Below are 72,089 nucleotides of genomic sequence, written 5' to 3'. Positions count from 1 at the left end.
TGGATTATTGAAACTAGGAGACATTGTCCAGTTTAGCTGTTCAGTTTTGGTCCCTCAAGACTCCTCTTCCATCAGTCCACTACCTCCTCTATAACTGATCATTCTCCTCAAGGCTGTATCTCAACACACACTGTATGTGAAGTTATGTCCATCACAATGTCTTGAACCCTTGACCCTCATTAATGGTGTAAAGTTTCAATCTTTTTTTGTAACAGTGAACAAAGAATATGAGTATAGTGCAATATTTCACATTGAAATGTAGAACCAGGACAGGAAGCTGTTGTAGGAAAGCAAAAGGTACTTCATGCCTGATAATGCTATTTTATTCTTTCTTTTATAGAGCATGTTTTTTTTTTCTGTTTGTAATTATTGTATGTACGAGATCATTTTAATGATGTATTCTGCATGAGCATAGAAAATAAGAGCCTGGCAATTTTTATACAGCTTGTTCTCTTCATGACACAGATTGCCTTTGCGTCCAGGCTGGCTTTGTAGAGCGGTAGAAGTAGAAAAGTTACAGGAAAAACCAAAGAGAGAGCGCAGGGAAGATCAATAGAAACATCTTTTTTCTATAGATGTCAAGGCGGTGAAAAGCTCTCATTTTATTTAAGTGTAGCACGTTTAAATCTTGCAAACTGCACAGATGTAAAAAGTAGCTGCCTCCTCCTGTTAACAAATATTTAATAAGCAATCGTTTTAGGCTCTCCTTTTCTCAGAAAGGCCATGCAGTTGCATACACGTATAATTTTTCTTTATTTAAATGCACACACAGATGCAGACACACATAGCTGATGTCTTGTAGCAATAGAGTAGAATTATTATTATTATTTTTATTATTATTATTTTAAGATTACAATCTAGGTGCTAGAAGTAGATTTCAGAAGTGTTGCTGGGTTTGTGTGAAATGTATATGAAACAATAGTGTGTTCCCATTGTTGAAGCTCCATTAGCTTGAAGCACTGTTTTATAGCTCTAAATGACCCTGTAAGCATGTTTGTCTTTTGTGAATTCGACATATTTGTGCAATGGCTTCTAGTAGTTTAGAAAAAAAAAATTGGGTAACAAAACAGTGTTTGAAATCAGAGCAGGAAAAGATGAGTTGAAGGTAAAGCTACTGAAGGTAAAGCAAGAAACAGTGTTAAACACCCCTTTCCTTTTCATCCACCACCATACTTGTGCCTTTGTCTGAACAAATCCAGTGATGGTGAATTTGAAGTTTGATTTTAAGATATCAGAAAGCTGCAGAGTGTGTATTTTATGCTTTTTTTTTTGTTAGTTCAAACATCCCATTTTATACTTTCATTTCATTTGTAGTTTGACAATTATGCACTTTATGATGACAGTTGTTTTTGATATAGTGTTTGTTTCCACCGCAGGTATAGATGAGTCTGTAGTAACTTTTGAAACACTATGTTTTTATGCCGAACTGTAAAGATTCTGATTGATTCTGAAGAGTCTGGTTTTTGTTTTTTGATTTTTTTCCCTGATATGCTTGCTTGCTGTATGTGTGAAATGGCTGTGTGAAAGTATATGAGAGATAAAGTTTTATTTATGTGGCTATTTATTTGAATAAAAAACAAAAGAAAGAAAAATCACCTCTTGAAATGTATTTCTGTGCTTCGATTGTTTTCCCCTACATTTTTACAAGTTTCCATTACATCATATAGTTTCCAAAAAGTATCAGTATTATTGAATAAGTGATATTAAGCCTGTTTCCTCTAAAATAAAATGCCTATGTTTCTTTAAAGGCATTTATCATGTGTAAGATTATCAGGATTATCTACACATGCATGATTATTCAACTAAAAATGTATATGCATGCTATATACATACACCTATATCCTGCAATGCAAAAAAATTTTTTTATTTTTTTTATTTATTTCTTCATTTTAATATTTTAAATAATTTTGTTTTCTATTTAGAGTAAAATATCTAAAATATCAATAAAATGTCACGTTAAGTAAAATGAGACAATGTTCAAAATAAAGCATGTTTTAAAGAAATAATCTTTAAATAATTTTTCATTTTGCATTGGCTTTTTTCACCCTTAATCCCTTAAGTTTTAATCATAGATATAAGAAATTATTAAACTACTTTCTTGTGGTATAAGAATACAGTACTCCATTCAATATATATTTCAAGTGTTTAGCTTGTTTTAATGGAATTATTATTATTTATTTATTTATTTACATTTAGCTAGAGGTACAACAACAACTATTATTTTTGCAATGATAGAACAACATGTTTAAATAACATGACATTTATTTCCAGACCGTAAACAACTCAGAAACCTGAGAAACCAGCAGAAACATAACAATTAGCGTGAAACACAACTGTCTGTAATATATAATCTACTGTGACAGTTTCTGTGGCGAGGATAACAGGTACAGTGGAGGACAGAGCACATGTAAACACATTCCAGCATGTGTGCGCTCATCGCTCCAGCTGTAAGCTAGCGGTGGCTATGTGCCCAGAGAGCTCGCATTGATCTGTGCTGGGAATTCCAAGCTCATACGTTCAGCTCCAAAGCCAGCGGTCCATGCCAATCATTCTGACTGGATGCCCTGCTCCAACTCGTCAGCTCAAACGGCTGCTCACAGCAAGTCAAACAGACGCTTACTGATGAAACCCCCTTAAATATCTTTGTGTGTATATCCAGATCTCTCTGAAATCATAGCCACACTGCTGATCTCATGATGAGGGCCTGCAGAAAAACATCAGTTTCCAGGAACAGGCATCACACTCTTCATACTTCATCATTTCATAAATATGAAAGGTAAATATCAACAGCAATATTAGAATTGAAATGCTACAAAAGTTTTAATGTAAAAAAAATCAACAAAATTGTATTTATCATATATTAGATTATCAGGATTATCTGTTATTTTACTACAAATTAGCATGTACAAAAAACTATATATATATATATTGGAATGCAGGATATCTTACAATCCATATATGTAATATGAATGTAATATATATTTTCTAATTGTAAATTATACAATATCCTGCATTCAGATTTTTTTTCTTAATTTATATTTTATTTTTGAGTCCAGATATCTAAAGTCACAATAAAATAGTACATTAAATAAAATGTACTTATATATTTAATTTAAACTATATGTTTTTATTATTTATATGTGTGTGTATATACTGTATGTACTGTATATATATATATATATATATATATATATATATATATATATTATACACTATGAAATAGCACAAATGAAGTGTGGGAATTATGCTGTGACAAAATCATGTCAAGCTACCATTTTAAGCCTTATAAATCTACAAGGTTTTAAAGACACCAGAAAAAAATGAGTCAAGTGTGTATTTTAACTGCCATTGATTAGAGGAAAGTTCAAGTAAGTGCAGTATTTGAAAACTATTAGTGTTTGTGAAGCTGTCATGTTTTGTTTCTCTTGAGAGGTAAAGAAAAAGGCTTTCATATTTGAGCAGTTCATTGTTTGATGTTATTTTTATTATTTTTTTTATCAATGGAGAATAATCCAAGTGAGGAATGCGTTTATTGCTGAACACTTGATATGTCTCTTGGGACGTTCAATAGCATATAATGAGTGTCAAGTTAAAGGTAGCTGTCTTTAATGAGGTAAGCGTGTGGATGTAATGACATTACATGGGTTATAGGGTGCAATAGTTGCATGTATGATAGGTTAGTCAGAGGTATTTTGGTACCGCATTGCTCTATCTTTCCCCTTTGGGACGTGCTGTGGCTAATGTTGTAAGCTGAGATAAGTATGAGAGAGAGATAAGTTGAATCTTTCAGAGGTCATGCAGTGCAGCGCTGGGAGAGTAGCAGCTAGCAGCTAGCAGCTAGCAGCTAGCCAGCTCTTGGCAGGAAGCTCAGAGAAAACACTTCAAAGTCATTTTAAAAATGCTTTTAGCTTTTAGTCTATTCTCAGTTGTCCAGGTAAGACTAAACAGCAATGGGAGATATTTGATATTTGATATTTGAAGACCGTTACTTAGAGCCTCCAATGGGAAATATGTACGAGATAATGTACAGTCAGCTGCTCATTATCGCAAAATATACTCTGTCAGGATGATCAACACCTAAATGTGAGCAGAGGACTCTTATATCACACTGAAGAAGTTTATTGTGAGATCATGACTGGATGACTATACATATTCCCAGGGCTACTAATAAAATAAATAGAAATATGGATATGAAATATTGTTTTGAGTTTAAATTATTTTATTTCATAACTAAAAAAGAGAGTGAGTGCTACATAGGAAATTGTTTTTTTGGACAACAGTCAAACTTGATCGCAGAAGACCATGAATGACCAATCAGAATCAAGTATTTCAGAGAGGCATGTCATAGCTGACCTCTAGAAATGTCGTTTAGAAGACTGAAACCAATATGTCTAGGTCTAGAAACAACCAAATGACCAAATGAATTTAGTTTATGAACTTTACAAATAGCTGTTTATTCAATACTTCATAATCTTCCTGTAATAAACTGCACGGTACAGCCAATGCTGTTGGCATCAATCACATCAACAACAAACAACAAGTCCAAGCTTGCCAAAATCAAAGTTCTTTGGTGCACTTTTCAAAATTTTCTGTGATGATTTTGATGTGATGGACATTTCTAGTTTCCAATAAACTTCCAGCTGTGAATAACAATCACTTTCATGAGACTAGATCTGGCAGCAGTGTAATTTTGAACAAAGCAGAACACACAAACCACTTTAACCAGAGTTGTGAAACGGTGAGGGGTTTAACCTTTGTGATAATGGAGTCATTATGAGACAATTCCCATTCAGTCTGTTGCATAACTCTTCTTTACAGTCCACCGGGACAATCCTGGAGATTATTCAAGGAGAATTTGTGGTTCACAGGTTGAGAAAAGCTTTGCGTCACTAACCAGAAGCAGCCGGTACTGGGTTGGGTGTAATAGTTTATTTCTCAGGAAGGCGTCTTCACTTTCAGAGAGCCTTGGTTTAAGTTTGCTTAACATTTGCATTGTCCGATTCGTTTTCACCAGGGTAATATACAAATCAATAGTGCATCTATTATGATAATGTATTTAAAAAGCTGACTCAGTAAATATATACAATATATATATATATATATATATATATATATATATACACACACACACACACACACACACACACACACATGGTTTTCATAACATGAAATATGTGAAATACTTATACTTTAAAAAGTCTATAATTCTACAGGGCCACTTAAAATGAAAGCAAAAAAAGTAATTAACATGTTGAAAAATAAAAGAAATGGCTTATCTATGAGAAAACATCAACCCAAATATAAATTGATACTGATAACAAAAAACTGATATGTGTCAGCGTCAGCTACTTATTTACAAAGATGGGCACAAATACATACAAAAATACTGTTACAAATACTTACTCAAATGTATTTAATTTAAAATACAAAATACTAGTGTAAAAAAAAATCAACCGAGAAATTTGAAAATTCTAAAGTACAAACAATATTTACAAGCAATCATTTGAAGTGCAATAGACAGTGCCACTGCATTTAGCAATACTGGAGTTAGATTCACAGATAAGAGAAAAATAAATATTTTCCCCTCCATGTACAACTTATAAACAACATTCTTTAACCCTAACACTAGACAAGTACATGGAACAGGAAGCTGAGACAGGAGACACCAGGACAATGAAGATGGTGGAAGGAGCCAGTATCAGAAGGAGCCAAATGGGGATCCAGAACAGAGACCCAAGGTGGAGTCAATGGTGGGAGGACACATGGTGGAGGTAGAGTTACGACACCAGGGGGCCGATTGATGGAAATGGAGCTGGTGGAAGAGGAGCCGAGCATGGAGATAGAGAGCCCCTGAGCCGGATGTGAAGCAGCATGATGGTGATGGTTGGCTGGGTTCTGTATCAGGAGTGGGGCTGCTGAAACCCTCCTCCGTGGTGCTGCTGGTGAACTGTGAACAAACAAGGCGAAGCTCCCTTGGGGACAATCCCCAAACAGCTTTGCTTTCATCGAGGTGTTTATTCCGACATAGTAATAAGTAAATAGGAAGCTGTCTGGGTATTGTGTATGGTAGGCTAGATCTAAAAAAAATCCCTTGTGTGGTCCTCAAGGTAGCAATCCTATTGATCCAGGCAAAGGAGCTGAATGGCTGGCAAATTAGGGGATGTAACAATTCATTTGTTTTGAAATGTGCTTTTTGAATTGTAAATAGTCAATTTCGGACAGTAATCAAAATAAATGCTAAGAATCGAATGAATCGCGATTTCAATAGCGATTCAAAGCTTTCAAAATATATATATATACACATTAAATTACTACAAGCATGAATTAATGGAGCCTTGTTCTTCTCCTTCACGCACTCCACTGTATATCACCACAGACTGTCACAGGATTGAGCTTGTGCGACTACGCAATGTTGAACTACGGTTGCAATTCCACCATTACCAATAGAGTTCAATGGAACTAAAAACCTTAGTTCGCCAACGATGCTTTTGGGAAACACACCCCAGGGCAGGAGAACAGAAACTAAAACAAAACACAAAACTGCATAACTGTCACAATAAGATCAGGTCTACTCTTTATTTTTTCATTTACTTCATCACTCCTTTACCGTTTCTTTATCAGTGTGTCAAAAATTAAGCAGTCCTGTAAAACTGTATTGTTATACCTCCTAGTCAACAGGATGCCTCAAGCTGTTTCACTATCAACAGTAAAGATTAACTCATAAAAATGCAGATATTTAGCTGTTAAAGGGGCTCAATTTAGAATTCAGAAACCCTTGTTATTAGCAACACTGGTGGCCATTAAGTGAGCTGTGGCCAGCAACTTTTGTTCATGCTCTTGCACACAATCTATAGTAATGCGACTGAGTCTGAGAGCTTTGTTTACATCGCAGCAATGCAATGTACATGTTCAGAACCACAGGGAAGACAAAAAAGTTCTCCATGTGACTCCAGTAGTTTAACCTCACTTTTATTAAGCGACACGAGTGCTTTGTTTTCACAAAAAATAAATAACAAAATAAATAAAAAATACAACTTTGTTTATTAAAATATTGATCTGCACTGTGTGTCCACAAGAGAATCACAACGCATTTGTGTGTGTGTTGACACAGTAGAGGACTCATGTGTCAACAGTGTAGACTAGAGTAACACAATGAATGTGTTCGGATAATATTTTAATTAATAACGTGGTAATTTTTTTTTTCTTGCACAAACAAAGCACTTACGTCACTTCATAAAACTGGATTACTTGATGTACTTAATGACATGGATTATTTGATATCTTATACCGTTCTGGATCTTGAATGTTTAAATTGCATGGCTGACTTTACAAGTGACAGAAATACCTTAGGTTTCATCAGAAATATCTTCTTTTATGTTCTCTGGATCCAAAAGTATGTCATGATTCACCTGCATTTATCAAAAAACTGTGATAGTCTTGGCAGCACAAGTGAAGAAAGATATTGTATTGTATTGCATTGATATTTTAGTACTGCCTCTCAGTATTTAATTACAAATTACATTTTTATTTTTCAAATTACAAATGTATTTTAAATACATATAATTAAAATACTGACCGTCTCTGCCTATGTACAAGTATCTATGGTAAACAGGAGCAAAATAAACTGTTAGAATTAGACCAATTAAAACTTTGCTGTGGAATGAACTCTTCTGTGTCATAGCTATTGATCTGTATTATGTCCTTTCACTGTAATGTTGGTATGACCCAGACTTTGATCGCAGGGCAGAGAGAGAGAGAGAGAGAGAGAGAGAGAGAGAGAGGCTTGCTAAATCAGTGCACAGCTGCTTAGTGGACTCAGCATGAAAGGCCTGTAATGGAATGCTCAGTCAGACGCCAAAGCCTCCTGTACAATATTAACTGGGGCTCGATGTGCGTCATTCGGCAAACAGCTGACCCTGAGAGCACTGGAGCAAGTGAGAAACGCTCATCCTCACACTAATATTACTTTCATTTTTAATACAAAAACTGCTCTATTTTGCCTATTCCCTCAAACTATAATTCATAATAATAACACTGCCCCTCCCATTAATAATACTACCGATGAGGATGATGATGATGATAGTGCAAAAGGTACTGAATTGTTCTCAAATGTACTTAAATCTACACTTATTATTATTATTATTTAAAAAAAATATAAATAAGAGAGTGCAAGGACAAATCCATCTTCCAAAGCATGTCTTTGCTCAAATATATCCTGATAAATGTATAATAATGATGTATATTTTACAGCTGTCAGGGTATATTTTGTGTGAAATGGAATGTATTGTCATGTGCATGGCAATGTGTCTCACAACAGGATGGAGCATCGTGGATGCTTCAAAGGTTTTTACAGGATTCTGTATGTCTTTTAATTTATTATATATAAACCAGCACATTTATGAGTAATGCATACACTTAGAAAACATAAAAATGAATCATTTAATGATTCAATGGAAAAGTGTAGACTAAAGTAGCCTGTTGTAGATTGTGCAACGTTACTGATGCTGAAAGGTGATTTTGCATTTTGTTGACTGTCCCATGGTGAGCTGTGGAGTAAGGATGTGTGAGAGGCGGCAGTCCGCTTCCCATTCCCACGTAGGACGTGCAGATCAGGTTTCCTGTCACGTGTCAGAGTTGAGGGTTACACAGGAGAGTGCTACGTGACCAGTACTGCATTGTGTCATGTTGTGATGACAAAACACTCCCCAGCTTTACTGATTTCTCTTCCGCTTTAGCGCAATCTCAGATAAATTCACATTTTAACTGAGTTACTTACATTATTGTTTTTAATTCATCAAAAAGAATTACAAAATCATTATTTAAATTCAATATTTGTTAGGAAAAGCACACAAATAAAGAACATTATTACACTATTGTGTGACTAATTCAATAAATTTACTTTACAAAAAGTGGCTTTAGAAGCCAAAAAATTGTATTTCCATACCATTGAACTAAAGACTATTGAAGGTCTACAGTCCACAGTGATACATTTAGCAAACTGTTCTTCCCTGCATTAGCTATAAAGAAGTTTAGTCTCTGGCCACTGCATCACTGACAACCTTAATATTGATAATATTTCCTTTATAATTATAACTAACATTATAACTATATTCTCTTATACATTAACAAATCAATATACACAATTGTTTAATATATATACAGAATATTATATTGTGTTATAATATTACAGTATATTTAATAATACATGGGAATTGTTGCAACATTGTTGAACATCCTTGCATGGCATAATCAGTCCGGCATAATGGCATAATTAAACTAACTTTAATAACGAAAATTAATTTATTAATTAAACACTGAAAATCTGTTAAATGACTTGAAGGCTGCAGTCCATAAATGCTCTCCATCAAAATTAACTGATGTTGAGCAGATCTGCAAAGAAGAGTGGGCAAATATTGAAAAGTCTAGAAGTGCAAAGTTAATAGAGACAGAGACAAATCACAACAGACTGCAATTAAAGCTAAAGGTGGTTCAACAAAAAACTGACACAAGAAGGTGATTATTTTTCCAACTTCTGTTCGGTTTTGTTTTGTTTTTCTGTCATGTTGGTGTTATATCTTTCAGATGGATGTTATAAGTTGAGTAAATACAGCTGGATAAAACGAAAATATGTTCATCTTCATTTCATGCCACAAATTATATATACACACACACACACACACACGCACACAAACACTAATTAATCCAGCATATCAATGAAATTGTTACAAAAAAAAAATCTATTCTGACTGTGAAGTGTCTTGTAAAGTTGAGAAACAGGATTCGTAATGGTACTTCACTGAATGTGTCAAATGGCTTCCTCAGTGGAAAAAAGGAACTGGCCAAAGATATGTCACGCTCATCTAAGTTTGGCAGTGTGTCAAATGTATAGTCCAGAATGTTTACATAAAAGAAAAACTGTGCAGCCAGTGGAAGGGAAACAACCTCATTGCCTCCAATGATTTTGGGTCACACAAACATGATAGTGCTCTCTGTCTGTTGCTGAGCCCTGGATTTGTATTCTGCCTCGTTTGCACTGGCTGTCACATCTGTTTGTGACGCCTGCAGCAAAGCACTGTGGGGACCTGTGATGTCATCCATATGCCTTCCCACACTGAGCTATTAAAATTCCAACAGCTGCCCGTGACAGTGTCAGATCTCCGAGGAATGAACTGCTGTCTCTCCATGAGAAAACACAACTTAGATAAATACAACTTGATGAACAGTATCCTGTTACACAGGCTGCTTATTGACAATAAACTGCATTTGTTTATGTAATCGAGAAACCCACAGATGACGCAGACAGAAAACCATTTATTTTCATATTTGTAGATCTTTCTCTTTTTCTATGAAGCTATAAAAACATTGACTGAAACAGAGACTCAGCGAAATGGTTTGAGATCTGATGACTAAAAGCGAAATGGAAATACACAAAAAATAGCTCCACTGCGATGAAAACTACCCTGAAAATGTGAGAGACAAAAGACTTTTGAACTGACTTTTAACTTCATGGACATTATCCTGCAACAATAAAAACATCATATACATTGTGAATTATTATTTTTACATTTACATTTATTATTTTGCAGACAATTTTATCCAAAGAAGCTTACAAATAAGGAATACAAAATGTGTTTCATCATTAAGAGGAAAATAAACACACCAATAATAATAATAATAATAATAATAATAATAATAATAATAATAATAATAGGATATATTCTATTATTATTATTATTATTATTATTGTGTTCTATTATTATTGTTATCATTATTAATCCATATTTTCACTCGAGTTATTGTGCTGATGACAAGCAAAAAAGTGCAATTAAAATTTTACATTAAACTTATTTTAATTCAATATACTGTAAGTAAACAGCTGGTATTCGAGTGGTGATGGACTATACACTGGCAAACACTACTGTTCAAAAGTTTGGTGTCACATGATCCTTCAGAAATCATTCGAATATGCTGTTTTGCTGCTCAAGAAACATTCATTAACATTATAAATGTTGAAAACAGATGCGCTGCTTAATATTTTGCGCATACATTACTTTTTTGCAACACTCTTTAATAAAAATGTCAAAAGAACATCAATCACCATCAGAAATGTGTATACATATTTATTAATAATATTTACTATAGCCTACATTAATTAATTAATTTATTATTTACATCAAATATGTAAAATAAATAAATAAATAACGTCCATAATGTCCATGTATCCTAGTGCTGCATAACACTAATATCCCTTTGCTTCTAACTATAATTTCGTCTGGCAGACGCTCTTATCTTTGGAGGCAGAAAAGTAAAAATAAAAATAAATCCCCGGGGTGTAAAGACATCGAGGCTGTTTTCCCCGAATAACGCCAGTCTAATGCAGTTAGTCTCTCCCTGCAGAGAAGAAAAACTCCTAATAATCCATTTGCGTCAGCAACTTCGGAAAAGCGCTTTTGTGTTGATTCATACACATTTGAGTAGCCTAATGGTGAAATATAGTCCCCAATGTAAGGAGCATTGTTTTCCGCTATGGCCGTCTGCGTAATTACACTAATCACCCCAGTGAAGGATTCATTAGAAGCCAGTTTATCAACTGCTTTGGCAAACTGGAACCTTTTCTAAGCCAGATATCTCATAATGATTTTGGGCAATGCGCCATCATGAAATGTACAAATGGTATGTGATAGAGATTTCAGCGTAGTTACGCATTATTACAAAAATGCGGCTGAAAATATAAATGGTGATATTGACGTATATATTGAACATTTTTTGAGCCTGTGCCGCATGAGTTGAGACACCCGTCGCTGCAGACTGTAGCGCGGTGACGTCACGTACGTACGTCACGTATGTGTTTACTGCGCATGCGCAATGTGACATAAGGTATATGTTTAACACGCATGCGCGTCGTATATTGGCGTTACCAAGGAGTATAGAAGCGCTATATACCTAGGGTTACTGCGCATGTACAGGTTCATTCACTTCCGGATGTATGGTGGATTCGAGATTCGTTGGCAGTAAGTCAAAAAAATATTAACTTACTTATGTTTTCTTAAAAACAATGTGTGTTTGTGTTAGCGGCTTTTAATTGCAACGATGCTTAGGTCATAATCGTATATTGCAATTGCGATTTCAGACATTTATGACGTGTTATGATATATGTTAGGATTCAAAGTGACAGGGATTCTGCTGCTGGTCTGTTAAAGGGTCTTTAAAAGTATTTTTTCGCCGACAAATTAGCCTTTAGAGATGTATTTAAATAGAGCAGAAAGACTTGCATTAATAAAAGTAGGCTAATGTCACTGTTGCATGTGTTGTTTTTGTATTTGTCATCCTTTTCATTAACTAACATTATCAAAGATTAATAGATACTGTAACATTTATTGTTCATTGTTAACTAATATTAACCATTGACAGCTTATTGTAAAGTGTTACCTCTTCAATTTACCTTTGTGTGACTGACAGAGTTCATTTAAATCTGACATATAGAAACCTTAACTTGACTGTAAATGTTCTTTTGTTTAGATGCATACTATAGTCTTCAGAAAAGGAGAAAAGATAACAATAGAACAGTGCATCTCATGCTGTGATAAATATCACTGCCCATTTTGTGAGACCTGGGTCTACAAACCAGTGGACTTCTACAGTGTCACGAAGCATGTGCAGGATCATCTGAAAACAGCTGTTTGTGAAGAAGGTGTGTAGTGTTTGAACATCCATAAACATGGTTTTGTGAGTGGATATGTGTTTTACACTGTTTTTTTTTGTAAATTTCAGATTTTATTATCATAAGATGCAGCTTAAAATGCAGAGATGTTTCTCATTTTCATTGCTGCTATTGTTCTGCTACAATCATACGAAAAGCACAATTTAACATCCATCTTACAAAATGCAAGCAAAAGAAACAAAAGTTTCCATCTCCACAAAGAACTCCATCACCCATGGTTCTGATTGGTAATACACCTCTGCCTGCAGCTTCTGCTCAGACAGCACCCCTTCTTCAACCTCAGCCTTCTCCAAGTGAACCACGCACGTCTGTGTCTCCCACGCCCAGTACTCCACTGTATCAACCCAAAGTATGTAAGGGACCACCACTTCCATCTCCTTTGAGTACCTTCACATCTCTGCCTGCAGCTTCTGCTCAGACAGCTATAATACATTTCAAAATATATTAAAAATCTTTACCTTGTATGACTCTTTTGCCTTTCTTCAAAATGATTTGATTTTGTTTAAATATTGTTTTTTCTTTTATGTAAATTAGGTGTCGTGAACTGGAGTGCATTTTCTGTAGGATACAGACAGGAGTTCCGGGTGCCGTATTCACTGACCCAGTGCCTATGGTGCCATGAAACATTCAAAGACTGCCCACCTGGCTATGTTGGGAATGGCAGGAGGGGAGTCCTGCGTGGATTTTATTCCTACAAAGACTTTGAGGGCTACTGCTCAGTTGATTGTTTTATTAAAGATGGAGGTGAATTTTAGAATGTGTAGGTGCAGATGCAGTTTCTTTTTTCTTTCTCATGTGTCATGTTTATAGTTGTAATCTCTCTTTCTCTCTTTCTCTCTCTCTCTCTCTCTCTCAATCATATATGTACACACACACACAATTATATTTTGTTTTGTACTTTGCAATAAAAAAAAAGATTACTGTTATCAGTTTGGTTTTTGGAGGCAAGATGCATAAAATGGGAAGCAGACACTGAAAATATAAAGTATGTTGTCAATTTAACTGAAAAATACTTTATTGGCATAAATATTTCACATGCAGAATTGTCAAAGTAACAGAAGCATGTATAAAATTATACTAAATAAATAAACAAGAACCAGGACAGAGGACAGATTAAAAGAAATAAAGAAAGGTTCAATTAAAGTGTTGTGTAATGTTACAATATAGCTACACAGTGAAGTACTGCTCAACAGAATGTATATATGTATATGTATATATATATTACTACACAGATATTAGGCTACAGAATAAACCCTCTAATTCCGTATATTTTTACCTCAGATGAGACATGATTAAAATCATGGATATGCCCTGTACTACATTTTACTGTTTAGAGTTTTTAAATACTTATCTATTTTATTGGTATGGGCTATTCTGTTAAGAATGCGCATGCGTTTTACTGATGTATTAAGTCACACGACGCGAAAACACCTAACGTCACCACGCAATGCAAATTACACACGCATGCGTGTTAGAGACATACCTGGCCTCACTTTGCGCATGCGCGGGAAACACATACGTGACGTCGATACGTGACGTCACCGCGCTACAGTCTGCAGCGAGGACTTCTTGGGAAGAGTTAGGTGCTTCGGGCTCGTGCCGGTTCTAGGGCGCCCTCCTCCGGTCCAGACCAGCCCTCATACACACATCTGAGGTACTACTGAAGAACACAGTGACGTTAACAAATACAGACATTTAGTAATAGTTGCATCAAGTAACGCTGCACAGATTATACGCCTCATTATGATTAAGATCTGTCCTTTTATACAATGACATCAGGTGTGAGAGTCAACAAAGCCAGCTAAGACCTTCAGGGCTGATTCACAAATGAGCTCAAACGTTGAAAGTGCAAGGTTATTAACCGCTTACCCAGAATGTTCTGTCTTCTCACAGTCACAGGGTCGATTACTCACTTGAATGAGCCACAAATGCTTCTCTAGTCTTTCAGTTCAGAGAATATAGAGTCAAACGGCTTCTGACACCCTGAGGAAAACAAAGTGCATCCAAATACACTAACAACAGCAGAGAAATGTACCATTACCGATATATTCACCCCTTTATAAGTTTGTTTAATGGGGATCCATAAAGTTTGTGTGCTCAAATGAGTTACTGCTGCTCAACTAGTAGAGCACAGTGATGCCAAGGTCATGGCTATGACTACAGCTTATTTTTATAAGGTCCAATAATAAATGTGCAGAATTAGTTTCTAATAATTTTTTGACAGTTCTACAAGAATAAAACACATTATTTGCATTATGAATGTTATGTCTACGTCTACTACTACTACTACTTCTACTAATATAATTATAATCATCATATTCATCATCAATAAAATTGTTGCTGTTGTTCTTACACATGGCACTATTTATATTTTTACGCTCTTGTCTGAGGAGCTTGAAAACAAAATGATGAGTTTGACTGACCACGGCCTGAGGCTGAAAACCACTGCATGTTCTTGGCAGCGAAAATCTGTGTCTTTTTCAACATTTCAGCATATACAAATCATACTTACGGACAAAACCACAGCACTGTTAGGATTTCAGGGGATTGTGTGGATGAACACTGTAGCCACAGCAGTGGACGACAGATTGCATGCTGCCATTCACAGTAAACTTTTGAGTACTGGCTCCTTTTAACACACTTTTGGATCCTTTTTATTCTAGGCTACACTGTAACATTAAACAAAGCTAAATTAAACAAAATTAAACAAAACACAATTTTCACAAAATTGTGGATTTGTCCATATGAAAGGACCAGAGTCCTGCAGAGCTGAACTCTAAATAAAAAAGACAACTCTAACTTTTGACTAGAAAGAAAATCTTCAGTAGATATTCAGCGAGGCATAAAGACTTATAAATCTGATTCAATCTGAAGCATCTCATTTAGTACCATCATCATCTCTACTAATGTCTGAGAATTTCTCTCTCTCACATACAGAGACCCCATTAACATATAGAAACCTACAGTAGCATAATGACATGCAATTTATTACATTCTTCAACAAGTCGATTCCTGGTTGTACACGATCCAATGATTCACAAATAAAGTGGCAGCATACTGGAGTAATCATGTAATCAACAGAAAGAGCAGCCTGACTGGAACATTTCACTTCAGAGAAGGCCGAAAAACATCATCATTCAAGAAAGGAAAGTGTTACCTTGGCTCTGTGTGTATGAATGATTTTCTAGTGAATTTCCTTTTGGTGGTGAATGACGCAGAAGCCGTCATGAGTCACTCACAGAAGATACAGTTCTGTGCATGAGCTGATGAGCTGAGCAGATCTCCGAGTGCTCACAATGTGTGGAAACGATGCTGTTAAACCGACAGGAGTGCTTGTAATGTTTTTGTTGGAGCAGGGCTTTCCAGGCATGTCTCCTGCCACAGCTGTAGTGGCCTTTCTGTCTTATTAAACTGTGCTGCGGTGTGATTGTGGGCTGAGATGAAGTACTGTAAGGCTCATACCAACACTGTAGCAGTGAAATCATGAAACGATTATAAAATTGCAATGAAATGCTAGCCTATGGCTAGTAAAAAAAGAAAACTAAAAATAAAAGAAAAATCTAGTTTTTTTAAAGAAGTCTCTTATGCTCATCAAGGTCGCATTTATTTGATCAAAATACAGTGAAAACAGCAATATTGTGAAATATTAAATTATTATTTAATTGAAATTAATTAAAAAAAAATGTATGTGATGTCAAAGCTGGATTTTCAGCAGTCATTACTCCAGCAGTCTTCAGTGTCACATAATTCTTCAGAAAAAATTCTAATATGCTAAAAAAAACTGTCTGTATAGAATTGTTTTTAATCAATTTAAAACATGCTTGCTTAATAAAAGGATATATGTAAAATATTAAATTGCAATGAATAACAGTTTAAGACTATATATATATATACCTGTATGTGTGTGTGTATGTGTGTCTTGAACCATTGTTTTCCACTGTAATTAACCTTTTTTTTTCTTTTAGCATGAAAGCCTGCAACCTGTATTGATTTTATTTTTCTGTTGTAGAAATTGGGATATTGTGCAAGGCTGTTTTGGGACCATGAAAACATTACTGAAAGAATCTAATCCAAATCTCCTGCAGCAACTGTTGTAAAATACATCTACGATGCTGCCATATACACCCATTTCTAATGGATGAAGCCCTGGCCAGGGAGAGAGGTCATCAGGGGGTTCCCAACCTTCACTGGGTGTTTCGACCCTTAACCACAACACCCTCCAGCCAGATTCTGCCTGGCTTGGCTGTGGATGACAGGTCTTTGGCCCTCTTTTACAAAGGGGATGCTTCTCAACAGTGGTCTTGCTTTGGCTAGCTGTTTCTTCCTTCTTTCTTGCTCCAGGATGTCTGCAAGCACTGCCGACACCTTGTCGTGGCGCCACCTATATCTCCCCTGTATCAATGCGGTCGTACAACCTGACAGAATGTGGGCCATTGTTTTTTTTCCACCACACAACCGGCACAGTGAGTCCTCTCTCATCCCCCAGCTTAACTGGGGTTGGAAAGGTGTTGTACACTGCTTGGAGTAAAAAGGATATACGGAAGGGCTCCAGCTGCCACAGTTCACTCCATGTGATTGCTCTCTTAGGGAGGTTCCACCTCGTCCAGGCCCCTTGGGTTGCGAGTTTGATGGATTTTGCTCTTCTCGCATCTTCCTCAAGGTTTCGGACTTCATCCTGGATCCACTGAATAACCACTGAAACACAGATCTGAACCAATTATTCCAGCTTGTCCACATTTCACAGCCATCAGTTAATTCAACAGAGCAACACGAATCAGAATGTGCAAACACAAAAGGGAATATATATATATATATATATATATATATATATATATATATATATATATATATATATATATATATATATATATATAGAGAGAGAGAGAGAGAGAGAGAGAGAGAGAGAGAGAGAGAGAGAGAGAGCCATTTGTTCATCAGAAAATTGAAGTTTAAGTCAAAATTAGCCATGATGAGTGTTCATACTATGGATTGAGTGAGAAAGGGACTTGTATAACAAGAAAGACAGATTTCCCGTAACAAGCAGAGGCCCAGTGCCAGGAAGCTACAGAGGAAAAACAAATGAGGTTATTGATGGTCAGTGGAGATGGAACGGAGATTTAACAAGAAGATTAAAAGTTTCCAAAACCACCTCTACACCCTCACAGTGGTGCCCCCAGAAAATGTTAATAGGGGTGGGCAGATGAGGCCACAGTAAATATTGGGGTGGCACATAAAAATAAAGAAAAAAAGTAAGGGTTTGCAATACTGAAGAAAATTATATCTCTGTGATTTCTGGGATTTTATCGATAACAATATTTAGCTGAGTGTGTTATTATGCTCATATCTTATTTCTGATTGTGCTTGGTGCTGTATTCATTAAAAAATAGCCTAATAATAGCCAAATAGCCAAATTCCGTAATGTTGTCCAGTTCCATTTTAGACTGGATTTCTTGATTCTATCCGTGTCATTTTGCAAACACAGACGAGGTGAATTTATGAATGAAAGTGTAAAAGTTCTGACACAAAACTAAGTTGTTACATATACGGGTATACGGAAATCCTTGGTCTTTTCTAGTGGTATCACGTAGACTACACCTCTTAGCAGACACGTTTTCATGCGAGTTTGGGTTCGACACTAAGCTATAGTCTAGGCACTAGGCATAGTTTTGTTTCAGGTAGAATAATAAGGCTAATTATATATGCATGACACTTTCTGAAACAACCTTACACAGTATGATAGCGTTATTAATGAACACACTGTTAACGTAGCCTACTGTAATTATATGCCGCCTGCACACATACACATGCTAAGTCGTGGGATTTCCACAACTTCCCTTGATCATCCTCACAACTTATTGCTTGTTGCCATTTTGTCATCCTTTCCGGTTTTTAGGAAGGATGTAGAACTTCAATTCATAATTTGTTAGTTTATTGGAGGTACAGAAAACTACACAACAACTCTTCGGCATGATTTTCCCGTGTATTTCAATTGGCGCCAAGGCAATGTTTTCCCCCACGGGCTAAATTCACATCACGTGACGGGGCTTTCTTGAGGGCGCCCCTGGGGTGCTCTGCATGAACTTGCACAGGCCTGCATGAGTCTGACACTCATGTTCACGCAGAGCATATTACTTTGACAAGTCTTGTGTTAAACTTGCACACACTTTCTTGTTCTGCTGGCTAAAATGTGAGCATGTGAGAAGCTCTGCAGGTCAATTTGACCGGTCGGAAATCCAGAATGAGAAATTAGGATTAAGTTTTCATTTATGAACTAAATGAGGGCAAAAAATGTGTAAAACGCTGCTACTACTACAATTAATAAACCTCTGTACTTTTCTCTAAAACTGTTCATGCTGATAGCTGATTAGGGTGTAATGACAAGGCTCTTGGCCTTTATAAAGATGCAATGCTGCATAAAAGCATATTTATACTTTCAGACTTTTTAATACCACACCAAAGTATATTACTAAAAAATAAACTGAGCTCGCATACAGTCCAACAGTCTGAGACCACATTATTACGTCTAGATATTAGGGGTTATCTTCATAACATCAGCAGGCGGCGCTGTTGATCAGGTTTAAATCGTTTTTTCGTTTTTGTTTTTTAGGTATAAATAGTTAACAGAGACTTTCGTAGTATATTTACGTCATTTAAGTGTATGCGTTGTTAAAAGACCTGCCTATGAAATATGTTGATCTTTTTAAAATATGTTCATGTGACAAAATGTTCAATTACTGCCTTAGTTTTACTAGAAAAATAATAAATAGTTTGACCACTAACTGTTGACAACATGCATCCTAAACTAATAATTCCACAACTTTCCACATAAACTCAACTCAAATAATTTGTGTAGAAGACACATAAGTCAGTAAAAAAAAACTATCAAATTAGATGTAAAAGTAACTTTTTTTCTTTTTTAGTTATTGTACTGCTGCACTTTGCTGTAGGCCTATTCTTATTATTTTGTGTTTATTTATAATCTATGCCTCGTAAATGTAGGCATATTTTTAGTTAAACTATTAAAAATGTAAGAACTAGGGCTATTTTTTTTTACTTCAGTAAAGCTATTTCCCATAGGTCCCCAATCCCCCGTTCCAGTATAATTTTTTGTGTACATCCTATAATTCTCATGAAACTGAACAAAATGTTGTTATGCAACTATTGGAGCTATTGTAGTGATAGTGATCATTCACACAACCACTATTCCTTCCAGAAATAACTTTATTTGTAACTACTACTAATCACAGCAATAATATAAAAGAAAAATCAAATCAAATGTCAAACAGTAAAGACATTCTGAGCCAGACTCCAGCAGCATGCACCGAAACCATAAATGACAGAGCAAATCAACACACCTCAAACACATTCATTCACTTCACATTAACTGTATACAAACAATCTTATTCGGTCTATGTTCATCAGTTTTTCTTTTTGAAGGAATAAAATAAAAAACAACATTCATTCAAATATATACACCTTAACTAAATCAAATCTCCAAAAGTAAAGAAATCTGCAAATGGCTATATTATTTCATTATGTCGACTGGCTAACAAAGCAGCTAAAATGTAGAACAATGTGATGCAGTAAATGGAGTTCAAATCTGTAAGATGACTCTTATTCTTCTTTAGAAAATGAGCATACTACTTGCAGGGAAATAAACTGAAAAACTGTGCGAGAGAAGAAAAGACACTCCAGCATTGTGTCCTCACACTCTTGGTTGTTCACTTCTCTTCTGAGAGCGAGTACTCAGACAGCGAGCATTCCCTTCTCTCACGAGAGGTCACATAGTTCAGCAGGTCAGTGGCTGTCACCACCCCAAACACCATCTGCCTCATCTTGGGGATTCCTTCGCTCATGTCTGTAAGACAGGAACTGCAATTCAGACATATTTAAAAAATACGTAAACATCAGCCAATGGTCTCAAAAAAAAGAAAAAAAAAAGAAGAAGCATTTAAAAAACGGCTTCATTCAAACAGAAATGTTATTTTCATATCGCATTGATAGATTTTTTTTTACTATTTTAATCAACCTCACTTAGTTTTGTTCAGTTTCAAGACTTAATTTCTTCATGTTGCATATCAAGTAAATTTATCTTGATTTAAGGATGTTTAAATAATTCTACTGGAAATCAAAATCACTGGAAGATATTAACTTGCAGTGCATGCAACATCTAATGCCACAAATGTGAATTTAAAACTTTCTATGATTTTAGAACTTTTTAATGACCTTTTGAAGAGCTGCAGAACTGTGTTAAAATCTCTTTTAACTGTTAATAAAAATGAGAAAAATGCACAACAAAAAACGATGCTACAATAACACTGTTGGGGCCTAAATAATTGGCTTTACAGATGTGCCAAAAAGTGCAAATTTATTTTATGCAAGTAGCCCTGTATTCTAATGTAATGCTTGTGTGACAGCAAACTTCTGGTCGCTGTAGCCGTTCCATTCGCAGCTTTTGCTTAAAATCCCTAATAATAAAGGTTACACCTCGAAGCGCGGCAAATTCAGAACAGAAAAATAAGAAGAAGAAGGGGAAGATGAAGAAAGAAGAGACATGGCGAATAAAAAGAAAAAAATATGCCTGAAAATTATGCCTATGGACTGGGTTGGGTTGGGTTGGATGTGCATAAATGGGGTTGGGTTGTTGTTATTGTAGGCTACATAATATGTATGTATAAACCATGTACAGATAAATGAATTATATTCTTCTTTACGTTTGTTTGTGTGTGTGATTGTTTATGACACAACCCACCCCCCCCGAATATCTCCCGAATTCCGAGGTCTCAAGGTTGGCAAGTATTCTTGGTAGTAATATCAAATGATAGCCTATAGCGATGTCATCAGGATACACATACACCGGTAGGCAGTGGCCCAGCTTACCGTGACCACGATGTGGTCACCCAGAACTTATAGTTTACCCAGCTCTTTTTTTACCACTACACCTCTGCTTGTTCCTGAATATTGCTGCGTTTTCTTTGGAAAGACATTTGTACATTTTGTACAATACCTGTTAATTGAGTCAGGAGAAGTAGATGCTTATGTGAGAATGCGTTATATTCCTTACACCAACAGTTTTGGATCCACCTTTTGAATTGGAACGTCAAGTGTCGACCCAATGTATTACTAAAATTGTAACATTACTTAATTAGGCATCTGTCTAATTTGAAAGCTTTTACCAAGTGAATATAAAGTTCAAAAGAACAGCATTTATTTAAAAAGGGACATCCTTTGTGACATCTAACAGTTTTCACTAGATCAATTTGAAGCATACATGCTAAATGAAAGTATCGATGTAAATAAATAAAATGCAATTTCTTACTAACTTTGGAATCATAGTGGATATGATTAAAATTATGAAAATGAAGAATAGCAGATTGTATAGTGAAATGTTATAACAGAGAGTCAAATGACTTACACTGAATCTGTTCATGCACAACAAGGGCAAAGTGGTCCGTCTCAAGGATACGTGAGAGTTTGCCCAGGTTATCAGTGAGGCACACCTGCAAGCATAGAAACAAGATGACCATTGAGCGATCACATTACCTCATTTACTCATATTTTCCCTGACATGTACACTTAATATGTTATTATTCAGCTATTATTTGCAAAACAGCAGAAGTCTTTGCAAAGATACTGCTATAGACCTCAGCAACAGGCACTTGTAAGGATTATTTGAACATGTTGTGTGAATACTACTCTGTGCTTCTGTTGCACCTACACTTTGATAGAAACGGATTTGTGTCTCTGTTTGTAAGCCCACCTGTTTAAACTGTTTGTAGAGAACTTGGTTTATGGGATCGGATGGTCTGACTCTCCCAGCCAGAATGGACGAGAGCATGTTCCCCAACGTCACCATGCCCAGAATCTGCCTGCATGGAGAAACCAGACAACAGACTGAGCCACACTTTACTCCACTTACCATCGCATTTAGGGATTTTTAGGTTAATGACATAACAGTGTTTTTTTTAAAGATCTTTTAGGTCTCAATCTCTGTCCCGCAAGATCCCAGCACTGTACATTATATGGACATCTCTCTTATCAGACTGTCTTGAAACCTCTACTAATGAGCTGGTGATAAAAATCAGGGAGATGTGAAGTGTTGGGTGCTCCAATGATGAGGATTGAGAGCCAGTGTAATTATTTAAAATAACTAATAAAATAAATAAAAAACAACATACAAATATATATAGATATTGACACTGACCTAAATGATGAAATTTTTTTAAATATCTGAATTATAATTACTAAAAATATTAATAATAAAAATTAGATGGGGCAAAAAAATTCTATGAAAATTTCAATGAAAAGTTTAAAAGAATAATTAAAAACCAAGAAGTTCAAGACAGGATACAGGATACAGTTCCGCAGCGCGCTCCTACTTTTTCAGGGGTTCATATGACCATAGTCAGAGACACAGTCCAGGCACAAATTTTGGCCAAAGAGATCACAGTCTTACTTCAAAAAAAGTGATTGTTCAGATAAACACCAGCAAACAGCTCACTGGGTTCTATTCAAGGTACTTCCGGGTACCAAAGAAAGATGGGGGACTTCGACCCATTCTAGACTTACGAAAGCTGAATGAATTCATAAAGGTATTGCCTTTCACAATGCTGACTACAGCACAAATTCTGGAATCCATAGAATTGGGAGAATGGTTCACTTCAATAGACTTGAAGTATGCCTATTTCCACATACCAATCTGTCAGGATCACTGCCCGTTTCTTCACTTTGCCTTTCAAGATTGGGTTTATCAGTTCAGGGTCCTTCCATCTGGCCTGTCTCTGTCTCCAAGGGTCTCCACCAGGGTAGTTTCAGCAGCCCTTCGTCCTCTGCAGTGTGCAGGTTTGAAAATTCTGTCATACCTGGACAACTGGCTAATTTGTGCTCCTTCTCACAGTCAGGTCATGAAGGACACAGAAATGGTGCTCCAACATGTCCAGTCTCTCAGGGTTCAAAGTGAACTGGGAAAATAGCAATCTAAGTCCCAGACAACAGACCGTGTTTGTGGGAATTTTGCTAGATTCCCAACTGATGACTGGAACTTTCTCACCCCAGAGAGTGGTACAGTTGGTCAGTCTAACTCAATCATTTCATCTGAACAAGAGAGTGAAGTTAATTCAGTTTCAGCGATTGTTGGGCATGATTACAGCAGCAGCAGCTGTGGTCCCACTCTGCCTTTTCAAAGCCCGTCCACTACAATGTTGGTTGAACAACTTTCACTTGCATCCCAAATTACACAGACATGTAAGGATAAAGGTTACTCGAAGGTGTGTCCAAATGTTACACCCTTGGACGTTTTTACCATCACAAGGGGTTCCTCTAGGCAACACGCCAGCGAGACGGTCTGTGATAACAACAGATGCCTCTCTAACAGGGTGGGGAGCAATTTGGAAAGGCAGGTCCATCAGGGGACACTGGAAATTCCCCTGGACCACAGAGCACATCAACGTGCTGGAACTCAGGGCAGTCCATCTCTCCCTGAGGGTTTTTCTCCCATTGTTGCAGAACAAACATGTTTTGGTGAGAGCAGACAACATGTCTGCAGTGTACCACATCAATCACCAATGCGGCACCAGATCAGCGCGGTGTCTCCAAGTGACAAAGGAACCACTTTCTTGGTCATTTCCAAAGCTCTCATCACTCTGAGCAGTATACATACTGGGAGTAGGAAACAGAGCAGCAGACCTGCTGTTCCGAACTGGACCTCTCCCAGGAGAGTGGCGTCTCCATCCCGAAGAGATTAATATGGAGGCATTTTGGTATGGCATAGGTCGATTTGTTTGCGACCACAGAGACAACTCATTGCGATCTGTGGTATTCCCTGAACAGCCAGGGAGGCCCTTTGGGGATCTCAAGAATGGCTGGAAGAATTGTTGTACGCTTTTCCTCCACTACCCTTGATCCACCTTGTGCTCAAAAGGGTAGCTTTGGGCCATCACAAGGTTTTACTTGTGGGCCCAAGTTGGCCAAAAAGACATTGGTTTCTGACCCTTGTACGTTTGGTCCATGTTTACCCTTGTCAGTTACCAAGGAGAGCAGATCTCCTCTCTCAAGCGGAGGGCCAAATCTGGCACTCAAGTCCAGAGACACTTCAACTATGGGTATGGCCCTTGCTCAGTCCCTCTTTGAAGACTTAGATGAAGCTGTATTAAGGACAATAAATAGATCTAAGGCACCGTCTACGTGGAGTAACTATTTTAGCAAGTGGTGAATATTCTCAACATGGTGTCAAGACCAACAACTAGATCTGGCCAAGTGTGACACCAGTTTGGGTCTTTGTTTACTTCAAACATTGATTGATTCTGGGAAATCAGTCAATACCATAAAAGTCTACATTGAAGCCATCAGTGTCAGTGGATGGTGCAAATATTGGCAAAACACCCTTTGGTGTCTCAATTTCTCAAGGGTGAAAAACGCTTGTGACCCGGGAGAATTATGAGATCACCTGCTTGGGACTTTCATATTGTCTTACACTCACTGGCCAAAACACCTTTTGAACCTTTGGAGCAAGCATATCTCAAGTTCTTGACATGGAAAACAGTGCTCCTACTGGCGATATGTTCAGCCAGGAGAGTTGGTGAATTGCATGCTTTATCAGTCAGGGAAGACTGCTTGAGATGGAAGGCAGAAAAAACTGGTTTTTTTTTCTCAGGCCAAACCCATCATTCCTACCCAAGGCCTAGCACAATAAATTAGGTAATTGAGCTTGATGCTTTCCGTCCAGATCCCCTTTGTTCATGTGAAGAGCTGGATCATTGTTCTCTATGTCCTGTTAGAGCATTGCACACATATATTGAGCAAACTCATCAATTACGACAGTCACACACACAACTATTTGTATGTTTTTATAAGAAGTGTGCAGGTAAACCTGTGTCTAAGCAATGGTTATCTCATTGGATAGTGGATACCATTTCACAAGCTTATGTCAACCAAAGTCTTCCTATCCCTGGTGATCTGGTTGCTAACTCTACCAGGAGCATGGCCACTTCCCTTCCTGGGCGGCACTGAAGAGGGTAGCACTCTCAGACATCTGTGACGCAGCCTCTTGGAGCAGCTCATGCGTGTTTACGAGATTTTATAGGATTAATGTGGCAAATCCAAATCCTTTTGGGTCTGCTGTTTTATCTGCCACTAAATAAACAGGGGAGGGAAAATACACTTGTCCCTCGTGACCCTGGTGGTATAAGTCATCCAAGGCAAGACCGTGGTGACGGTCTGAGTGAGATCGAAATAGATTGTAAGTTATGACTATAACTATGGATCTATGAGACCAAACGATGACCATCACCATCCCTTGTCACTAGGGACGAACTGGGGCGTTTCAGGCAAGAGGAAGTGGTTAGTTCACTTGGATGTTATATAGCCAACCCTTAAGGTCAGTCACCTGACATTGTTGATATTAGGTCTCGAGGATAGGCGGAGGAATGGCATCATTCAAGCTAAGACCGTGGTGACGTCATCATTCGGTCTCATAGATCCATAGTTATTGTCATAACTTACGATCTAGAGTTTGTTCTTGTATGTGCTTACTGGAGATCCGCTGTTCACTTTACATAATAAATTAATGTTTTTTTTTTTTTTAAACAAATATACTGTAATGTTACTGGCTAGCGTCTTTACACCTTAACAAATCAACAGTAACTCAACAAATACGATTTTAACACATGGGAACCGTGTTTTGTTTTATAATATTCACCTTTATAAGGACCCTCCTCACTGCTCTTCCTCACATTCGATGATGACGTATCCCTTTTGCGTGGCATCCTGGGATTGAAAAGTATCCATCGATGAACCCTTCAGAATCTTGGCTGAAGCAGTAGCACATGCGGGGATTTCTCAGTCACCTACTGTTTTATGAATACTGAGGTTTCGAACATATTTCTTTCTTCACATACTCTTTTTCCCTACTATATAGTAGGGGAGTATGCATATTAGAAGTCAAATATAGTATACGTACAATTTAATCTCACGAACATTATTGCAATTCTCGTCTACTCTTTTATGAATGTAAAAGATTCAAACATACTAATTTATAGCATACTGCTTTTTCCATACTACATAGTAGGGAAGTATGCGATTTCGGATGCAGCTGATGTCATTCTTGTCCACATGGGGGAGCGTGTTTTGAGACCGAATGCCAGAAAAGTGTACTTTATCCATTACAGAGGACCACTTATCTAGGTGTAGTGTGGGATTTGACCATGATGCAAGCATGTCTGTCTCCTGCTCATATCGAGTCGATCCTCATGTCAGTCAAGAGAGTCAGAGAAGGCCAGTCACTCACTGTCAAACAATTTCAGAGACTGCTGGGGCTGATGGCAGCTGCGTCCAACATAATACCTTTGGCATGCTGTACATGAGACCCCTACAGTGGTGGCTCAAGACCAAGGGATTTTCCCAGAGGGGGAACCGACTTCGGAATATCAAGGTTGCGAGGCAACGTGCCTTAGACACATGGAAGTTTGGTGCTGGGAGCTCCTTGTTGCCATGTAATGCTTGTGACAGACGCGTCCCTCACCGGCTGGGGTGCGGTCATGAGTGGCCACTCTGCCTGTGGTCTGTGGAGTGGTCACCATCTGACATGGCATACAGTTGTCTAGAGATGCTAGCTGTGCACTGAGCATTAAAACTTTTACTCCCAGACCTGAGGTCACCATGGGTTGGTGTGCACCGACAACACATTGGTGGTCTCTTATATCAACCACCAGGGAGATCTGTGTTCATGCCCCTTGTACAAGCTGGCACGCCAGATCCTTCCGTGGTCCCTGGGCAAACTCCTCTCACTCAGAGCAGTGTATATTCCTGGGAGATTGAATGTGGGAGGAGACATACTGTCGAGACAGGGGCCGAGGCCCGGGGAATAGAGGCTTCACCCCGAGTTGGTGAAGCAGATATGGAGAGGTTTTGGACCTCTTTGGTACTCTAGAGACATTGTAATGTCCCCTCTGGTTCTCTCTAGTTCATCCAGTTCCTCTTGGTTTGGACGCTATGGTAAAGACTTGGCCGAGGCTTCGTCTGTAAGTTTTTCCCCAATTGCTCTGCTCCCGGGAGTTCTGGCAAGAGTATGCCGGGATGGGGTCCATCTTCTATTAGTAGCCTCGTTCTGGCTGGGCCGAGTATGGCTCTCAGATTTAATCTCCTTGATGGCTCTCCATGGGAGATTCTGATCAGGACAGTCTACTCTCTCAGGCACAGGGCACAATAGTTCACCCTCAGCCAGAGCCATGGAAACTATGGGTGTGGCCCCTGAGGAGTCACAGATCAGAGCATTTGGTCTCTCGACCGAGGTAATTGAAACCATCCCTTAACGAGGAAACTGTGCGCCCTGAGGTGGAAACTCTTCACCTCATGGTGCAGAGAGAGCCAGCATGACCCAACTAACTGCCCAGTCGGAACAGTTCGGGAGTTTATACAAGCCAGGTTTTCTGCAGGGTTGACCCACTCCACCTTAAAGGTTTACGTGGTTACCATTTTCCTCTCTGTGGATAATCAGTAGGAAGACACCCCTATTGACACGTTTCCTCCACGGTGCGTGGAGGCTGAGGCCTCCAGTAAGGTCCTGTGTCCCCCCCGGGACTTGTTTGTGAAAGACTGCCTTCCTGTTGGCTATTACCTCTCTGAGAAGAGTTGGATATCTTCAGGTCCTCTCAGTGGCCCCTACTCATTTCACTTTGCTCCCGGCATTGCCAAAGCAATTCTATACCCTTGAGCGGAATCCAACCAGAAGAAGCTAATTGTACGTATCCAGCTTGAGCGCTGGACACATACGTCCACAGATCTGCCCTGTGGAGAAAGACGGACCAACTGCTAGTGTGCTATGGTTCCCCAAAGTGGGATTTTTCCTGTAACAAAGCCTTAGTCGTTGGATAGTTGAGGCTATCAACATTACCTATGAGTCCTCTGGTCTCCCTTCGCTGATGGGAGTCAAGGCTCACTCCACACGGGGTATGGTAGCCTCCAAGACCTTCTTAGCAGGTACATCCATACTGGAAATCTGCAATGCTGTGGGGTGGTCCACGCCCTCCACATTTTCAAGGTTTTATGGCCTAGACATGCCAGTTACTCCAAGCGCTTCTGTTCTCTCATCCTAAGCTGTGCTCTTCGCATACAAACTAGGCAGGCATTTGGTAGCCTGGCAGCGTGGGCACCTGGTTCCCCATAGTGTTTCAATGCAGCTCAAGTTTCTGAAGTTGAACATCTCAAGGTTACGCATGTAACCATGGTTCCTCGAGGGAATGAGATGCTGCGTCTCGATGCCATACTCCCGGCACCCCTGTTGGTACTTGCTGGTACTAGAAGCTGATGCCAGCTGCGTAGCACATGCTTTTATAGCTTTCTGGTCGCTTACGTCACCTTGCTCGTGATGTCATGCTCTTCCAATGGACAGATTACACACTATATTCGTCGCTCATGCTAAACGCGTTACCCCTAAGCATTTTGATGCAATGTATCATTTCCTTGAGGAACCATGGAACCATGGTTACATGCGTAACCTTGAGACGATTTTGGATTTCTCCTCCTTGATGTCTGACATCCTTATTTGCATATCCTAATGTAATGTACGCCATAATGTTTCAACTGAACCTATTCTTATATAACACTAAATATGCAGTAATTGTGACACTGCCTTGATTTAAGTGATTAGCACTGATAAAAGCTCTGCATTTCAGCCCTGTGACATGACAGTCTCACACACGCGCGCACACACACGCGCACACACGCTTTTCCGCCAGCGCGACCCACGATTATACTTCACTTATATCCACTTATTGTAGCAGTAGCTATTATAGGCCTCTAAAGCAATGTAAATGTAAACAGCACGAGACCCTGCTACCACAACTGTCAAGACTGGCTCCCTCTGTGTTTAGTGTCCCGTTAGCAACAGAAGCGAGTGTGTCTTCAGCGCAGTGGGAAGAGTGATAGAAGAGACTAGGACTGGGTTAAAACCTTCCACTCTGGAGGCTATTATTTTTCTCCACGATGCTCTGTAAGAGACTGTTCTAACTTTTCATTTGACTGGACTTTATTTTCGTTTAACTGTTGGAAACTAATGGAAAAAAGAATGGACATGTTCTGTGGTGCATTTTGTTTTTAATCAATTGAATTTGTTTAGATTGTAGGCTATTTCTCATTTCGTTTGCGAGCGCTGTTGCGAGCCTGCCTCAGTATTTACATTTTTTTTTTTTTTACTCACTGTGGTTTAATAAATAAACATTTATTAAACTAACTGTCTGTGTTGAAGTGTTTTATATATAGATTTTATTGTAGCCAAGTAAAGTATGAGCATTAATTTGAGAGGCTTAATTGATTAAATATGTTTTAGGCTACTGAGCGTCTTGGGCCAGGGCCGGGCTCGGGCCTAGATTTGAGGCCCGTGCAGGGGTCTAGCACTGATACATGATCTTCTTGAGGTCATGAGACTAAAATGTTAACCCTCTCAAGGCAGGCGTTGCAGATTTGCAACAGTAAAGTAACTAAAAACCTTATTACTCCAGATACATATTTTATGTATCTGGAGTACTAAAAACTTTACTAAAGGTTACTAAAGTTACTAAATTACTAAAACTTAATTTGAGCCTGAGAGGGTTAAAAGGCTTGACAAAATGGTCAAGTTCTAAATAAACCGGTTTCTGGATGAATGACCTACCCGGCCTCGTCCACCACAGGGGCTTGGTCAAAAGCCTTCTCTTTCAGGATCTGAATAGTCTTCTTGATGGACACTAAAGGCAGCACAGTCAGTGGGGCAGAGAGCCGGAGCTCCTGTAGAGTCAGATTCCACCACCTACAGAGACAAGAGCACAGAGAGACGGGACAGGTGGAGGGGGAGGGAAATAAAAACTCACGTAAGAAGACACACGGACAGACTCATTCAAGAGACTGAACATGTCTCCACATTTAAAAGCTAAACTGTAGCTGTAAAGCAGACTAGTGTAGCAACAAAATCAGAGTGTGTCTACATTTGCACAGGATATCAGTGCGTAAATATAAGTGTTTAAATAACAAGGGTGCTTTCAAAGAAAACATGCTTATGAGGGTACGTATTATCACTCACCATGGCTTGCTGACAACAAGATCCTCCTCACTCAGGAAGCCCTTTTCACACATCCACTTGTCGCTAAGAAATTTAGACCTGAGGATGAGGAGAACAAATAATTTGTTTTAAGGGTACATCATTATAAAGCTTAATCAGAGGTGGGAAGTCAAGGGGCCAAAGAGTAAAAGTCCTTCCATATTTTTATTCCACTCATGAACTTAGCAGCTGATTTCACCAGAGGAGGAACCAAGTCATTCCTTCCAAGTCACAAACAAGTCTCAAATTAAATCCCAATTCCTCAAAGAGTTAAAGTTAATGAGACAATTAAGTGACTACTTAAATGATTGTGCATTAGGGATGTACACCTGCTGTTATTGAGAATTACAGAGGATCAGATGTTTATATTTTATTGGTTAAAATGGTTAAAAAAATTTTTTCACATGCTTAGATTTTGAATAGTCATACCACATATAGAAATGTGAACCAGTGACTTTTAGCAAACACAGTATCAAGAACCAGCACATAAATCTATACAATGGTGACAATCAACAAAATGCTGCAATACATGAAAATCTCCCATAATGCACTGCAGTATGAATAATTATTTTACCACTGTTGAGGATCATATGATAAATGTCCATGCCTAAATGCCTAATCCTAAACTGTGTGTTTTTTTTCTTCTTCTTAATACTGATGCATTATGGTGGCATTTGTGTAATGAGATTTCTCTGTGTTTTTTTGTTTGTTTTTTTAATCAAGAAATTTATATCAATATCATCAGGGTGCGATATATGAAAAAAAGGGGGGGGGGATTTGAAACATTTTAATTCATAAAAATAAATATTGAGAACATGAACTAGATGACGTCATGCACTAATTAGCATATTTATGAGATAAGTGCATTGTATTGTATTGCCTCCCTATGCTGACATACTGCAATTTAATTTAGCCATTTAATTTAATTCTCAATCAAACTATATTTTAATGTTTCTGTTGTCAGACAAGATATGAATGATATAATAAAAGAAACGCGGTCCATTAAGACTACATAACCAGCTCTCAAACATAAATCTGCACTAATGAAATCAAATACACATACGATAAAGTCAGTGGTTGTGTTGTGACTGATGTCGGCTATACTTGCTTGTAAAATAGAGTAAGAAGCAACAGAATATCTTTTTTTTTTACAGAAAGTGCTGCTCCTCTCGCTGAACACAGCAGATACAGAGAGAGAGGCTTGCGCTGGGAAAGACCTTGTGCTCGTGCGGCAGCACCATAGACAGTAAAAGAAATGGACACAGCGACCCCATTGGATTCAACAGAGAAAAATAAAGTCAATTAGAAGCACTTACTTCCTGGGGGTCGAGCGTACTGAGCAGACTCAAACTGAGCTTGATGACGTAGATGTCACGTGAGCAACCTGTAAGTCTTCTTAGCGCTGTGCCAAGAGAAATCTGAATCACCCACCGCATCTTGCAGAGAAGGCGAGCGTGAACAGGAGCAAATTTTGGTAAGTGTTCTGATTAATTATCTCCCTTGACTTTATGCCTACACATTCCCCCGATTGCCTCATAGACAGTAAAAGATTGCCTGCGAGCTTCTCCTCCTGTCCATATGGTAATTTCTCTACTGTGCGAAAGAGAGTCACTGGTTATGACGCAATCATTAGCTTATTTTTTACAGAAACTGCTTCTATGGAACCATAACGTAAGATACAAGGTAATGGAGCCTTTTATACATTTTCGTGTTTCTTTAGAAAATAACTAATGGACAAATGGAGTCTTTATGCCTCAGATGTAAAGTTATTGACTGTCAAAGTAATGCCAAAATGAATGGGAGTCAATGGAATGCTAACAGCAGATGGGGGTCTGCTAGCCAATGGCGGCGCACAGGGGTGCTTCAAAAAAATATGAAACCCTGCACCCCTGGGCAGCACCAGAGAGTCTCAGAGACTAAAAAATGATTGTCCAAAACCAAAAAGTTGCTAGATTTGGAAAAAAGTCGCTAAATCTAGCGACAAAGTGGCCAAGTTGGCAACTCCACTGCCCAGCGGACCGGCTTCAACCGTCTCGCAAGTGTTGATAGGCTATTACTTGTGAGGTGTAACCAATCAGAAAGTGCTGTGGGTGGGACGTTGAGCAAATCTGCAGAGTGGTGAATACAGAGAGGATGACCCAGCCAAAGTAGTGCTTTTTTAAATAAAATTGACTTTAATCAAACCACGGATCCGTGATAAGTTTTGTGATCCGTCTTGCCACTATTGCAAGTAGCAGTGATCACTCTGAGGGGCGGATAAAAATAATTAAGCAGAGTCAGGGATACATTTACCAGAAAGGGGGAAATCCAACGCAATCTCACCAGCAATCCTGAAAACTTTCTATTTAGGGGGCATATAAAGTCTTTTGACTCAGTGTATCTCAGTGTGATATGGGAACGGCTCCGGTCAAGACAGTAAAGCCCTGCAAAGAGTTGTGCGCTTAGCTGAGCGTATCTCCGGGTCTGCTCTCCCCTCTCTAACATTAACACTGATTAATAAATGTATTGTTCCATGTTCGTTTGTGTAACACGCGCAAGGTTTATGTGCATAGTCCAAGTCTTCTTCTCTGTTTTTAGTGTATCTCTGTGGCAGAATTACAGCACCACATACTGGTCTGGCATGTATACTACATCATTTTGCGGTTTCGTGTGGACGCGGATATTTCTTGAGACGAGGAAAATTGGGGTAAGCTCCGTCTCCGTGTGGACGAGGCCTTACTGTAATGAGTCATTTCTTATGACTTCCTATGATAAGCAAGCATACTAAATCACATAATATTTAAGTTCTCATTCTGTTTTATTCCAGACCTTAATTAACACATGGCTCAAACTTACAAAACATTGAGTCAAACAAGTTCTCTAGCTTTACAAAAGGAATATTCAACAACTTCTGTAAAAATGAATACAAATAAAATATACACACAAATATACAAATGCTGTTTTACAGGAATTGCAAAGTGTAATATCTTACTGCAACGTAAATTATCTTACATATTACTAATATACTTACAACTGTAAGGTTTTGATACTGTTCTGTAACAAAAAAGTACAATCTTACAACTGTAGAGGTGCATCAACTTCTGAATGAAACTACAACAGTCCACTGTGAAAATGAAAACTAACTTGGTAGCCTCTAACACTGGCCTATCATTCGCCATCCTCATCCTCATCCCTCTCTCAAAATAATTTGCCCCCACTGTCATGTAACACACCGGGTAACTGCTTCGCGCGGTCTTTGGCGCTTATTTTTGTTGGCAGATGAGAATGATTTGCGTCCTTCACCCTGGGGCATGTTCAAGTTCAAAACAGTGCACAACGTTTTGCTACGGTTTCCGGGTTGAACGTCACGTTTCCTGGAAACGGCGTGCACCGGTGTGCAACGGGGTTTGAGATGCGTTTTCTCTTGTTTGGTAGGTGTGTCAGAACTGCAGTCCAATCAGCAGCAACATGTATATAAAGCACGCGGTATTAAAGTGAACTCGCACAATGGCTTCAAGGAAAATAATGTACAAATGTGTTCGTTGTGGCTCGGTATACGCAACAACTGAGGATATTAGAAGACATGTTTGAAGTTTTATTTAAAAAATATAGGATATCAACATAATGATGCAGTTGTTTATATTTTTAGCTTCATTGCAAGTGTATGACATTTGGTATAGAAATAAACAATGGAAATTAAGTGCTTTTCCTAAAAATGAGAAAGAAAATACAGGGTATTAAAACCATATGAACTACAAATAAAGTCAGTATGTGAGGCTAAATAGATGGCTCCGAAAATTCTTCACAAAGAATGGCCTTCTCAGCTGCCATAGTTGAAACTCTTGCGTCATCAGAACAGTTTGTTCAACGCATCACAGTTTCTGTTTAAAAAACATTTTGCAACGTTTTGTCAGGGCTGAACGCAGCCCTGGTTTCACCTTGGGGTTCGCAGATGATGTTCACGTCGCGCAATTACGTCACTTCATAAGGTTCCCATTGGGAAATAAAGGCGATTTACTTGTGTGAAGTAAACGCAAAATTTTTCAACTTTCTGCTAAGATATATGTGACTTTTTTGCAAAGAAAATTATTATTATTATGAAATCATGCCACCTCCGCATATTTTGCTTCCTGCAATTTATGCGGTGATAGTGCAGAGTATTTGAAAAAATGCATTAATCACTGGAAGGACTGTTCTCTACATAATCTTGATTCATGTATGTGATGGATAAATATCTTGAATCTTGAATCCATACCACAGCTAAGCACACTAAAAAGCTGGGAACACAGAAACCTACATGTAGTTGCGGACGGAGTCGGGGAGAATCACCACACAGCGCTGGCCTTCCTTCAGCTCTTTGGCTACATGCACTGCTGCAGCCATGGCTGTGCCTGAACTACCACCTACAAAAAATGACACACAACTGGGTTTAGATACACACATGATTTCGCACATATGAAATGTGAGAAATGTACTACAGTTCACATACCGCACAGAAGACCCTCCTCTCTGATGAGCATACGAGACATGGAAAAAGACTCTTTATCACCGGACTTGAACCAACTATCCACCACCTGAGACACAGTAAATGTGCTAAAAACTTTAAAGCATATTGCATTGCATTTGTTAAAATGAAGTGTGACATCTTAAGCTATCTATTATTGCCCATGTTCCTTAAGATAAATTGGTTACTCAGTATTATGATTAAATATGGTGCAGGCAGCAAATGAAAACCAGCAAACACTCATTAAAGTCAGTTTAGCAATTACAAATGATAACACAATGACACGAATAAACAGAAAACAAAAGAAATATTCACAACTAATCCCCCAACAAAAGCTCAAACAATCTGTATTAGGTTTAAATACTAAATTAACCATGAAACTAATAAAATAAAAATATTTAGAACTAAAATCTATTTCAAAATATTAATGGTACACAAATATCACTGTTCTTACCATATAAAACTATGCTTTAAAACTATGCATATTGGCCTGTTTTAAACGTGATAATAGACCAGATGGCAACCATTGCAAAGACATCAATTTCAGGGTATAAAATTTAAGATGGATTTTGGTGAAAGGTCAACTGTCATTAGTAAACATCAAATGGTAATTTCAGTTGCATCAAAGACTTCTGTGCAAATACACACTTACAGATCTGTCCATAACAGTAGGGATGAAGTCATATCCGATGCCCTCAACCTCATATTGAGTCTTATCAGCCTGATTCAGGTCCTTTGGCTCAGCAAGGACAGAGCCCTCAGGATCCACTCCAACTATCTGATGAACAATGACATAAACACTTGACACAAGCTGTGCAAAAATTAGTTTGTAAATAACTTTAAATCACTTACAAAGATAGAATACTTTTAAGACTGAATAATACTGTCTGACTATGGAATACGGATCAGAAGTTTCTAGGTTCAACTCCTGGCTGGCTCACTCTGTGTGGGTCAGTCGAGGCCTAATGGTGAGAGAGTCTGACTTGTAACCTGAAAGTTGTGGGTTCGAGTCTCAGGTATGGCAGGGATTGCCGGTGGAGGAAGTGAATAACCAGCACTCTCTTCCACCCTCAATACCATGACTGAGGTGAGACCCTTGAGCAAGGCACCAAACCCCTGGTGAGCGTGATTTCACTAAGTACAACATGTTCCTAGATCAAGAACCTTGTTGATCCTGGAACAACATTCCAATCAGAATTCAGATATAACTTTTGAGGAAATATCTTTTTTAGGCTTAAAATCAGGGTTAGGTGCTTCTACACTCTTGTTATTCAGCTATAATTTCCCACTGACTTTAGGAACAAATTATGGGTAGGGTTAGGTTGTGTGTGTGTGTGCACTTGGATGCATTGAACGCAGGGCACAAATTCGCCACATCACTTCACTTATTTTCAGTTACTCACTTAACAAACAAACAAATAAATGAAAAGGAATAAAATAAGATAATTAATTGACTGCTATTATCAGAATTCATGAACTGATCTAAATGTCACCTTGATATTAGGGCATTTCTCCTTCAGCTTACGAGCGACGCCAGTGATGGTGCCACCAGTGCCAGCTCCTGCCACCAGCATGTCTATTTTACCTACAGAGGGCAAGCACAAAAACACAGCATCAATATTAATCACATGCAGTGATTCTTAACCTTTTTTGTCAATATTTAAAATGCCCGTTCAACCGGTCTGCCTTAAAAGAAAACCTCAAAAATATGATATCAGTTTTATGTTGGACATTATGTTTTTTTTTTTTTTTTTTTTTTTGTTTTTTTTAGCATTGCAATCATATTATTATGATTATTATGCAAAAGCGAATGATGAGCTTGGATCTAAGTAACTGACAAAAGGGTTTCTTTTCAATGTTTATTTTGACAAAGTCACGATAGCCACTTTTCCACTGCCGTCGTGCAACCCCATAACTCCACCAACAAAGAGAAGTTATCAGAAAACCAATAAGAAATAAGTCACTGGAACTGGTGTAACCCGGTTGAAATATGCTCTTTAGTATAAGATGTACCTGTTTGAATAAATAATTTCATAGTTTAATAAATAGAGTTTAAGGTAAAAAAAAAAAAAAAAGTTACAGTTCATTGACCAGCAAAGAAATTTTGATTTTGCTCAATGAGAAAAATGGCTATGGTGTAATGTATTAATTTACGTTATACAGCATTTAAAATGGTAAATACTTGTTGTGTAATAATATATGTGAAAATGTTTAAAAGATGCCTGTGAAAATAGTAAGAAAGAGTTACACAAATGTTTTGTGAATTTATTTTATTACTGAAAGATTTGTGTATGAGCCAATGACAGGAGAGGTCAAGGGTAAGAAGAAAGTGAGAGATATATGAGTGAGACTAATGCGAGTGAGTTTAACTCGTATAACTCCATATACAAGCCAGAAACTAAGCTTTTTTTTTGCAAAGGTCTATCTAAAGGGTTAATGGTCCCACCTAGTGATCAACTAAAAAAAAAATTACAAATTTCACCTCTTCCCAAAAGGGAAAACCACAAACAATCAAGAATGCATGATTATATAGTGTCATGGCTTTGCAATAAAAAGAATGTCATTATAATTGAAGTCAATGGGGCAAAAACAGCCACGAACAGTAAATGAGGGAGAAAAAAATTAAAATCTTAATGCTGCACAAAAACTAAAAATGCATCAAAGCCAATGTTGCTACTAATCTTTGACATGCCCAAGACTGTTATAAAAAGTAAAAATCCAGCCACAATTAATTTTATATTGAAAATAAGTCATTTTTTGTGTCCCCCCCCCCAAATCAGTGACATCATTTATGAACTTGGCAATTAAAGAGTAAAAAAACATTTGGTAGTTTTGATCAGGACTGAAGTTGATTAACAAATTTATGCAAAAAAAAAATAAATAAATAAATAATATATATATATATATATATATATATATATATATGAATCTGATACATTTTTACAGCAGTTTAATTGAGTGGATGTTTTCATCCCGAACATAACGAAAGGGTAGTGAATTTGAACAATGCACAAGGGTTAAGCTGTTAAGTTTTTTAATGTGGCTGACACTCCATTTTGAGTTCAAACAAACCAATATCCCGGAGTAATTCATTTATTCAAACAGTACACTGACTGAACTGCTGTGAAGAGAGAACTGAAGATGAACACCGAGCCGAGCCAAATAATGAACAAAAGACTGACTCGTTCTCGGGTGTTTGTGAGTCAGAGCCCGGCGCTTGACATAGTAAAAGTAGCACGAGCTAGTGATCCTGATGTGGGCCCTGAAGACTGCTTATTTGCACATTTTTTGGTACAGCAGAGTCAGGAGAAGAGTTGTATTTTGCAATTTGTTTACTGCAACAACAACCAGGAGAGAAGCTGTCTGACGTCCTCAGACGTCTAGAACAGTCGTTGAATAGGGTGGTGCAGAGAGATGGACTTCCTCTTGGATGTGCAGATAGAGCAAAACTCGACCAAGCAGTAAGAAAATTCCTCTAAATGTAGTGGGCAATGACTGAGGTTCTGACGGTGAGGTGGTAGCTTTGAAAAAAAAACAAATGAAGCGCTTGCAACAGAAAGTAACAAATAAAGTAACTGAACCTCAAGCAGCCATTTCAGCTGTGAATACCTCAAAACCAGTAGCCAGTTCCCCACAACAATCATTCAAAGTATCAGAGGAACACTTCTGTTATCGATGAGGTGAGAATGGGCATTTTGCAAGGAAGTGCCAAAGCCCAGAAAACCAGGCTTAAGTTATCAAGAGACTTATTCAAGCTCTGAAGCTATCCAAGAACAACCAGCCGTCAAGTGATGCCACCACTTATGCAGTTAACTGTTCTGTTGACAAAGTACAGCTGACATGCCTGAGGGTGTGGCTATTCCTGATAGGTTAGTTGGGCCAGCTATCCTGGTGCCGCTGAAGGTTAATGGACAACATTGCACTGGTTTGTTCGATAGTGGCTCTCAGGAGGAGATCATTTTTGAACACTGGTATCTGAAGCACTTGTCTGATATCCACATTCAGCCAAGAAACCAAGAAACTTCCATACCAGAGAGAATTTGTCTCTCTGATTCCTGGCTTTTCCGTCAACGATCACGCCGGCTAGCACCTGCAGATATCGAAGATGTGAGAAAGCATTTACAAGAACTGCTGTAGGCAGGGATCATAACATAGTCGCGAAGCCCCTATGCATTCCCTATAGTTGTAGTCAGAAAGAAGACTGGGGCTATTAGGATGTGCATGGATTACCGACTGTTGAATAGACGCACCATACCTGACCAGTACACAACACCATGCATTGAAGATGAGCTGAATGCATTAACAAGGAGTCAGTGGTTCTTTGTACTGGATTTGCGCTCCAGGTACTACCAGATAGCTATATCCAAAGAGGACAAAGAGAAGACAGCATTAATTTGCCCACTAGGGTTTTTCAAAATTTGAATGAATGCCTCAAGGCATTACTGGGGCACTAGCAATCTTTCAAAGGTTAATGGAAAAGGCTGTCGGAGACATGAACCTCTTACAAGTGCTGGTGTACCTGTACGATGTGATAGTGTTTTGAAAAACTTTCAAGGAACATGAAGAGAGACTGCTCAAGGTCCTAGATCATCTCGATGAAGTTGGGCTGAAACTCTCAGTAGTCAAGTGCCAGATCTGTCTGCCAAGGGTCAAGTATCTGGGCCAAATCGTGTCTGCAGATGGAGTTGCCCCAGATGCAAACAAGATTGAGGCCGTCGCTGCATGGTCCATGCCAACAAACCTGAAGACGTTACAATCATTCCTAGGGTTTTGTGCTTATTATAGCAGATTCATTCAGAAATATTGTGAAATTGTTAGACCATTGACTGAACTCACAAAGAGATATGCTCCAACTCAGAAGAGAAAGAAGTATGCCCAAGATGTGAACAAAGTTTACTTGAATGAATCGGAGCCATTCGGGAAAAAATGGGACCAATCTTGCACAGATGCATTTCATCACATAATGTTTGATGTGCAGTATGGCCCAGGACACCAAAACATTGATGCTGACCTGTTGTTAAAGAACATGCCAGAGGAGGACGACAATGGCTGGGTGACTACCTCAGTATGGTGTGAAAACAATCTTCCAGAGAACCTGCATCTCAGAGAATGCACGCGGTACGCCAGTTTGTGTTGCTCAACTTGGAGCATCTCCCCACTGTGTTCCTGACCTGTATGCATTTCCTTCACACATGGAGTTAAAGTCCCTGGACCTTATGCCCAAACCGAGTCTCAGGAAGGCTCAGGAAGAGGATGAAGCCATTGGACCGGCCATCAAAGCCATCAAGCATGGGTGCTGGCAAGAGGAGAGGACCATGAGTCCCGAGTTTTCCAGATTGAAAAAGGTAGCGGGAAAGCTGGCAATGAAAGATAAATTACTGTACCGGCACAGCAAGAAACCATCCGGAGAGGTGATCAGTCAACTCCTCCTGCCAAGAGAGTTTTGGGCAGATGGTTATGAAGGCCATGCATGATGACCTGGGACACCTTGGACAGGAAAGAACTCTTGACCTGTTCCAAAGTAGATTTTTTGGCCTAAGATGTAGATGCAGGTGGAAGAATACATTAAGAACTGTGGGGAGTGTGTAACTCATAAGAAACCTTATACAAAGAGTTGCTCTGTTGCACCAGATTGTAAGCCATGGGCCTATGGATTTAGTGTGCATGGACTTTCTTTCCATGGAACCTGACTCCAAAGGCATAAGTAACATGTTAATTGCAACAGACCATTTCACGAGGTATGCTCAGGCTTTCCCAATTAAAAGCCGGAAGGCCTATGTTGTGGCAAAGGTCTTAATTTAGAAATATTTCATACATTATGGACTGACTTGCAGGATCCATTCGGATCAAGGAAGAGATTTTGAGAGCCGTTTGATCCGAGAACTGTTGACCTTGATGGGGATAAGCAACGTGGAATATGATGTGCCCGAGAATGAATCTCTCTCCTCGAGCATGGAATATAATGTGCTGAGTGCGAATCTCTCTGCTCGCCGGCAGAATATAATATGCCCGAGCGCAAATCTCTCTCCTCGAGTGCGGAATATAATGTGCGGAGCGCAATTCTCTCTACTCTCGCGCAGGAACTGGGCATGCTCTCAGATACACGTTGCTGTTGCAAGAATTTTCTCTGGGCTCGCTCAGAGAGTATGCCTGGACTTAAAACATGTTCAGTGCAATCGCGAATCTCTCCCCTTCTTTTAAAGTAAGCATGTATGTGCTTAGACTGTGTCCAGTGTGTTCGCTCATGGCCTAGTACTCTTCTCTTTGATTTCTTTCTCTTTGCTCTTGGCATAAATGCTGTCCAAATGGCAACAACCAATCAGAAATAGGCTTCAACGACTGAAACAATGAAAACGCGACATCGAACATGTAATCTAATTGGCTGATATTGACCCACACATGGAACACATGGAATAAGTTCACTGAAGTTCTATCAAGACGAGATGGATCCGCCGAATCGACGAGCTCAGGTAACCAGTTTTATTTGTTTTGATGTTAAATATTCCAAATGTATCTTAGAAATGTCTGGGAATAATGCCCCCAGATGGCCTGCTTTGGCCCAAGGGTGTCGTCGGGCCAAAAAACCTGGGCCGTTGGACCAGAGGAAGCAGCAACGAGGCACGATCAAGCCCCGGAAGTGACAGTGGAAATGTGACTGGCCCTGGCACGCACTAGCAAGCCTGCTTTTGGCCTGACAGTGGAAACCTGGCTAATGCCTCACGTCCACAGGCTTTTAATTTACCATCACACTGCTCCAGAATCTCCTCTGCAGTGGTGTCATAGTGGGCCAGAGGGTTGCTGGGATTGCGGTACTGGTCCAGAAGTTGACTGTTAGGAATCTCGTTCTTCAAACGCCAAGCCACCCCCACATGAGACTCAGGAGAGTCAAACCGGGCTGAGGTAGGGGTACGAACGATCTCGGCTCCAAGAGCACGGAGCACATCCACCTGCAGGCATGGTAGGACACAAATCACATGAAAACACACAAGTATTGAAAGAATTGTTGAGCAATCAGGTGGATTTACACCCACACCATATTTATCTTCATTATCTCACCTTTTCCAAGCTCATCTTCTCAGGCATGACAATGATGCAACGATAACCTTTGACTGCCGCTGCCAGAGCAAGTCCAATACCTGAAAGCACACATGACAGTCACACAGTCTGTACCATTTTCTGAGATCAATAATCTACACTTCAATGACTAGTAAGTGTTAGAGATGCTGAATAACAGCTGTCTGTATTTATCCAGTCATTCCTTGACTTTGGTGCCGTACTAGTTGACACATGTCTACTGGTCCTCCGGCATTCGAGTGCCCCCGAGTTAAACTAAATTGAGCAGCGTTTCTTCCTCAACATGGCACAGTTAAAAAACAATCAGTGCTTACTTTCAAGATGAATACTAAATCAGAATAAACATTATGGTGCTGACACACACCTGTGTTTCCTGATGTGGGCTCAATAATGGTGTCTCCAGGTTTAAGGATGCCGTCTCTCTCAGCATCCTCTACCATACGCAGACTGATTCTGTCCTTCACGCTCCCACCGGCATTGAAGAACTCACATTTAGCCACTGGACAGATATAAAGACAAGAAAAAGTAAAGAAAAGAAATTCACCTTCGTAAACGACCTTTTCCATTTGCTCATGTTGTCATTACAAATCTTCAACTTGTCCCTTAGTTTAAATTTTTTTCCCTTTACAGTGGGAATGTACAAGCTGATTTACTTTGGTTTACATTTATGTTAGTAACATACGATCTAACATCCTGAAGCCAAAAAAAAAATGTATATGAAATACCTACACAGAAAATGCCCAGTGTAGTTTAATTTATGTCTTAAAGCCCTTTAATGTACAGCTAGACTCCCAACTCCATCATAGTGGCACAGCCACACATGCAAATATGTGAAATTTGCACCTACTTTGCAGCAAGGTAAATCCATGTCTATAAAGCCAACGTTGGTCGGCTGAACTGGCCATAGAGTATTCTTGTTCACATGAAAGAGCTAGACGTATTGAATCCCCATTTCAACGCTCATTACAGCATTTTGACTCATAAGGCTTAAACTTACACACAATAACACTTTCAAACAATGCTTGTTTGAGGGGCTTAACTATAGTCTGGCTACACTTTTGACCCATGTGGATAAACTCTTTCACCTTACACAAAAATTAGCCATTTTTTGAGCCTGGTTTTGGTCTTTGAGTTCACCCAGAGAAAATGAATATTTCCCAAACCAAAACTACAACACAATGCAGCCATATGAGGTATTCTTCTACTGCATTCCTCCCTAAAGGAATTGCTGAGGGGTATTTTCATGGCCTCTGATTTCACCTGATAAAATGATAGAAATGCACTTTTCAGTTCAGTTTTTAAGTTCAATTAGGGTGTAGAAGAGCCAAAGTGAATGGGATACCACAGATTATATGCAATATTAAATTACAAAGTTAAAGAACATATATCACTTCATATGGAAGCAAGACGGCCAAACAATATATATATATATATATATATATATATATATATATATATACATACTATTTTTTTTTTTTGTTCTATCAGGCATTGTTTATCAATTTAGCATCAAAAAAAAAAAAAAAGCTATGTAAATCACCATTAAAAAGTCAGGTAGTGTGTGATCCTTAGTTGTTTAGTTTATGATGCACAGGGTTTCTCTCTAATTATTTACAAAGTCAGCAATATGAAATTGAATATTGTGAATTTAGACATGATACTCTTTTCACAGACTGTTTTTTGTCTACTATGTATTAGGGAAGAAGGCATATTTGGATACAGCTTACATCTAAAAAAAAAAAAAAATATTGGTGCTAACTAAGAAAGTATGTGAGATTAAATAAATAAATTACACATGCAAAATGCCTGACTTAAGTGTGTCCTGGTATGGTCAGTCTGGGAAGGTGTGATCCTTCATGTCCACAGTCAACTGAGGAGGAAACCTAACGAAATTGTTCATTCCAGAACAAAACCACTTACTTCCCAACAAAGGTAAACATGCCAACACAGGAACTTTCCAGGTTGTCCTTAAATTACCATGTGATTTTCGTGTCCTCATATGACACAACAGAAAAAAAAAAGAAAAGAAAAAAAAAACACATTGTGCAGCATGAAACCAGGTGTGAAGAAACATCCCCTACACATATATGGTACAGATACTCACAAAGCTCACACTTGAGGCCAAAAGCTTTAGGAATCTTGTTCATGCGGACCAGTGGGGTCTCTCCAATCTTGCTTAAAATGTTGGGGAGGATACTGGGTGCTTTTGTACTGAGAAAAAGGAGCACATTAAGTGGTTACACACACAAGCAAGACCACATACACACATTAAAGCAACGTTAACTATCAGCAAACCACAAAGAAACTGACTGAACTGAACCACAGTGACTCTGCAAACACTGGCATTGCTCTCTTGGTAAGGTAAGGGTGTGGTAATTTACGGTTATATTTCTAGATAAGTAATTCTTCCTGAAACAACACTGTTGACCCTTATGAAACAAACATATATTGCAGTATATTGGAAAATATCATTTAATATATTAGGCATATATTCTTATATATATTATTTTTTTCCAATATATTGCAATATATTGAAAGCGGCAATCATTCGTATATGTTGCAATATATTATATAATATATGTATCATCAATATATTATTAAATGTATTAAAATATATAAAATATTAGAAAATAAAAAGGGAAAATAATATATTACAATATATGACAATATATTTTAAGAAATATATTGGTAAATATATTTTAAGAAATATATTGGTAAATATATTTTCCTTTCATAAGGGGATAAACAGGAGTTATTTGCAAGGTAAGAAGGTTACTTGCATTACGTCATGTTTTCCCTTATGAATTAATCCATTGTATTTCCCTTTCTCAGTTTAAATCATGCCGTCTAGCACAATCAAAGATTTTTTACAGAGGAATAAATATTATATTTGTAACCCAAAATATTTTTTTTAGATAAATAAAATGATTTGGTGTTCAATGTTCACACTTGGAAATAACCACCAACTCAAACCAATTTTAGCAAACATAAGGTGAACAGTATATATATATATATATATATATATATATATATATATATATATATATATATATATATATATATATATATGTATAGTTAAATTTATTTCAGTGATTCGACTCAAATTGTGAAACTTGTCTATTAAATAAATTCAATTCACACAGACTAAAGGGTTAGTTCACCCAAAAAGGAAAATTATATCATTAATGACTCACCCTCAGGCCGTTCCGAACCGTGAGACCTCTGTTTATCTTTGGGACACAGTTTAAGATATTTTAGATCTAATCCAAGAGCTCTCTGTCCCTCCATTGAAGCTGTGTGTACGGTCTTCTGTCCATGTCCAGAAAGGTAAAAAAAAAGCATAAAGGTAAAAAAAAAATAGCAAAAACTATGACTTTATTCAGCATTGTCTTCTCTTCCAGGTCTGTTGCGAGACCGTTCAAAACAGGGGCGTCGCAAAGCCCTTTTTAGGGGGGCTTCAGCCGAAACTTATGCCCAGCTCCCCTAAAAAAAATATTTGTTTAATTAATTTGTGATCGCTTCAGTCCCCTCATTTGAAATGGTGGCAAGCTGTGTCAAGTTTCGGCTCCACCCCTGATCTGAGTCTGCATGGATTCAGCGCGTTTTTCAATCTGCACTCTGCATGGGCGCCGAGCAAAGCGACCATCAGAGAGTACAAGGTGTGTGTGTATGTGTTTGTGTGCATTCAGATTGCTATGATATGACATCTGCATCGGTGCAGTTCTTGTAATAGCAGTTTATATAATGTTACTGGACCAATACATAGTTCGGTTTCTCATCCAATACATCTTCTCTGCGTTCACCTTCAGCCCTTATCACAGTTTGATAGCTGTTTTTTCTTCCAACAAAAATTAAGCGACTAACATTATTATTTTAATTTACTTTTAAAATTGACATATTGTGTATTTTGGCATTACATTATGCAGCCATACACATAAATAATTAAAGACACACATCATTGTCAGAAAGCACTAAATTGCAAAGAGAAAGAAACATCATATGGAGTTATTTTGTTTTGTATTAACAAATAGCATTTTGTATTAAGTAATAGACCCTTTGCAAACACGTGACTACGACCACGTGATGACGCCATGATGGACGGCAGAATCACCGGAAGCAAAAGCTAAATAGTAGTGGACGAGCAGGAATTTTCAATCAGTTTAAAATAAAAAACACTAAAATTTATGGCTTCTTCTATTGAACAAGCTGTCGTGCTGTTATCTGTCGAGGTAGGGTATCTGGTAAGTCCTCACAAAGAACTGTATTTGGAGAAGTTGGAGATCACAGGATCAGTGTTGGGAACGTTACTTTAAAAAAGTAATTAGTTATAGTTACTCACTAAAAGATTTTGTACTTTTTTTTTTTTTTTGCATGTTTTCACAAGTCAGTTGAAATGAGTAGAACAGACAGGTACATAACTTTCAATATTTATTGCAGGTCAACAGACAGCAAGAGTTTTATCCTGCACTTCAAGTATTATCTTTGTAAGAAAAGTGTTTTTGGCCACTAGCTTTGTAGATGCATGTCACACATTACAAGTACACATTACATGCACGTTCTTGCCTTTGCCCACAATGAATTTGAAGTAGTGCTTATATCTTCACCTTGAAAATGCCAACTTTTCATCGGATTGCTCCTGACTCGCCATCTCTGCTGCGAATCTGTGTAGCTGTTGCGTGTGTGTGTGTGTGTGTGTGTGTTTGGCGCCGCTGGCGCAGCCGCGTGTGCCGGAATGTGTGTAAAAACACTGGCTCTGATTGGCTACCATGAAACACATGACTCTGCCTTAGCCAATCACAACCGCTTATCTCGTCATTAACCCACCTGCTCACTCGCTGTGTGACCCAGGGGTCCGTTCGGATAGTTTATTAAATCAATGCATAGTAACGCACCGCATTTAACGTTCAGTAACGTTAACGGCGTTGTAACGACGGGAAAAGTAATTAGTTAGATTACCGCGTTACTGAAATAATAACGTTGTTACTTTAAAACACCGTTATTCCAAACACTGCACAGGATTGGGGTAGGTACCTCATAATGGCAAATGTAAGACGTCAATTTAGGGTTTATTTTGTAATAATATCTATTATTTACTCAAGTAAAGATTTATATAACACGTAACCTGTTTTTAGAGGACCTGGTCATTTGTGGCTACCCACTTAAGTTACCATTGCATGCTAACATTACTGCTCTGCACAGTTTAAAAAAAAAACTGTTTAAATATTCCTAATAAGAATATTTATTGTTGTCAACCAGTTTAACATTGTAAATACACAGTTTGACCATTAACACTGCACTGTGCTTACAAGTAAAAAAAAAAAATCTATATATAATATATATATATATATATATATATATATATATATATATATATATATATATATATATATATATATATATATATATATATATATATATATATATATATATATATATATATTACACGAACGAACATGAACTTGTACTCGTTTGGCTTGCCGTCCATCCTATAGCACAGCTCTTCTGCCGTCTGTCATTGCCTTCACATTTCGCGCAAGTAGAGGGTGACCTCACGTGCAAAGGGTCTATGATGAATCATTATTATATCATGATACATATATTAGAGTAAAGGGATCTGTTTTTTAAAGTAATTGAATTATAGAAGTGGCAAATTGATAATTCATGTTGTTATTTTTTATAAATAGAAATAAATATAGAACAAATTAAACATTTTGGTAACACTTTAGAATAAGGTTCCATTTTTCCAACATTTTCAATAGACAATTATTTATATTTGAATAGAAATACATTTTCAGGGGGTGACCTGATGCATAACCAACCATATTGTTGATTATAAAGGCTAAAAAAGCTAAAACAAAAGAATAATTTATATTTAATTGTAGATGGATATACAACATATTTTCTTGTCATGTGGGTGTAAAGGTGTAGGAGTAGGTCTGCAAATGAGCAACTGTCAGGTGAGAATAGAGCATACACAGCCTTTCACACACAATTACACTGTGTTCCAAGATTCACAGCAGTCCTTGAACATTTATGTTGTTTTAATTGTCTGCCAATTTCCACGTACGTTTTATAAGAAAAAGAAGTGGTATCATCAAAGGATGAACATGAATGTCCTTAATATTAATGAATCAGGAAGTCTTCATTGTAAAAAAAAAATATATCTACATTCCCAACTAAAAAATTTCTAGTGACTGGTCACATCTAAATTCTTCAAATTGTTTTTTTACAGTGTTGTATATGGCTCAGTCAGTACTCTACTCCCATATATGAAATACAGGGAATACAATGAAATAGTGGACTGCAATAAGGTTAGTAGTATACAATTTGAGAACCGAGGAGCTGATGATACTGCGCATGTGTGATTCAGCGTGAAGCAGAATGAGACACAGATCGTCTGAACCGAACTGATTCTCTTGATGATTGATTCTGAACTGATTCTGTGCTCATGTTATGAGCTTGATGAACCATCTTTGAGTAAACTGAAGCCTTGAATCAAGGGCAATCATCGCCAATGATGTCATTATGTCGAGCGCAAAAGAACTGGTGAACCATTTTTGTTCAACTGATTTATTGAATCGAACTCTCCGATATGCAACCGGTTATTGACTTGAAAATGAGTCAATGTTTTGTTCATTATCTGGCTCGGCTCTGTGTTCATCTTCAGTTCTCTCTTCACAGCAGTTCAGTCAGTGTACTGTTTTAGTAAATGAATTACTCCAGGATATTGGTTTATTTTAACTCAGAGGGAGTGTCAGCCACATTAAAAAAAGTTAACAGCTTAAGTCATTTGTGGATTAATGCTTGCTGGAGATGCAAACCGTTTCAAATGTTTCAATTCAATTTGGTGAACTGGTTCAAGAAGATCCGGTTACATCGAATGATTTGTTCGCGAACCAGACATCACTATACTGCAGTGAACAAGCTCACAACAGACCCGGAAGAGAAGACAATGCTGAATAGAGTTGTAGTTTTTGCTATTTTTGGACCAAAATGTATTTTCGATGCTTCAACAAATTCTAACTGACCCTCTGATGTCACATGGACTACTTTGATGATGTTTTTCTTACCTTTCTGGACATGGACAGTAGACCGTACACACAGCTTCAATGGAGGGACTGAGAGCTCTCGGACTCAATCTAAAATATCTTAAACAGTGTTCCGAAGATGAACTTACGGGTTTGGAACGACCTGAGGGTAAGTTATTAATTACATAATTAAATTTTTTGGGTGAACTAACCCTTTAAGTTTTCGGTTCTTTTAATTGTGGTGATTTTGACACACATGTAACAAAAATCCAATTCGCCATTTCATCAAATAAGAATACTTCATAAGACCAATAAAAAAACGCTTTTAGTTAATTGTTGGCAGATGACACTGCACCCCAAATCATCAAACTTAACACTGGACTGGAAACTTAACACTGGACTTCAAGCAACTTGGGCTATGAGCTTCTCCACCCTTCCTCCAGAGAACTTGGTTTCCAAATGAAATACAAAACTTGCTCTCGTCTGAAAAGAGGACACTGGACCACTGGGCAACAGTCCAGTTCTTCTTCCCCTTAGCCCAGATAAGACACCTCGGACGTTGTCTGTGATTCAGCAAATTTCTTGACACGTCTCTGTGTGGTGGCTCTTGATGCCTTGACCCCAGCATCAGTCCATTCCTTGTGAAGTTCACTCAAATTCTTGAATCCATTTTGCTTGACAATCCTCATAATGCTGCGGTTCTCTTGGTTGGTTGTGAATTTTTTTTCTTCCAATCTTCCCTTCCACTCAAACTGCAACAGTTTTTTATCTATTCAATTTGACTAAAATAATAACTTTTGATGTTATTTTTAAATTATGATTATTATTAAATAAAATATTAAAATAAATACTAATGTTTCAAAGAAAAATATGGATATAATATTTATATTAATAATAGATATTGATAATACATTTACGTATAGTACAACTATCAAAATACAATACTGATAATATTATTATAATAATTTACTGTACATTTTATTATAAAAAAAAAATTATAAAAGCTTTCATTTAAAAATATAATAAAACAGATTATTTTATTTAGCACACAAAAGGTAGCAACAAATATAAATTCCCAGCAGTAAAAGACAGTTTTACTGTGCAGATGAATTATGTACCTGTATAGTTTGATTTTAAAACATTCTCTTCACTGAAAAATATTAATTCTGAGTAAAGGGTGCAACAGATTTATTGTGTCGATATCTTACCGTTGGAAGTGCTTGTGGGGCGACTCTGTATTTGGGTCAGCAGGTATCCAGGTGCATCTGCTAGGCAAATCTGGTCGAATCCACTTCCTCTCCATGGTGACTTCTGATCCATTCTCAGTGTGCTCTACATTCACATGGTGACCGTTTGTTTCATTTACAAGGTCTGTGCCATTTACTCTTAACTTGTGTCCAGCCTTTCTGTTCAAAACGGTTTCAAGTTCTCTATTTGCAGCATTTGTGAGGACTTTGGCAGCATGTGGGCAGACGGGACTGGTCCCAACTGATTCTGAACTAGATGGTACTGATGACATGGCTTACCTGTGAGAGGAAACATTTAAGTGTCATTGACCAGGATTTTCTGTGTGTACTACTCCGATCACCCAATGAACAGAAATAGCTGTTATTAGGAAATATTATGCAACCTCTCTATTGCTCTAGATATTTATTCTGATTTTCAGTCCATTGTATTTTGAAAACTCTTATCATGTCATCCAAGTGCTTATGTAACACTGACAAATAAAAAAATGCTTTAAAGGAAGCCAAACTATAAAGTACCATGGATGTCTGAAACACCACCTAAAATAAAATTATTTTTAGTGTTTTACTTTTTATGAAATAAACCGGTTTTGCCACATCAAAATACAGTCTTAATGTATGATAACCACTGCTCGAATTGAATCAAGGCTTATGGGGGTCCCCACAATAACACTTTTTTTTTGGTGGGGGAGGGGCTTAGTCTCGGAACACACAATTTAAATACACAATAAATTTGATCATATGCATACCTATATACTATTAAAAACAAACTTGCATAAAATAACATGCGTTTGTGCTGATAAAGAATAAGCATTCCAATGTTGCATAACAAAGAGAGATAAGCTACTATTCTTCTTTTAAATGGCTTACACCAACTAATACTGGATTTATAGGATGACAAAAGCAGTGGACCCAAAAGGACAACTATGGCAAATATCAAATATATCAGGGGACTACATATAAGGCACTTGAACATCCGTAAAAGCATGGGACATCAAATACATTGAAATTTCTCAAAAACAATAGAAAATATTCAGATGGCTATCAGACTCACTGAATGGTATTCAGATTCAGCAGTGGCAAAGGAATAATTATTTCATAATGTCTCAGAAAGCAATGATAAAAGGAGCAATCAGTAACTTCAAATATACCCGTTTAAGGACCTTTTTATTACTTAAACAGTAACAAAAGGATGTAACAATACTATGGAGATGAGATTAGGTATTATTCTTCAAAGAGTGCAAGACAACTGGGAAAATATGATATAGTCTTTATAGTTCATAAGTTTAACTCATTTATCCATAACAGCTCTCTAGGTGATTTCAGGAACTGGTGGTTGAAGACATGAACCAATGTTGAAAACAGCTGTGTATAAATTGTTTTCAGGATTCTTTGAGGAGAAAGTTAGGCATTTACCTAAAAAAAATAAATAAATAATCTTTTGTAACATTAAAATGCAAGAATCTAGTTTATTACATAAACTAATAAAATAAAAAGTTTATTAGATTTTAAAAAATAAATTGTGACAAGACTGGTGTTACAATTTGGGTAGTGCTAAACGAAAGACTAAAGAGCTTGAGGAGGATGGTGATCAAAATGAGGAGTTTACTAGAAAACAAAAGAGATTACAGACTATATATAGCACAAACATTAACTTCACAATATACACAGATGCACATTCAGTTACACATACATTCACATTCAATCACGGACGAGGAGGAACTGAACAGACCGGGTATTTAAACACACAGGAGGTAATGAGGGAACTGGAGACAGGTGGGGAATAATCAATTAACCAAAACAATAAGAGGAAAGTGACCAAATAAGGGAACAGAAAGTTCATAAACGTAAAAGTTCGCCCCCTCCCGGAAAGGTGCGTCCTTGCACCGCAAGAATACCAGTGGAGGGAGGGTGGGGGTCCGGGGGTAGGCGAGGAGCAGGTGAAGAGGGAGCATGGAGGTAGGGACCAGGGCGGAGTGGATGGGAGGAGCCCAGAGCAGGAGGAGCCAGATGGTCCTCCAGAGACCAGCCAGGACTGAGATCCATGGTGGAGTCGACGGCGGGAGGAGCCATGGTGGAGAATGAGCCGACGAAACCAGGGGGCCGACAGGCGGAGACTGCACCGGTGGGTGAGGAGCGCAAGATGGAGCAGCGCAGCCGCAGACACAGGATGACGTTGAGGATCCACAGGGCCTAGGTGGAACAGAAGGCGCAGGCGACCAAGGTGGAGCCGGAGTGACTGAGGATGGAGGTGGAACCAGAGGGAAGGAGGAGCCTGACAGAGACGGAGGGACGGAGTGACGAGGTGAAGCCAGAGGAATGGAGTCCTGAGGCGGCGGATGGTCAACGACTGACCAAGGTGGAGCCGGAGGGACGAGGGAGCCCGGTGGAGCAGGTGGGATGCCAGGCCATGGTGGAGACGAGGGAGCTAAGATCCAAGGCGGAGCCTCTGGGTCAAAGGACTGAGGAGGAGTCGGAGTGACGAGAGTGACGAGGTGAAGCCAGAGGAATGGAGTCCTGAGGCGGCGGATGGTCAACGACTGACCAAGGTGGAGCCGGAGGGACGAGGGAGCCCGGTGGAGCAGGTGGGATGCCAGGCCATGGTGGAGACGAGGGAGCTAAGATCCAAGGCGGAGCCTCTGGGTCAAAGGACTGAGGAGGAGTCCAGGGCTCAGAGGCTGAGCCTCCACACCCTCGATCTCCACTAAGACTCCCACGATGCACGGTGTTGCCGGCTCACACACACCTGGTCAGTCGCGCTCTCGAGGTCCTGCACTCTGTCGGTGATTGGCTCGGGCTCTGGCTTCGTGCAGCTTGATGGTGGCTGGCCTCTGGGTCGGGACTGGGGCTGGATATATCCTCTTCGGCGGTGCTGAAGATCCATTTTTCTCCAGCACCCACTCCACGGAACCGGTGAAATCCTCTCGGGGACCGTTCGCTGGTAGGCGTGCCTTACTCCGCTCGCTCAGGCTGGTGTAGAAGATGGAGAGAGCGCGATCGGGGAAGTGGGTAAGGCACACCAGATCGAGAAAGTCCCTGGTATGGTCCTCCCGCGAACGGTCCAGTTGCTCCAGGCATATGTTTAAATATCAAAAGCGAGGAACAGGTGTTTTTATGTCGCTGCATTTCTGGAGGAAGACTTGCATGTTATATGCCTGATAGCAGCGTATAAGCGTACCAGCTCTGCTTCGTTTACAGCTGTTACTGGGGAAACCTCGATTTCTCGCGCTTTATGTCTATGCTTTAAAACATCTCCTGTTGGCAAATAATGAATTTGCATTTTCATTAAGTCCGCCTGATCCACGCAGCAAACATTTTGTTTGTTATCAAAAAATATCTACTCTAGAGGGACTTGGCTGTTGTTATTGATTCTATTTGAAAGTCTACAGGAAGTTAAGTTAGGTCCACAAAAGCGCTCATGCGCAGTAACGTTTGTTTGTGTTGTTGCCGTTGAAACCGTCTATATCTCTCCGTTCGAAAAGACGTGATTGTCAAAATACTAAAGTTAGAATAAGTTAGGATTGATAGGGAGCGACAGAGCGCGTGTTCCAATGAACAACAACTTCCATGAGCCTTACGCTCTTTCCCGAAGTCATCAAAGTACGTCTTATGTTATTATTTTGATTGAGTGACCCCTGGTGGCCAAAAATTCCATACTGCACGTTTAAGTGATAAATTGAGTGATAATTGAGCATTAGTGATGAACACCTGCTGTTAACAAACAGAATTAATGAAGAAAAGAGATAAAGGAACTACAACGGACTTCAGACACAGCTTCACTAAAACCTGATAAGTTATGTTAACTGAAACCATTTGAGGAAACTGATTGCCTTTAACAATTTAAGTTTTAAAACTAACAGTTGTAAGTACTCTTTACTTAATTCAGTTGAGTTCAGAAAAGAAGCTATACACTGTAAAACCGAACAGTGAAATTAATCAAATGAAATTAGTTAATTGCACTCAAATAATAACGAAAGTTCATTGGACTTAATTTAAATAAGATCTGTTAACTCAAATTTGTTGTAGTGAGGTGAACTTAAAATGATTGGGTTTTCTAGTTCCCAGTATGCTTTGCATCAGAAAACAAGGAAAATAAATTTAGAAATTAAGTGTTATTTTGTGTGTTTTTACACAAGATTAACATAGAGGGACATAAGTTAATACATAAATGTTGTGTTATATTAGATTTTACAAAGGTTTATGTTATGTTGGATTTGTAGTGTTACCGTTGTGGTGAAGAGTAGAGCCTGTGGTTAGACTGAGGATGGACAGCAAAAGCCTAATTTTGAGTGTATTTCCCACATTATAGGAGTTGAAAAATAGATAAAATTATGAGTGAATTACGCCCTAATTAGAAGTTCAGAAATAGAATTATTTAAGGCAACTGGAATTAAATTGTTTAAGTTTATGTAAACTTAAAACAATACTTAAATGTTTTTGTGTAATCTGTTACAAAATATTTTTTGAGTTCTGTGAACTTATCAGGGTTTACAGTGTACATTGCAATTAAGTAATTAGCGAAGTGCTGATTGAGAATTAGTGATGAACAGCTGCTGTTAACAAACAGAAATCACTGAAGAAAAGAGAAACACGAACTACTACAACTGACTTCAGACACAGCCTTAGATGAAATCAACTGAAATAAAATACATGAACTCTCTCAAGATCTGATTAAACAACCTAACAAACAGCATCACCAGCTCCACTTATTAATAACCAGACTGACTTCATTTCTGTCAGACATCTAGAGAAGATCTTATTGAGAATGAACTAAGGTTTAGATGTTGATTTGGCTAGTATAACAAAACCATGTTAATGTGTGATTCCTTTAGTTTAACTTGTTTTCCTTTTTTTTATTAAATGTAATTAAAACATTATGTAACGGAGTAAATAAATGATCATGAGTAATCTTACCTGATGCTGATATTAAAATAGCTGGTATTAACGGTTTACGCGATCTTGCTCTTGATTTTATTATTTGTATTATTTTTTATTATTATTTATTTGCCGCTAAGTAAACTATCAAACATCCGCGCGGTAAGAGCATCTACGGTAATTCACGTTGGCCAAAACACACAAGGAAAGGCGTTGTGAAATAAAATATCACCGGCAATCACAGACATTCGCATTCGGACGGGATTAGTTTTCTCAGAGGATCACTGAGTTTGCTGAAAAATGGTAAGTAATTTGCTCTGGAATTATCACAGAGGTTGTGTGTGAAAAACACAGACGTGGCAGATTCGGACGGGATTAAAATCACCAAGTACGTCTGTGAAACGCAGATTTCTCTAACGACCCCATGTAAAACTAGTCCCGTCCGAATAGGGCTTTAGTCTTTTCTCTGGCTTTTAGAATGTTTCTAAAACACATTTGTTGTAACTCAAAAGCCCAGAAAAAGTACCTAGGTGTAGGTTGTTATACTTCATATTGGTGATGATAATCATCAATTATTGATCCATACAGAGTCTAATCTCTGATGAAATAGGTGTTGTGTAATTTGCTTGATTATCATAAGTGATTCTAAGAGGAAGGGGTTCTGTGATAATCAGTTAATATGAATGACTTTTCAAATAGTGTGGTTTTCTATGGTGTCAAACAGTCACACAAAGACATCAATAATCAGAATATGAACCTCAACAACGGTGACCATAAAAAAAATAAAATAATAATAATAATAATTCCTGCAGAGCATGCTGGGAGCCATGGATGAGTTTTGTACTACAATAGTACCCATTGTTGAGGTTCATATTCTGATTATTGAGGTCAATTAATTACTTAAATGCAAAGTTTTAAAACTTACATGGTTGAAATCAAGGCAGTCGGTTTACTCAAACAGGTTTGAGTAAAGTTTACTTATCGGTTTTTACAGATATATATATATAAAGCCTTTAACCAGATTTGTATTTATTTATTTAGCATATTTGTTTATTTAAGTATTTCTTTACAATTTTTATTCATACATTTCCCTCAGTTTTAAAACATTCTGTAATTTAAACCGGATGACTGCTGTTAAACGTTAAACTCTTCAACGCCGGGCAAGGTTTAAAATGCCAGACATTTCAGAAAAAGCAAGGACAGTTTTGATGGACTTTAACAGCCATTCATCCGGTTTAAATTACAGAACTGATTACGGTTAATTAAATAAATAGATGACTCAAAATAATTATCCATCACGGCAGGTGTATGTAACCTAGGTAAGGACTGTAAAACATATGAGCATCATGTTAACGAAAGCTCATAAATTCATAACTTAAGTAAGGTAAGATGACACGATCGCGGGGCTTTTGCCTTCATTGTGCTCTCGCTGATCGTGATTCTGTGACTCACAGCTGGATTGCATCATGCTCGAGCCAGCCCAGCTAGCAAAAAATATCCGCACGGCTTCTTTTTGCCGCCGGCCCTAAGCTGTCGGCTATAGGTGCGTCCCGCTGGCGGGGATGAAACGTTTGCCGCCGAATACGTCACTCCCATTTCTTGCGAGATGCCGCCGGCGAAAAGCCGGCGGGCCGACTGCTTCATTTTCTTTGGCGGTTGCCTCCGTCTAATGGACCGCGGCCGGCTGGCGGCAAGCCGCTTTGAAATGCAAGGATTTCTACTAAAATCGACCAGCAGCCAAGGCTATGTTTAGCATGTTGGGAGTTAGAATGGAAGTGGAACTGACAGCATTTTAACTACTTTTCACATCTGAAGCGATTATAAAATCATAATAGCCTATATGTGAATTAAATCCCATATTATTATTATTATTATTATTATTTTTTAAGCCATTAGGGTTTATTCTTGACTCTTGATTCCATGATAAGGTACGGTTTAGGAAATTACATTTAAATTACTTTGAAACTCTGAAGCGATAGAGTAGCCTAATAGGCTATATGTAAAATTATTTTATGCACTTAGGTGAAAATTGTTTACATTTCTTTGATTTATGCACAATTGAGACATGCATAAACCAAAAATAATTCCTTTTGTAAAACTTACTTGGCAATAAATATCTTTCTGATTCTGATTAGGTTTTAAAATAGATATTTAATTCATGGTATGAACAATTTAGCTGAATAAATTGATGAAGTTAGACTTTTCACTAATGCCTGGCTACATCAGTGAACAGTGAAAGACATCTGCAACATGGCCAAAATCTTGGGTAGGTCTATACTTTATAATTTTTTATTAATTTGCAACCATGGTAATAGCCTATCATAAACAGGAAAATCTCTGTTTTGACCTGATCAGAAGGATAAACTAAAATCTAAAAGCTCCTCTGGTTTCACAGCTGCACTGGCAGATTTATGAAATATTTAGAAATATTTCGTCTTTCTGCCATTCCAGGAAATGTCATTTTATGTCTTTCATTTTTTCCAACCTTGATTTTTTTTTTTTTTTTTTTTTTTGACTTTTTACATGTATAAGGGATTAATTTGCAATTGCGACCTGTACAAATGTTTAAGACAGTAAAACACTTAAAAAAATGTAAACACATTATAAATGTTAGAAAGTATAGGTTTTCACCATTGCTGTGTTCAGGATTTTTTTTTGGGCGGAGCTAAAACGGTGGCTCGATGACGCACTGGAGCCACTGAGCTCCTGGCCCCTCCCCAAACAACATAACTAGAGCACACATTCGCGTCAGTTCGCCGTTCAATCGCGAGTTTCTGTGGACTACCATCGTTTAAGTAAGTACATGTTTCCTTAACGCAATATTATGTTTACATTGTTTTTAGTTTGTCTTTGTAAAATCTGTAGTCATCTTTGTTCATGCCTTACTAGTCAAGCTAAAGTAAGGCTAAAGTAAGTTAGCCTTGTTTACAAAGTTGCCGCCATGTTACAATTAAAGGAACACTCCACCGTTTTTTGAAATAGGGCTTATTCACATTATTTCCTACATTTAGATAGGTGGGCAAATGCATTTTTGTGTCAGTGCATGCATTGTTTTAGTTTGACTGGGTCGGCGTTAGCTTAGCTTAGCACAATGAATGGAATCCTTTGTTGCCAGCTAGCATGGCCTGAGTAAAACACCGTCAAGCCAGTCGCGAGTGAAATTTATATGCGCGTGTATTAGTTGCGATCGCTCAACAGCCTGAGGACGTGAGGATGAGAGCCAACATGAACTGGTGGTGTGAATGTGGGGGAATATGCCAATCTATGCCGACGGAAATAGAGTGTCTGTGCTGTAGAGAGTTGATGACCAGGCTCAACACGTCAGATCAAGATGAGCGTGCCCGAAGTTGTGTCACATCTACAGAGGATTTCACGGTGCTGATCTATTCTGCAGTACTCGATTTTTTTTCCGGTGTGACAAAGTGAACTGGAAAAAACGCCCCACGCCGAATGGACCAAATGGACAGCTGTCCACAGTTTATTGATGAGGAGGATCAGCCATTTGCAGTGGTTCCGCAAGTGTGGCTCAGCGAGGGCATGTGCTATTGGCCCCCATTTAACCTCCGCAAAAAAGACAAAGGCAACAATTTAGCCATCCGCTGCACGCCTCCACACAGCACCTGGGAGAAACATCATTTTAAGTTTATGAAGGGAGCAGGTAAATGGTTCTGACTTATGCATTTGATTTTCCTGCATTTCATCTGTGTATTTTCTTTGTCTGTTTATGGTGGATAACTGACTTTCATTCATTATTCCCTGCTCTAGAATGTTGGCAAGAGGCGATGAGATATTTGGTGCGCTTCCAAACAGGTTCTAGCGTTGAAACGACGGACGATGACAAGAAGAGAAAGAGAAAGAGAATCTCAAATTCCAAGTACAGACCCCAGGCCTCTTCTGATGAAGAGGAGTCTAGTCTTCCAGATGCACCAGCAGTGCTGTCGTTTGGACAACCTCTTTTGAGCTTTGAAAACATTGTTCCTGGTAACAAGGTTTCAGTGCTGCCCGATGCTCCAGAAGTTGCATCGATTCCAGAAAACCAGGAAAATGTTGTGCCATCTGTAGGCTTCAGAGGTGGTATGTAAAACTGCTGTGATGCTTGATTTGTGATCCTGCCACTAAACTATACCCTTTGTTAGATTTTCAAATTTCTGTTTCCTCTTTCTCAGAACCAGGTTTCTCCCCAGAAATTCAGACTCCACTTCACAGAGCCAAGAGTTTGAGTACAAGTAAGTGATGTTATTTGTGACGTTTTTTTGTCTTGGAAACTATTGCTTCTATTTAAGATAAGGAATCCTTTAATCATAATCTGTTTTTCATTAGGACACTTGACTGGTTACTCGCCGCAGCAGTTTCTGGATGAAAGGTGTCGAGGTGTGTTGTACATTCCATTAGCATTGCACAGTTCAATTATAGTTTCATTACTGAATATGCAATACTCTGCACTGAAGTTAAAGCTGTTATGTTTGCTCTTCCAGCTCGTCAAGTACTAAGCTTTACACCCCCAGCAGCAAATTTACCCTGGCAGCATATGGGTGAAAACGCTGGAGGTATGTAATATGTTGCGCTAAACTAAGTGTTCCATTTTAAGTCCAATTCATTAAATGTATGCAATAACTTCAAACATATTTTTACGTCAATGATTATCAATAGGAGAAAGTCATCGCTCTGTAATTGGCCCTTGGACTCCCCTGGCATCTCGTGTACAGCATGAAGTTTTCAGCTATGAAGGTTAGGGATGGGCATTCGATTAAATTTTCTTAGTCGATCGTCGGGAGAATTAACGATCGACTATCGATTAATCATTAATATTTTTATAATATAATTAATTATTTAATTTTTATAATAAAAAAATGCAATGAATACAAAAATACAGCGTGTTTTTCCTCGGTGAGACCTTTATTACAAGATCAACTTGTGGCAGACAGTTAAACTACGTTCAGGCAAACCGAACATATATCCGCGTGCATATGCAGTGCTCTAAAGCAGCGGAACCTGCAGCTGCTAGCAGGCGTTCTTAACCCTTTCGAGTCGATTAACGCATATATGCGTTTTGAGTCTGAATAAAGTGCTTCATTCTTTTTTCTGAAGAAATCCATTTCTCAAATCATCAACCACATCACATCTTTTTGGGGTGAATTATGTCTTAGTCCTCTCATCACGAAGCAAACAGTAAAATAAAATAAAAACTTGAAGAACAGTCTCGCTGCCTTTTCTTCTGTATGGGCGTATTCAAGCCGCACGCTTCAGTTTGAATCTGAATAGCGCGTTCAGCGCGGGGGCGTGGTCACATTAAATATAATGAAGGAAGATATGAAAAACAGACATTGCGTTGTTTTCATATGGATTACTTTATCTCAGAATATTTGTTTTTCGGAAGCACTTGTTTAGGTTAAAAGTAGACATTCCAGGCTTTCTATAGATATCTCTCTCATGTCTCTTTGTTGAGTATTCACGGAGTTACGGTTCATTTTAATGAAATGTTTGTACATGACGATCAGCGGAGACAAAGACTGTAGACAGCGCACCTTGTTTGTTATCTTTATTTTATAAGTGCACAAAGGTTTTTTGTTATTATGTCTGTATCCAAAAAAAACTAGACCCTTTACAGATTCGATTGATGTATTGCTCTTATCTGTACGATAAAAACTGAGTGTGTAATTTATCAGGGGTTATCAGGAGAAAATGACTCAAAACGCATATACACGTTAATCGACTCGAAAGGGTTAAAGCCTCATGAAAATTTGCCGGGATGCATAGGTACATCATTTGAGTCGTGGCCGTGTTGTACTTAAACACGGCATCGCAATGTTTGCAGTTAACTAGTTCGCTTTTTAAATCAAAATGGTCCCACGCCACACTTCGTCGTGACATCTTCATGATTATTCTTTGAAATCAAAACGGAAGATCACAGATAACCGAGTAGGGTGTCAAATAAAAAAAAAAATGCTTTAGATTAATCGATAACAAATTAACATGATCGAGGAAAATCTTAACGATCAATTATCGATCGTCGATTAATCATGCCCATCCCTAATGAAGGTATATTTTAGGCCTATGTCTTAGTGTCCAGTGTTTTAAAAGTATTGAAAATAGTGCCTTTAGGTGTTTTTTTTTTTGTTGTTGTTTTGTTTTTTAATGTAGATTTCCAGAGACTCCAGAATGAAAAACAAGCCGTGATGGAGGAGAACCAAGCCCTTAGGGAGGAGAACCAAGCCCTGAGGGAGGAGAACCAAGCTCTGAGGGAAAGCACTGCACGAGCAGGTAAGAACATGCACAAAAAAGTCAAACTTAGGAAAGAGTATGTGATGTATGTACAAAATTACCATATGCCTTTTATTTTGTAGCTTCGGATGACAGCGGCTCACTTCAAGAGCAGGTGAAGCAAGTTGGGACAATGTTGAAGACGTTTGCTCGCACTGGGCAATCAGGTACAACTTGCAAACAACACCTGTGGTTGTTGGTTTAATTCCCACTGGGGCCACCTATACATGTAGTAGACCTAGATATAAATGTCATAGTTTAGTAGTTGAGGGACCAGGACTGACTATTATTTTATTTAACCCATGTAGGTGCAGATCAGACCTTAATGCTGCGACGTCTTGGAGAGTTTGGCGATGTTGTGCGTAGCATGGACAACAAAATGGACACTATGCTGCAACATTTCAGTGCCAATGTGTCTGTTGGAGAGTTATCCCTGCCAGGGGATCTGTTACTCCCCCTAGACACCCAGGAAGATTTGGCGTTGCTTGACAACAGTTTGAGGCAGGATAAAGAGCTCCAGGAACGATTTGTAAGTGTGCTGATTTCGTTTATAACTCCATAGGGTAATGTAAAAAGTAGAATTAAGATTGTACACTGCATATTCTACAGTCTGAATCCATAGCCTGTCACATTTTATATTTATGTATGATAAGCTTCAGAGAAATGTAATTTGTAACACTTTTTTTGGATTTTCAGCTTCGGTTTTTGGCAATCAAATGTGGGAGGGACCTAAAGACAACCGTCTGGCGGATGCTTCAAAGTATCTTCTCTAATCACCTTTCCATCAATACAACCTGGACTGGAGTTGGGGATAAAGCATGTTTTAGAGACATGTTCCTGAAGACCATTGTTCAAAGTAAGTTGGATGTAAAAAAAAAAAAATATATATGTTTAGTAGATGTGTATGGCATTATGCCATTCAAATGGAATGACAGATCTGTATTTTCTACAGGAGCCATCCGGAAGAACCCGGCAACACAGGATGCCACTGATGAAGCCATCCAGGTTAACGTTACGCGTTACCTGAAAGGAGCATCTGACCGTGAAGGCGGAAAAAGGCGCCGCACAGCTGAGAGGGACCCACAGCCGACCCCTTAAACCTAGGCTGACTACTGACATCCCAGCATCACTGACAACTGGAACCCTTTCTTTATCCTGCAGTCAGTAACATCAAGACCCCTAAAGAAGCCAGAAGTGTCAGACTGCACTCCCCAATCCACACTGTTCACTGTGGATATTATCATAGTGCTTAACTTATTATATTGTTAAATATAGCTTGTAAATCCTTGTGCCACAGGTCAGCATTGCAGTTATATCTGTTCTACTACTTTTTTTACCTCAGTATTTTTTATATATATTTGAAGATGTTTATCACAGATACAAGAGACATCTTGTACCCCAGGTCAGCAATGCCATTATAATGGTCTATTCTACTCCAGAGCTTTATTCTAAATTATTACCACTTATCTTATTGTTAGAAATGGCTTGTAAATGTGATGTTATACCTGAATTTTTTTTGGTGTCCTGCACATTCTTTGGTACCAGATATACTCATTACTTATGTTTACTGGTAATTCTTTTCATGCCAGAGCTGACCTCTTTATATTATTAACAATTATTGTAAGTGTTATAATTTGCTTGTAAGCTAAGGCTGTTTTTTTTTTTTTTAACAATTTAATTGGAAACCTGCGTGTGTGTGTGTGTGTGTGTGTGTGTGTGTGTGTGTGTGTGTGTGTGTATTTATTTTATTTATTTTTTTCTCTTTTTTTCTGTTATTTATATTTCAGGGATCTGACATCATGTTTCAATGACAGTTACTGTACTTTGAAATGTGGAATTAAAACGTCAAATGGAAATTTGTCTGGTTTGATCAATCATTATTCTTGATAAACTGCATAATATATATATATATATATAATATATATATAAATAAATAAATAAGCAAGCGGCGACCGATCGCTCGAAAATAGCGTTTGCCTCCGACGGGCCGCGGAAGGGTCGCCTTTGATATAACGGCGGCGGGACGGCGGTTGGCCCGCGGGCCGGCCGCGGAACGAAGGCGGTAGGAAGGCGGCTGCCGCTTCTAAAAAGCGGCTGCCGCCGGCGGTGCACCGTCAAACGTGTTTGCGATTACGCTATTCTGACGCTTCTACTGCCGCCGGAGCGCCGCCGGCGGTCCGCCGACTCATTGCTATCTGGGAGAGTCCCATCACCGGGAGTACAAAAACTCTTTGGAGAAATAAAAGCGATGAAGATGCGTTTCTCATCTACAAACACCAGTGTGCATTAGTGTGTCAGATTGATGCTCTTATCTTATTTGCTAGGATTAACAAAAGGGTATTCTTAAGGGTATGGCCATTAGAATATGAACCGAGAGTTTTTACTCACCTGAATATCAGATACAAATGAACTTTCGAACTGGTGAGGTCCGGTTACACAGATGACCTATTCGTATATGAAAAGACGTCGGGACTTGCCAGCCAGACGTTGCCAGCTGCTCAAAAGCGTTAAAGAGTCGTGGCGACGTCCAATCAGGTGACAGCATACCTTGTTGGGATCAAGCGCTAATTTGCGACGACAGGGTGTTCTTTTAGTGTTCTTTTCTCGGCATTTAATAGTGTCCTCGTAAAAAGACATGCTGTTCTGCCATCATGCCAACGCTCGCAAGAACAAACTTGTTGGAGACAAAGTTTCATGAGAAACAAAATAGAAAATAGAGTTAACTTGTTCATTAAGTAATTTAGATTACAGGTTCATATATATATATATATATATATATATATATATATATATATATATATATATATATATATATATATGTATATGTGTGTGTGTGTGTGTGTATATATGTATATGTATATATATATATATATATATATATATATATATATATATATATATATATATATATATATATATATTCACTGTACATTATAATATTTATTGAGCATTTTATTTTATTATGCCATTTATATCATATATTTGATAGTTATGAATACATTTTTGTAATTTCAAATGGTGGAAAACCCTGATTTTGACTGCAAAATAAAACACTTTCTCTCTCATTCTATACAGAAACTACCATTTTTTTCTGTCCCTAGCCTTTACAGAAATATTACACTTGAAAAACACATTAGGGTTAAAAAATATATATATATTTTAAAATAAAACAATGTGTTGTTTGATCAATTAGACCTTCTTGCGCCATCAATGTGGCATTATTTGTTTTTAATTAATTATAAAGAATTCCAAGCACCCCACCCCTGTGGGGACAAGCAGTTCTGTGGTGCTTGGGAATTGTTTATAACCTATTAAAAACAAATATTGCCACATCGATAGTGCAAGGTCTAATTGATCAAACAACACATTGTTTTATTTTAAAATATAAAAAATAAAAGTAACCCAAATGTGTTTTTCAATTGTAATATTTCTGTAAAAGCTTGGAAAGAAAAATGGACGTTTCTGTAGAATGACCCATAGGTATATAGTAGTCAGCATTTGAAGTGGATCAAACCATTCATCAACGATGTGATTGTTTAATCAAATATACCAGGGGACTAAGGCACTTGAAGATCCGTGAAAGCATGGGACATCAAAATACATTGAAATTTCTCAAAAACAGTGAAAATATTAAAATGCCTTTCAGACTCATTGAATGGTATTCAGATTCAGCAGTGGCACAGGACTAATTATTTAATAATGTCTCAGAAAGCAATGATAAAGGAGCAATCAGTAACTTCAAATGTACCTTTTCAAGGCCCTTTTTATTACTTAATAGCAAAAGGATGTAACAATACTATAGAGATAAGATTAGGTATTATTCAGAGTGCAAGACAACTGGGCAAATATTATATAGTCTTTTTTATAGTTCAGTTTTAACATAGGCATGTCCAGGAGATTTGTAAAAGTCAACTCATTTATCCATAACAGCTCTCTAGGTGATTTCAGGAACCGGTGGGTGAAGACATGAACCAATGTTGAAAACAGCTGTGTATAAATTGTTTTCACGATTCTTTGAGGAGTAGAAAGCTATGGTTTTAACTTTCTCCTAAAAAATTATTTTTGTGACTTTTTAAATGTATTTACTGTCACTTTTGATCAATGTAATGCATCCTTTCTAAATAAATTAATTTCTTTAATTTCTTTCCACCCAAAAAAGAAAGAATTAAAATGTTTACTAACCCCAAACTTTTGAATGGTAGTATATAATGTTACAAATTATATCTATTTCAGATAAATGTTGTTCTTTTAAACTTTCTTGTGATTACAGAATCCTGAAAAAAATAACAGTTTTCAACATTGATAATAATCAGAAATGTTTCTTGAGCAGCACATCTGCATATTATAATGATTTCTGAAGATCATAACACTGAAGACTGAAGTAATGATGCTGAAAATTGTTTACTATTGTATTATTATTATTATTATTATTATTATTATTATTATTATAAACTGTAATATATAATTTTAAAATTTTTACTGTATTTTGGATCAAATCAATGCATGCTTTGGTGAACATGAAATTCATGACTCAAACATTAGTATACATCCAACAGAATAATTCTAGCATTATTTAGCTATGTCTGTAGTATTTATTATTTCCACTAAAATAACTGGATGACTGACACTTTGTGATAATGTTTGTTCCAGAAGGCTTGTTTAAATGCAAGAATCTATTTTATTAAATAATAAACTAATAAACTAAACAAATTTATTAGAAATTAACAAAAACTGTGACAAGACTGGCTGTCAGTCTGTGTTAGTGTTGTGGTGATTCTTCAGCGTTTTCAGTTCAGTTTAGACAGTCACTTTGTGGCGTCAAGAGACTGTTATGAGTGAGTCTTTCAGTCAGAAGAGTATTCAACCATTCAGTCCAAACCTCTTTATTAAGGAACTAGCTATGGCTATCAGTCATAGCTATTTCAAGAGTGAATCCCACATTTATATGCCGATGTTATTCCTCAAACTTGGAGCATGCATGTGGCCATTGATCTTAGCAGCAAGAAAAAAAAAGTTTTATATCATTCTGAATGGATAATATATAGCAAAGAAACTGCACAACGAGCACTCCCTTTATAATTACTTATAATTACTAGTTATTTACTTTATAAAACTGTCACTCATCTTCATCGAGATCTATAGCACCCCTGAACCAGGCCTAATAATAATTTAGGCAAGGAAAAAAAAAGCCCCAACATGGAGTTGATAAATATAGTGGAAAGAAATATTAAGAGAAAATTACCCCTCTAAAAAGTTAAAATATAAAGAGGCATGACAGTAAGCCCATAAATATACAGTAAGTGATTGTAAATAATTAATTCATAAATAATAATTAAAAAATAAATAATAAAAAATAATTTATTCACATTTGTCATTATTATTTTTACTCAAATAAAAATATATTTTTTATTTTTTTAAAGAAGCTTCCAAATGGAAACCTCGACAATATGCACACCTGTTTCACACATACTCCGTCTGCAGTGCGTATGCAGTCCGTGTGCGTTTCGTATGAGTGGTGCAGAAGCTGCACAGACTCATACTCATTGTGCTTTCACACAGGACGCATTTGCAGTTTGCTACTCGGTACGTAAACGATCGCTGAACTGCTGCAGACGCAACGCTCATGGAATGCACTGATGGACCGCAACCACGTGAACCCTGGAATCCGTTAACATGGGTGTGTAAAAAAAAAACGAAACGCATACGCACTGCAGACGGATTATGTGTGAAACAGGCATAAGGTTGTTTGCACCTTGTGCAATGTGGAATTAGTTTACTGCTTTCTCAAGCAGTTTGTGATGCATTTTGGAAACAGGAGATGAGCCAATGGTCTAATGCACCACCTGTCTTGAGAAACCCGTTCTCAAAGACTTAAAGGTCCCGTTCTTCGTGATCCCATGTTTTAAACTTTAGTTAGTGTGTAATGTTGTTGTTAGAGTATAAATTATATCTGTAAAATTCTAAAGTTCAAAGTTCAATGCCAAGCGAGATATTTTATTTAACAAAATTTGCTTACAAAAAACGACCTGATTGGACTACATCCCTTTAGTTCCTGCAGTATTGACGTCACTAAAACCGTTTTTTGACTAACCTCCACCAACACGAATTCCCAAAAAGGGGGGTGTGGTCTTGTTGTGCTCCGACAGAGAAGAGGAAGAGTTGCGTTTGTCGCCATGCCGTCGAAACACTGTTATTTTCATCTCGGAGTCCAATCACCTTTGTTTGGGCTTCCCAGGGACGCTGTAATTGGAGCTTAATGGTTACAATTTATGTTTAAGTCGGTTCCCGAAAATTATAATCCACATGTAAAACTATGTGCAGCTGAGGACGGCTTGCTGAGGACAACTTCCTCAATCTTAATCAGTTTTAATGCCGGATTCGCACAAAGATTATTCTTGAAAGATGGAGCAGTTCCCTCTTTGTCTGGAGAAGGCGTTGTTTATGGACCACCTCATACCACTGGGAGGGGTGGAGGTACGGGTCTCCTTATATCCAAAGAATGGAAATTTGATCTTCAGCCATCACCTACAGGTACTGATTCGTTTGAATCACATGCCATTACTGTAACCCACCCTGTTAAAATCCACTTTGTGGTCATTTATCGTCCCCCAGGTCAACTGGGAAACTTCTTGGAGGAATTGGATGTGCTGCTATCAAACTTTCCTGAAGATGGTACTCCTCTGGTACTGCTTGGTGACTTCAACATCCACCTAGATAAACCCCAGGCTGCTGACTTCAAAACTCTGCTCACCTCATTTGATCTCAAGCTAGCATCTACTACAGCGACTCACAAATTGGGCAACCAACTGGACCTCATCTACACGCGCTGTTGCTCTGTGGACACCTCTTCAGATGCTTCACTGCACACCTCTGACCACTTCCTCATTACTGCTAACCTAGTACTTACTCCTGAAGTGGCACAAACTCCAACGCAGGTCAACTTTTGACACATTATCTGCTGTGGTTTCATCCTCTCTTCCACCACTCTCTCAGTTTTCTGCTCTGGACACGAACAGTGCTACGACACTCTTTGCTCCACTTTAACATCTTGCTTGGACAACTTTTGCCCACTGTTGTTTAGACCAGCACGCACTGCTCCTCCATCGACTCTTACAGCGGACAACTTTGCAGCTTTCTTCACAAATAAGACAAGATCCATCAGTGACCAATTCTCCACACCGCAGAATGAGGACAACTTCACAATGACCGACGCACACTCTTTATCCTCCTTCTTCCCACTCTCAGAGATGGACGTCTCCAAAATTCTCCTGTCCAATCATCCTACTACTTGTCCACTTGATCCTATCCCCACTCACCTCCTTCAAGCGATCTCCTCTTCAGTCATACCTTCGCTTACTCACATTATCAGCTCATTATCAACATTTCCCTCAGCATTCAAGCAGGCTCGGGTAAACCCACTGCTCAAGAAACCATCTCTAAATCCAGCGCTTCTTGAAAACTACAGACCGGTATCCCTTCTTCCATTCATTGAAAAGACACTTGAGCGAGCTGTGTTCAACCAGCTTTCTATGTTCCTTGTACAGAACAACCTCCTGGACAGCAACCAATCTGGCTTCAAAAGTGGCCACTCAACTGAGACTGCTCTGCTCTCAGTTACTGAAGCCTTGCGAATAGCAAGAGCAGCTTCAAAATCCTCGGTACTCATCTTACTGGACCCGTCTGCTGCTTTTGACACTGTTAATCACCAGATTCTCCTGTCCACCCCCAGAAAGATGGGCATCTCTGGAACCGCACTTCTGTGGGTTAAGTCCTACATCTCTGACAGATGCTTCAGTGTGTCTTGGAGGGGTGATGTTTCAAAGTCACACCACCTTGCTACTGGGGTTCCTCAAGGCTCAGTACTTGGACCACTTCTCTTCTCCATCTACATGACATCTTTAGGATCTATCATTCAGAAGCATGGCTTTTCTTATCACTGCTATGCTGATGACACCCAACTCTACTTCTCATTCCAGCCAGATGACCCGACGGTAGCTGCTCGCATTTCAGCCTGTCTGAGTGACATTCCTAGCTGGATGAATGACCATCACCTTCAGCTTGACCTTACAAAGACTGAACTCCTGGTTATTCCAGCTCACCCATTGATTCATCACAACTTCTCTATACAGCTGGGCTTGTCAACCATAACTCCTTTGAGGACAGCCAGAAACCTAGGAGTTGTGATGGATCATCAATTAAGCTTCACTGACCACATTGCTACAACGACCCAGTCCTGCAGGTTTGCCTTATACAACATTAGGAAGATTAGACCCTTCCTGTCAGAGCAAGCAACCCAACTTCTTGTCCAAGCACTTGTTCTCTCCAGACTGGACTATTGTAATACTCTCCGGGCGGGCCTTCCTGCATGTACTGTCAAGCCTCTGCAAATGATCCAGAATGTAGCAGCGAGGGTTATCTTCAATGAGCCAAAAAAAGCTCATGTTACTCCTCTCCTCATCAGGTTACACTGGCTACCAGTAGCCGCTCGCATCAAATTCAAGGTACTGATGCTTGCCTACAAGACGACCACTGGCACGGCACCAACTTACCTAAACTCACTGGTTAAATCCTATGTGCCCTCCAGAAGTTTGCTCTCTGCAAGTGAAAAACGCCTTGTTGTGCCATCCCAAAGAAATTCAAATTCACTGTCACGGACCTTTTCCTGGACTGTGCCCAGCTGGTGGAATGACCTCCCAATCTCAATTCGTACAGCTGAGTCTTTACTCATTTTCAAGAAACATCTAAAGACTCATATTTTTCGCCTGCACTTAACCTACTAACACCAGCACCAGAAGTGGTGGTTATGTTATTCACCTTATTCCGCCCCGCCCACTTTTAATATTTGCATTTCTGCATTTTGTCATCCAACTACACAGCACGTCCAGTTACTAGTAAGAACGTTATATAAATTAGGAGCACGATGAAAACCTCTTACGACGATCAAATGGTCTCAAATTGTCCCATCCATCGTCGCTGTTAACGTGGGTAATGTTAGACGATACGAAGAAGTGGCCAGAGTTAACTTATTTATTTAACTGCCCTGTCAGAAGGAGTTGATGGAGCAGCAAGGAATTTTTTTTTTTTTTAATGTACCGAGGCTTACCAGTATATACATAGTGAGACAGTAGGTCGTGTACTGTTACACAGCGAGGGTTTTTTCATCTTTTTAAAAATGAACGTGCAACCAGCCAGTCGTGCAGTCTCAGCGTGGTGCTGGTTAGTTTTGTGCGTGTGTGAGTGATGTTAACATACATGCAACATGTTTGATGACCATCATCAGACTAAGTATTTTGTCTAATAACTTAATTGTACAGTCAAGTAAGGTAAGTGAACGTTTATGTGAAAGTGACATTTAGCCAAGTATTGAAGGTGGAGAGAGAACTGTACATGCACTCCCCCCACCCAAAATTCCTGCCGGCCCGGGACTCAAACTCACAACCTTTCGATTGGGAGTCCGATTTTCTAACCATTAGGCCACGACTTCCCACTGGTAAATGGACTGCATTTATATAGCGCTTTCAACAGACCACATGGCCATCCAAAGCACTTTACAATGTGCCCATTCACTCACTCAGCCGTTCAAGGCACCATCCAGCTCGTCGGGCAGCTGGGATTAGGTGTCTTTGCTCAAGGACACCTCGACACTTGGTCAGGTGGAGCCGGGGATCGAACCACCAACCTTCCGGTTTGTAGACAAACTACATGAACCACTGAGCCACTGCCGCCCCAATATCATATACACATTAGAAAAGGAGGAGGCTGGAACATGGAAGTGAAAAATGCCTTATATCCAGGTAAGCATAATTATTAGGCAGATTTTCTTTTACAGATAAAACAATGCAAAATTAATAGTCAAGACTGGTGTGGTTTGGAATTGGTAAATTTTACCAAAAAATATGATTAGAAAATCAACTTGCCTCTTAATTCTGTACAGTTTATATGCAAAAGGTAAGGTAAAAGGTACGATTTAGTAGGTGAACATTTAGTCTAATCAATGAATAATGTAGGTAAACGTCAAGTGTAATAATAATGAATGATGAATAATGAACAAGAGACAGACTGTGATTTTGTTTTTTAGAACATGGATAATTTAATATAAGTTGTATAAAATCATTTGTGATTTGTTGATCAGTGTTTGTTGTTTTCAGGAAGCAAGAGACACCTCCTACTGACCATCATATAAAATTTCAACATTTAATTTCCATATGTAATAAACCAAGATGGAATTAACTTGCAAACTTGACGTGACTTATTCCTTCAAATCAGAGATTAAAGATAAAAAAAGATCAAATTAAGATAAATAAATAAAAACTATTTACAGCAGGTAATGTCA

General features: G+C 38.4%; 3 protein-coding genes across 6 annotated transcripts in view; 2 read left to right on the top strand and 1 right to left on the bottom strand.

The window, feature by feature from the left end:
• The window catches only part of LOC113053631 (serine/threonine-protein kinase SIK2-like), a 10,305-nt gene extending 8,853 nt beyond the window's left edge, over positions 1-1,452 (top strand). Inside the window, 1 exon segment of the mRNA XM_026218800.1 lies at positions 1-1,452. This exon segment is cut by the window's left edge and continues 1,297 nt beyond it. The gene's annotated coding sequence lies outside the window, so the exon portion shown is untranslated.
• Positions 1,453-19,933: 18,481 nt separating this feature from the next.
• On the bottom strand, positions 19,934-64,321 carry LOC113053629 (cystathionine beta-synthase-like). Its single transcript, XM_026218795.1, has 15 exons — positions 64,145-64,321; positions 50,585-50,902; positions 44,453-44,559; positions 42,713-42,847; positions 42,331-42,410; positions 42,017-42,221; positions 36,768-36,859; positions 35,927-36,052; positions 35,260-35,344; positions 35,068-35,173; positions 30,774-30,851; positions 30,369-30,503; positions 22,482-22,590; positions 22,137-22,221; positions 19,934-20,579 (listed from the first exon to the last, which is right to left on the bottom strand). The coding sequence occupies exons 2-15, from the start codon at positions 50,893-50,895 to the stop codon at positions 20,443-20,445; spliced, it is 1,791 nt and encodes a 596-aa protein (XP_026074580.1). The 5' UTR covers positions 50,896-50,902; positions 64,145-64,321; the 3' UTR covers positions 19,934-20,442.
• On the top strand, positions 57,999-63,262 carry LOC113053630 (uncharacterized). 4 transcript variants are annotated; one of them, XM_026218799.1, is made up of 11 exons: positions 57,999-58,290; positions 59,261-59,569; positions 59,662-59,721; positions 59,816-59,866; positions 59,971-60,042; positions 60,146-60,223; positions 61,637-61,756; positions 61,840-61,923; positions 62,065-62,285; positions 62,453-62,612; positions 62,709-62,929. In XM_026218799.1, the coding sequence occupies exons 2-11, from the start codon at positions 59,278-59,280 to the stop codon at positions 62,852-62,854; spliced, it is 1,284 nt and encodes a 427-aa protein (XP_026074584.1). In that variant the 5' UTR covers positions 57,999-58,290; positions 59,261-59,277; the 3' UTR covers positions 62,855-62,929. The 4 variants fall into 4 exon arrangements, 3 of the variants coding, with proteins under 3 accessions (XP_026074584.1, XP_026074583.1, XP_026074582.1); XM_026218797.1 differs by lacking the exon at positions 57,999-58,290 and adding an exon at positions 58,919-59,153 and having other exon boundaries at positions 62,709-63,262; XR_003277265.1 differs by lacking the exons at positions 57,999-58,290; positions 62,065-62,285 and adding an exon at positions 58,892-59,153.
• Positions 64,322-72,089: the final 7,768 nt, after the last annotated feature.

The sequence above is a fragment of the Carassius auratus genome, chromosome 34 (assembly GCF_003368295.1).
Source record: "Carassius auratus strain Wakin chromosome 34, ASM336829v1, whole genome shotgun sequence".
NCBI lineage: Eukaryota > Metazoa > Chordata > Actinopteri > Cypriniformes > Cyprinidae > Carassius > Carassius auratus.
This window is presented reverse-complemented; position numbering and strand designations above follow the sequence as displayed.

What these genes read in the sequence shown, in the direction of transcription:
- LOC113053629 (XM_026218795.1), bottom strand. Translation starts at nt 50,895, where the DNA reads ATGTCATCAGTACCATCTAGTTCAGAATCAGTTGGGACCAGTCCCGTC. An exon ending in GACTCCGTCCGCAACTACAT is followed by an intron (nt 30,852 to 35,067) that starts GTAGGTTTCTGT and finishes CCTCATCCTCAG; the next exon opens with GTCTAAATTTCTTAGCGACA. An exon ending in CTTGTTGTCAGCAAGCCATG is followed by an intron (nt 30,504 to 30,773) that starts GTGAGTGATAAT and finishes TTGTCTCTGTAG; the next exon opens with GTGGTGGAATCTGACTCTAC.
- LOC113053630 (XM_026218797.1), top strand. Translation starts at nt 58,946, where the DNA reads ATGGACCAAATGGACAGCTGTCCACAGTTTATTGATGAGGAGGATCAG. An exon ending in AGCCAAGAGTTTGAGTACAA is followed by an intron (nt 59,722 to 59,815) that starts GTAAGTGATGTT and finishes GTTTTTCATTAG; the next exon opens with GACACTTGACTGGTTACTCG. An exon ending in TATGGGTGAAAACGCTGGAG is followed by an intron (nt 60,043 to 60,145) that starts GTATGTAATATG and finishes GATTATCAATAG; the next exon opens with GAGAAAGTCATCGCTCTGTA.